Below are 72,089 nucleotides of genomic sequence, written 5' to 3' on the forward strand. Positions count from 1 at the left end.
GAAGCGCGAGCTGACACATAGGCATAATGACCCGAAAAGGGGACATTCTATAAAGACTGTGAATAGGAAACGTACCTCACTAATATTACGAGGGTGATGCGCGAGCTGAATCTCTTGATAAGAACTCCCGGAAAAAGAGGTCGCTCTCGGCACTCTTTGTTGTCATGAACAGGATGTGTAGGTCATATCTATTAATAGTCAAGTCCATCCCAGAAAAATGTTGATTCTAATAAATAAAGAAGATTAATCAAGCTAGCTTAACGCTGAAAATTTCATCAAAATTGGATGTGAAATAAGAAAGTTATGTCAATTCGAAGTTTCGCTTATTTTTCACATAACAGTTACATGCGCAACTCAGTGAGATGCAAATGAGAGAGTCGATGATGTCCTCACTCACTATTGATTTTGTTTTTCTTGTTTGAATTATACAACATTTCAATTTTTGCCGATTTGACGATAAGGACCAACTTGAGAGAACCCCCCCCCCCCCCCTCCCGGGGGCCACTTCCATTGACGAGTGGATACCATGCGCAACCATGGGGCCTCGAAAAGCACCCTAAACACGTATTTTCCATATTCTGAAAATGCACGCCTTATCAAGTATTGGCATGTGAACAGCGGCGTAACAGGGGTCGGTGGCCGGGGGGGGGGGGGGGGGGGGGGGAGGCAAGAGCCAAAAATTTCCCGGTCATATGGTATGAACAGAGTAATGGTGTAATGAGGCGACGATTTTGAGAGGGCCAGACATTGCGTATCAGGCAGAATTTATCTTTTTTTTTAAAGTTGCAAAAATGTTGACATTTTTAATACAAAAATCAAATTTTGTGATAGATTTTGACATGATATCCAGAGAATGATATATTTCACTTTTCTCTCTTTCCATTCCTTTTTTGTAGCCTGTATGCCACTGTGAACATGATTCTTTGCGGCAGTAGCGTGAAGATTAAAGAAAAACGAGAGGCGCAGTATGGCACATGTGCCAAAAAGCTGCTTAATATAAGTCCCGAGCGAGCGAAGCGAGCGAGAATAAAAAATCTTTTCATGAGAATTTAACTTTGAGATATTTTTTGACATTATATTCAGTAAATGAAATCATATCCTACACTTTTCCTTGTCTTTTATTTCCTCCTTTTTTTTTTCTTGGTTGTAGAACTTTTTGGGACCATGGCCCAACCCTTCCATACTATACGGCAGTGCTATGCGGTTGGGGTCCGTCTGGAGCCCCCGGAACTTCTTAAAATCAAAACCATTTAAACCTTGCAGATTGCCGCTATTTTTAATCAAATCGCGGGTATATACAGAATATAGCTTTTACACAACACATTCATTCAACCCAGTTGAACCAAATATTTTTAATGGGGCAAACATAGCAATATGGGAAAATTTGTAAAGAGTCGTCAGCGAGCAAAACGAGCTGGAAAAAAAAAGCCTATTGAAATTAAATTTTAATTATGTGATAGATATCCATTTTATTCAGCAAATAACACATTTTATTGTTTCCATTCATTTCATTATACGTTGTCTCCTATAATTTCTTTTATTTCCACTTGGGTGTGGAACCAAGACCCCCCCCCCCGCCGGTACGCCAGTGATTGAACGTAAAGCTTAATGTAGGAAGGGTTCCGAAGGGGGGGGGGGCGTTATAGAGCCATTTGAAGGTTATAGATGACGAGCCCCTACTGTGTGGGGTCTGTAGCTTATTTGCATAAAATTTAGCAAGCGTATAGCACAATGTTATATGCAGTCCATCTTTCTTCCCGCTCTGTATTTTCTATCCTCGGCAGCACGGTCATGTTAAGTTCTTTTTTCTTGTCCCTTTTCTTTGTTTTCCAATTTAACTTTTGACTAATTCAATTCTACCTTCATTTCCCGCTATTGTTTGACATTTTGTCACCTTTTGATTTATTTCCCATCATGCTATTGCATTACATAGGCCTATTTCGGAATGATTGGTTCTTTCTCAAATGTTCTTTCGTTCCTTTTCCCGCTTTCCTTCCTTTTCCATTTTTTTTTTCTTTTTACTTTTCCCTTTCCTTTTCCTCCTTTCCTTTTCCCCTTTCCTTCCCCTTTCCCTTTCTTTCTCCCTCCCTTTTCTTTTTCCCCCGTTTTTTATTTTCCCGGTGAAATCCGCCGGGGGGGGGGGGCAGCTTGCCCCCCTGCCCCCCGCCTGTTACGCCACTGCATGTGAAACCCTACCCTTCACAAGTATTGGAAACAAAACGATGCTCTTGGCAAATATCCCCTGCATTGACCCCCTAAACCAGTAGCGATATTATGTCACGGACGTCGGTCGTCGGTTTTACCTTTACTTACATCATTGGGTTCAGTACAGCCCCACCTCCCACATCTCGCGCAAATCGTACTCTAAACACGTAGTGTTGACTCTTGGAGCAAAAATACATCCATTATAAAAAATTTCAGTCTTAATTTTTTACACCATCGCAAATTTGACCCTAAACACGTAGCTTTCCTAGCGAAAATAGATACCCTTTTTTCATTATTTTAGTGTTTTTGACACCCTTATACGGTACGTACGTAACGTGCCCTATCTTGAAAAGACATCCTTTTTACGTGTTTTTTGGTCGCGCATGGTATCCACTCGCCCCCCCCCCCCGGGAGAGAACCATAAAGTGTTAAAACAATAAAATACCACATGTTCAGGGAGAAATAAAACTTCGTTTCACAGGACAACGGGGAGAAAATTGGAACATTTCTTTCATATAATTAAAGTACAAAAGAAAAAGTGAGTGAGTGATGTCATCAGCCCCTCATTTACATAACGACTAGGATGTGAATATAACTGTACTATGAAGCGAAAATTTAAAATGTAATAACTTTCTTATTTTACATCTGATTTTGATAAAAATTTTAGTTATGCTTGTTGGATTTTTCTCTTCTTATATCAACTTTTTATTGGGGTGGATTTGTATACAAAATGGCCTAAAAAATGACAGTTTATGAACAGTGAACAAAAGGCAGTTATGTCAAAATTGGCATTTTGGTGCAAACATATTTTCACAGTGAGGTTATCTGCGTGAATGTGTTTTGTACTAATTAAGTTGAGCAAATAATTTTTAAGTGATTTCCCTAAATACGCGTTTAAATGAGTGTTTTTCAGTTTTGGACGCGGGCCGTGCGTGCACTCGCGATCGTTATGGGTATGAAAAACACACTTTTTTTTTAAAGGAGTCAATGGTCAATCGCGTGGTCAAACGTATTTAGGGTATGTTTTTTTTTGTCCAAAGCTTTTTTTAAGACTAGCAAAACGTGTTTAGGGTACGCTTTTTTTTCTCAAGCTTTTTCCTCCTCGATCGTTTCTGAAAAGTGTTCGGGTTCTTCCCTCTTGTACAAACTTTTGGGGGTCATTAATATGGCGACAAGTTGTTTAGGGGCCAAAATGTGTAAATGAAGCCCGTGAAAAATTTTGTTAAGGGGGTTATAGGCACACGGAGAAAATCTCGTTGAGGGGGTGTTTGGAAATAATTTGGTCACGCATATGTACAGCAATTTATTTGACTGCCCCACCTCGGAGTGGTTTCTGACTGATAGAAAATGTATTTAGGCCTCATTATTTCCGCGCATTTTTTTTTTCATGAAAAAGATGTGTATCTAACAAAAGAATTTTGATATACAGACCATAAAAAGAACATGATAAGTACTGCATTTAGTGACTGATGAACAGGATAATATTCCCGACCAATCAAATAATGCCAGCGCGGAGCGCGAGTTGAAATTTGTGATATTCCAACCTGAATTCTGAACATTCTAAGCACTTTTTGTAACCGAGGAAAAAATAAGTACCTTACTAAACAATGATTGATGCGAGCGCAAAACGCGAGCCAATTTTTTTTGATATTCTAACCTGAAAACTGGACATTCTAAGCATTTTTGTAACAAGGACAAATGCATACACCTTACTAAACAATGATGCGAGCGCGAAGTGCGAGCCAAATTTTTTATTATTTTCAACCTTAAATGTTTCACATTTCATATTGGAAAAGGGCACGTCATTGAAAAAGGGCACTCTCCTTTTTTTTCTCCGACGGTGATTATTTGTTGGGGGGGGGGGGGGGGCAAGTGCCCCCTACCCCCGGTTCCGCCGCCCCTGTCGATAGGGACACTTGTCATTTCCCATAAGAAAAGAATGGTCTTTTCAAAATGAAATAATTATGCCTTTCGTCAGTGAGAAAATATATTTTTTTAATCAGTGCATTTTCGTTTCTGAAATTGATTCCTTTTTAAAATGAATAAAGAGAGAGAAAAAGGATATATATTGGGAAATGTCCTTTTCTTTTAATTTTTTTTTCTCTTGTTTTTTTTTCGCTCATGAAAGGGCACTTATATAGAGAAGACAATGAGGTAAATTCTATTCAACTAATGTGTGCCTGAAGAGGGCATTTGGTCTCTCAGTACCCTCGCGTAGGGGAAAAAAATGGCCGGCCCTCTTCATGTTTTCCCGTGATAACGAGGGTAAGAATTTCTAAAGGCCTACCCTTTTTTATGAAATACCCCCTCCCCACCCACTCCCCCCCCAAAACAAAAAAAAATCAAAGCCTCAATTATTTCAGAATGGGCCATGAAACAAGTTATATGACACACAAATTTTCAAAAGCATGATTGCTCGCTTCGCTCGCTTACATTATTTTATATTGAATAATCAGAAATTGCCTTCAAAAGGGTTTTTACGCAACTTACATTAATGTTAACACCGTAACACGGAACAGACATGCAGGCAGAAAACGTAATCTGGTGAATGTGTAATTTGCTCACAATTTAATATTTTCTTTTTGCTCCCGGCCCTCAACTAGAAAACACATTCGGCCGCCCTCAGCGGATAAGTTTAATGAAATGAACACCTAGATGAGCTGTCATGATTTAGAGAGGGGTAGATATGCTATTGTTGTTGTTTTTACAATTACTAGTAGTCAGTGTGTCCTTTTTCGCTGTGCCCTACTCCAATTAACTTCGCTCCGCCACCTCTGCCATAAATAGTTTAGTATAAACTATATAGTTTAGTAAACACTGGCGGATCCAGGGGGGGGGGGGGGCACAGCCGGCCCGCGCCCCCCCCCTTTGATAAGCAAAATTTAAATTTGTAATGTAAAAATGCAATTAAAGCAGAAGTGTGCCCCCCTTTGTTTGACTGAAAACCTCTTTTTATTTTTTTTTTTGCTTGTCATTTTTTTAGGCGACGAAATATTAATTTGTGGTTAATAAGAATTTTTTTTTTTACTTGTCAATTTTTTTATAGGAGACAAAATATCATTCATTTGTGGTTAAAACAAAACTTTATTTTTTTTTGCTTGTCAAATTTTTCCTCGGAAAAATGTGCCCCCCCCCCCTTTGGAAAATCCTGGATCCGCCCCTGTGTTTAAGACCTATTTTAGGCAAGAGTTCCCAGATGTCTTGTATAAGAAAGTTTTTTGGCTTGTCATGGCTCATGCCTTCTGCGTGAAATCTCATTTTGCCTTCCAATGCCACATCATATTCTGCGACATAACTTTAAGGTCAGAGTTCACTCCGACGGCTCCTATGTAAATGAGAATGATTACACATTGACAATTTATCGATTATTGGGTCAAAGGTCACCCGAGGGTTATTTGTGCGCGCTGAGGTTCATTGGATTTTACCATTAGCTAGACGGGTGTGTCTGGGATATAAGGTCAAGGTCAGGACCTTTATTCTAATTGTCTTGCAGTTTCCATCAATATTTTGGCGCTAAAGTGATCCGGACTATTTATAAATCAAATATCGTATATGGGATTGCCATTAAGCACTGTATGGTCGCGGGATATTATAATGAACAATCAACTACATCTCGCTGAGATAATAATTTACTACCTCTGGAGAATGCATTCGGCAAGAAGTCCGCAAGGAAACCCCACGAACTGACCGATTATCGATTATCAAGTCCATGATTTGTGTGACGTCATGATGAACTGTTTTCACCGAAAAAATTGCACGAAGGTAAGCACATTCAGCAACAAAATTCATCCTTTAGAAATGCGTATTTTGTGATGAAATTCAGTTCGTTGATAAATTGTATTTTGAATGTTCTAACTGCAACTGAATAGTGATTTTCTGTCTGATATTCGTTGTGAAATTGCGCTATGTTTACTCGCGATGTGAAAGAAATGACTCGCGATTTCACGCATGTATTGTGCGGTGCTGTCTGATGTTCAGCCAGGTATTTTGGCTTGTGATTGTGTAGGACTTGTGAATGTGACTGAGTGTGACTGTGTTGACTGTTGTGCGACTTGCTGCAACTAGAGTCGGACATGTCTGTGGCGTGGCACATCCTGGCCATGGCAAGGGGCCCGTTGCAGAAAGAGTTGTGTTTAAACGCAAGCCAAAAAATCAATGGGGCCCGTTGCAGAAAGAGTTGCGATTGATGGCAACTCTTTAACTCTCTAAAAATCATGCGCAACTTGATTTTCAACCAATCAAAAATTATCAACAGCGCGCATTTGCGACTTGCGATTGATTTTTTGGCTTGCGTTTAAAAATAAACGCAACTCTTTCTGCAACGGGCCCCTGGCCATGGCCATGTATGGTCTATTGCAAGACAATATAGGCTAAAAAATAGGTAGGACCACAAAATTTAGAAAGCTTAAAAACTTAATATTTGTCATAAAATTAAATAACACATAGGGGGCCTACAGTTGAGTTAAACTTCATGTCATTTATTTAACTAAAACAAAAATTACTTAAAGTTACAAAAATTCCCAAGCCTAACTTAGATCTATGACTTCTGAAAAAGTAGCAAAATAAATTGTGATTACACTGTATGTAATCCCCCAAAATACACAGAAGAAATGGTAGGCTCCACTACATTCACTACCTCTAGAAATACCCTCCGCTACACCTACCCAAACCCTTGGGCGACAAATACTCGCTCTCAAAAACCAGTGACAAACTGTGTCACTTTTTGATGAGAAAGGCAACACGTCATGTGAAAAAAATACATTAAGCGTAGGCTGCCTGCTTTGAAGCCGGTTCCCAGTTCCCCACACGTATTATTATTAATTCACTGCCAAATCAAAAATGGAAACACAAATTGCGTGTGACTCGCGCCAAGCTACGAGCTTGGCGAAGAACAAAGAGAACAAGATAGCGCGACTAGTCTCGTAGCTTGGCGAAGAACAAAGAGAGCAAAATAAGCATTTTCCCCATCTCAAAATATTTTTCTCTGTTTTTAATGAATTTTTGTTTAAAAATGAAATCAATATGTGAATATCGTATAAATGTCTGAAATGAAGTTGTATCCCATTTACATGATTTAGGGCTAGATCTAGATCTTTTAGAAGGAAAGAACTAAGTAGAAATCTCGGGGGCGAAAATATCATTTTTTCCCGCAGTACACACACTTGAATTGGAGGCAAATTCCTGGCTCTGTGGAGAGTAAGCACACGTTAAGGAATACATTGTAATTTTTATCATTTTTATTATGTTGTAATAAAAAAATTTGTGTAACAAAATTTTTGTCACAAAATATTAACCATTAATATATCCCTTGTTTACTTCCATAGTGACACAATCTGTTTCCTGAAACACTGCCAATCGTATCATCGTTGTGACAAGAGGACAACTGTCCCATCATGCAAGAGTTCAGGCATTTCGATCCACAGAAGCTGGAGCTGCTAGAAGCACGTATCAAAGGAAATCGCTCCTCTCAGCAACCCATCATGATAGCTGATGATTCCAATCATAGCACGAGCACATGCAGCAGGGGTTCACCTAGTGATGATATAGAGGTATGTGAAAGCACTAACGAACAGCCTTGCTTCACAAGAAGTTAAAGGACAAGTCTGCCCCAACAAAACGATGATTTGAAGAAAAAGAAAAATCCAACAAGCATAACTCCGAAAATTTCATCAAAATCGGATAAAAAAGAAGAAAGTTATGACTTTTTTAAAAGTTTAATTTAATTTCACAAAACAGTTATATGCACATCCTGGTCGGTATGCAAATGACGAGACAGATGACGTCATCCACTCACTATTTCTTTTGTATTTTGTTCTATGAAATGGGGATTTTTCTTATTTTCTCCCCATTGTCAAGTGAAACAAGATTAATTCCTCCCTGAAAATGTGGCATTTGAAATGTGTAATAATATGGTTCAGTCAAGTTTGTCCTTGTTGTCAAATCTGTAAAAATTGAAATATTGTATAATTCAAACAATAAAAACTTTTAGTGAGTGGGGGACATCATCGACTTTCTCATTTACATGTCACTGAGTTGTGTATATCACTGTTTTGTAAAAAAGTTATTTTACATCCAATTTTGATGAAATTTTCAGCGTTTTGCTAGTTTTATTTTTCTCTATTTATTCAAATCAACATTTTTCTGGGGTGAACTTGACCTTTAAGGGTGATTGAAATAAAGTCATACATGCAATTGATGCAAATGAGCATGTGTGCTCCTTTAGCACACTGGCCTGTGGAGCACTCGAGGTGTTACAGCATACACCATAAGAATAGAAGGAATTTAATTTACCTTAGGCTCTGTAATGTGTTACCAAATATTCTAACACTTGAGGAAAAATGATTTCATGGCTTTTCCCTTTTCACTGGTTTTACACAATCACACACTGAAATCTTCAATCATTGTTTATTCATGATGGTGTTTTTTTTAAATGCTATTTCATTTTACAGGTCATGCAGTCAGAAACCCCAGAAAAGGAGAGGAAGAAGAGGAAAAGAAAAGGGCAAGATAGTGATCTATCAGGTAATATTATGTAAATAGTGTACATTCTATTGTAAAATATATTGGATGATATGTACAACAAATATAAAATTATCCCGAGTGCAGGTTTATTTCACCAAGGCCGAGGTGAAATAGACCTGCACGAGGGATAATTTTATATAATTTGGAGTTCATATAGTCCAGTATTATTGTATGATAGAACGTTCACTATTCATTATAGTAAATTGTACAACGCCTGCTTAGCTTGTGGTACGCGTGCAAATGGGATAATGAATGTCAAACATTCGTACCGTTGCTCACGTTACATCCATAATTTAAAATGTTGCACAAGTCAGGATAAGGTAACGTCACTATAAAAACTAAGTTTCAACGCTTTGCGTGCGCTTAGTAAATGCAGACGCGCAGGACTGACTGGCTAAATGCGCATTGGCATTAATCGATATTCTCCCCATTCGTTTAACACGGGTTTTACCCTCCAAAAATCAAAAGTTGTATTGTACATATGTCCAATATAACTATTTGAAGGGAGGTCACGTACCAATCTAGCCAATCACAGCTCATTTTTTACTACCACTATTTACTATAAAGCATCAGCAACCAATCAGCTAGCAGCATAGATTACCTGGCATTCATCTTGATTTTTTTTGTCATCCCTACCATACATTTATATTGAGACCAGCCATTCCTAAACCAACAAAAGTCGTCCGGGACGGTTCTCTCTAAATAGCCCAAAGTAAAAATGATAGAATGAGCTTATCTGATTCTGAAACAGAACAGGTAGTTCTACTTTGTCCTGTCAAAATTTGATGTTGTGACGTTGAATATAAAAACGAGATACGTACATAATTTTGTTTGACACCAGTTTTCCCCGCACTGCTTGGAAGTTTCACCGGGATTGCACAGTGCACATCCCATTCTTGAGTGAACCCAAACCTTCAAACATTGTTTTATCCTTATTCTTTGAAGCTCTTACTGAATCTCTTGCGTGGATTATTGTTGAACACTATGACAAGTTTGATATGATGTTAAATATTAATTCCAGATGTGGTAACGATCTCAAAATTAGTTTGAACAGAATCCAATGAAATTATCACCAAAGTGTTTGGATGTGCCAACTGGCTGTGGAAGAAAATGAGTAATTGCTGATAATGAAATTAGCAAAATAAGCACGGAATTCCATCAAATGTCCGGTATTTTTTGAAGCAATATTAATACACTGTCCCACATATGCTCTTCTGTGTTAATGATCATCAGAATTACCGATTTTGAGCTGAGATTTCATGACTTTAAAAAGATAAGCTTACATTAATGTACGAGATCTAGATGTATGATAATATTTTGACAACCAACCTTGATTTAAATAATTGTTTGCTGCAACTACGGTCTTTTACCTTTAAAGCCGAGGTTGTGCTTTATCAAGCTCAATAAAAATCTCAAAACTCATGTCTCATTTTTGGCAACTTATTGATGGTTATGTGGTGTAAGGTCACATTTGATCGAAGCGTTAATCTGTATGAATGAGTACAGTTAAAGGGGAATGAAACCTTTGGAACAAGTTGGCTTTTGTGGAAACAGAAAAATCAAAGAATAAGATCAAAGAAAGTTTGAGAAGAATCTGACAAATAATGAAAAAGTTATGAGCATTTGAATATTGTGATCACTAATGCTTATGGAGATCCTCCCATTGGCAATGTGACAACTATTTGTGATGTCACATGTGAACAACTTTCCCTCTGATGGACTATAAAATACCACGAAAATGTCTATTTTTGCTCTTTCTTAGGGTGATAAAAACTCTTTTATTATCCATAATGCATTCGTTGAAAATCTGTATTACATGCCCTCCTATAGAAAGACTACATGATCTTCCGGTACTGATAGATGTGAGAAAAGAGGCAGTTTAAGTGAAATATATAGAAAAGTAATGGGGAAAGTTTTTCACATGTGACATCACACATCTTTGTCGAATTGCCAATTGGAGGATCTACATTGCAATAATGATCTAAACTTCAAATGCTCATAACTCTCTTATTTTTTATTCAATTTTTCTCAAACTTTTGTTCATAATAATATAGGGTATTTATATTGCGCACATATCCACCTTGTTAGGTGCTCAAGGTGCTCCTATATTACCCGGCTAAGCTAGGCGTTCATAGCGCACACAGCTTTTTAAGGAATTACTTCCTACCGGTACCCATTTACCTCACCTGGGTTGAGTGCAGCACATTGTGGATCAGTTTCTTGCCGAAGGAAATTACGCCATGGCTGGGATTCGAACTGTTTCTTTGATTTTTCTTTGATTCATCTGTTTCTTTGATTTTTCTGTTTTTTTGCACAAGCTATCTTGTTTCAGGGGTTTCATTTTCCTTTTAAAGATACATGAAAGTACATGTAGTTGCAGTAAACACTGATTTAATGAACAAGGCTATAAAACTAAGATTAATTGTCACTATATAATTGTACATGTAGGTCTAAATCTGTTACAGTAAACTGGACTTTGTGAAATCATGAAATCTAGGCTGAAAAATCTATCACACTGAAGATCACCAACACAGAAAAGCACATGTGGGACTGTCAGTGTATTATTATTGCTTGGAAAAAGACCAGGGCCCCGTTGTACGAAGAGTTACGATTGATCCGATCAATCGCAACTATGGAAGGCCAGCAAAGTCAACATTTGAAATGCATGTTTGTTCAAAAAAAATTCTAGATATGAATGCATATCCATAAATTCATTGATTTCTTGACAATTTGGGGTGTTCTCCTTTGATTACAAAGGACATTTTGCAAATTTCCTGTAGAAAAAATTATGACACTGATGGATTTCCATAGAGTTACGATTGATCGGATCAATCGTAACTCTTTGTACAACGGGGCCCAGATATCACAAGAATACAGGAAAGTCATGATGTATAAAACAGGATCTAGTGTAAATTATGGCAGCTTATACATTATCTTTTTTTTTTTACTTTTTCACTTTCGTTGCTCTAATTGTGTTTCAGTTTTGAATGTTCATTGTCAGTTGTAAAGGAGATGTCAGAGAAGGATGTTCATGGTAATTACCAAGACTCGATTAAGATTTCTTGTCAGTGTGTTGTTAGACTAGTACATGCCGTAATAGTGATTATTAACTTTGATTCTAAATTGGGATTTAAGGGGAAGTAAAGATATCTTGATTGATTCTCGTTTTGGAACTTAGTAAATGCACAGCTTGCAATGATTGGTGTAATGCTGTTGTTTTGCATATGTTGATTTGTACATGTTCATGCTTGCAACTTTAAACTATGTTTAACCTAACTTGTGTTTTATTTGTTGTACTTTCAGGTCCAAAGAAGATAAGTGAATATTTTAAGGTAAGTTGACAGGGACGGCAAGATCGTATGTGCCAAAGCAAGATACAAACGATTCATTGCCAACCAAAAATAAATCTTTACATTCTTAATACAATTTAGTAGAAGTACATTGTACATGTAGTAGTAGCAGAAGTTCTCTCCAGAGTAGAAGGTGTCGGGTGGACCACTTCATTAAATATTTCTTGATCTTCTCATAATATACATGTGGGCATTTAATGCAGGTGGCTGTAAACGTGCTAGATATGGAATTACTCTAGATATATTTGTTTTATTTTGAATCAGTTGGATGGATGGGGCTGGTATTTATCATGCATGCTTTAATTCAAAATATATTTTTCTCTCTTCCTCATTAGGCATAGGTATCCAACCATTCTCGTCATGTTATATTGCCCTCAAGAACTGATTTGTTATTTTGGACAGAGTTATAAAAACATTCATTTTCCACTTGCAGGCAGCAACATCATTAAGTCCAGGACGGACCAGTCTGGGCATAGGTATCCTACCCAAGTCACCACCATCTAGTTCATATCCTAGTGTAAGTTTCTTTTCCCCCTTCTCAAACACCATTCTGACAAGACCTTTGTTGTAAAAATAGCAGAAATAATGCATGAATTTCATTTTGTGATGGTCTGTGATGACTTATTTAATTTTTTTTCTTTAGGAGCGGGTGTGAAATCATTTGTGTATTGATATACTGAAGGTACAAAAAAAAAAAATTCAATTTTTTTAGAAAATGACATTTCATTGATTTTTTTTACCGCACGATTTGTAGGAAAGCTGCTTGCATATGACGTCACAAATCCCAATAAATTCTATTTCTAACTTTTTTATTCTTTGATGAGTTTTCCTCAAACTTTCCCGATGTATTTTATTGTTTTTTCTGCTATTTTCACTGGGTGAACTTCCCTTTTAGAACAAAAGCAACATTAAGAGCTTTAAACAATTCCAAGGCCACCAAACCCCATTGCTGTGGATGTCTGACACCCGACCTTAATGCCCCTCTAATTGGCCTTGGGAGATTTGTTGTGCCCTCATCTTTTTTTTTTCCCTATTTGTGCGAAATATAGAAATCGGCCCTCTGGAAAAGTGGCATCCCTCCCTAAATATTGAATTCAAGGCATGGGCAGTCCACTTGTACACACAAATGAAATGACCAACTTCAACCGTGGATTTTATTACTATACCTTATCCTAAACCTTTATCTTAGATGAAATAAAGCCCGAGCAATTGTCGCTGGAGAAAATGTTGTGTCACTAAATAAACACTTGTGTGCTTGTAACCCATGTTTAGTAACTTCAGCTTTTGGTCAATTGCGAGTTAATTTGCTGTTGCTATAAGATTGCATTTCATCCAACATAGCATATTTCAGGCATTTATTATGTAAATCTAGAAGCTTTCCTATTATCAGCTGTTGTGTTAAGAGTGATTGTAAAAAAGAATAAAAATGATAATGAGTTAAATGCTCTTGTGAGATTACTAAAGGGCAATTCCGTAAAAGAATCAACCTTTTTGTACATTTGACCCCCATTTTTCTCAAGTTTTACTTCACTTCATAAGCTGACCAAGTCATGGTCATTTGACAGCATTACAGACTGTCAAAAGAACCAGAAATCAGAGACAGAAAATTTCATGAACATCTGACATACATGGGGTCGGACGTAAATATTTTATGGAATTGCCCAAAGGTAAATGAAGATGTGCTCTTGTATAAATCAAACGAGTTGTAAGCTTGCGATAAATAAGTTTTTAAAATTGTTTATTTGTATTTATAGCAAATGATGTCATCACCATGTGGTAACAGCAACGACTACATCTCACATTCTTCCCAATCACCCAAACCAGCCAGGCCTAGGTTTTCAGAAAGCAGCTCAATATCAACTCAGGTAAACTTTGCAAGTCAAATATAAAGCTCATCAAAATGTTTTTTTTTTATATTCTTATTAAATGGAATATGTTTTTAGGAAAAAAAAAGAGTTTTTTATTCAATAGTATCGAGCATTTAAATGATATATAGGAGCTTATATGATGATTAATGAGCTCTTTTGAATCTTTTTCAATAACTTTTTTTGTATTCTTTCTTTGAATCGTTTTAACTCTCTCATGCATGAATAAGGAATCATCCGAGTTACACCAAGTTAAATGAAGAGATTATAAGCTGTACAATGATATGTACTTTATGTTTGTGATTAATTGATGATAAATCATTGATGATCCTTGGTTTGATTTTTTTTCTGTGACGCACTGTATGATAGGTGTATTTGTACAGTGCAGCTGTAAAGGTAAAAGAAATTAGCTGCAGCAAACAGTTATTTCATGAGAAAGTCTTTATAATCAAGGATTAATGCCACCATATTTTAATAGATCTAGTTCTGTTACATTGAAATAAGCTTACCTTTGTGAAATCATGAAATCTTAGCTGAAAACTGATAATTTTGATGATCACTTACACAAAAAGGCATATGTGGTACAGTTTATTAGTATTGTTTGGAAAAATACCCAACATTTTATGGAATTCTGTGCTTATTATGCTTATTCATCAGTAATTACACTTTTTTCCAGAGCCATTTGGCACATATTTTTATTGATACATACAAACACTTCGGTGGTCATTTTATTGGATTCTGTTCGAACTCATTTAAGATTGTTACCTTTACTGGTATTCATTTTCAATGCATGGCATTATTGATCCGCCTGCAGCTGGTATTCAAAGATAAATTCTAGCAGGTACCAATTCACCTCACCTGTGTTGATTGCAGCACAATATGGATAATTTCTTGTCAAAGGAATATTAAAGGTGTTGTGGCTCAATGGATAAGTCTTCGGACTTTGAGCCACAAAGTCCGGGGTTCAAATCCCATCGCAGCACTAGCATCCTTTGGCAAGGCGTTTATCTACATTTGTCACTCTCGACCCAGGTGTAGTAAATGGGTACCTGGTAGGAAGGAATTCCTTGAATGCTCGATACAACCGTTCAGGGTAGCCGTGCTAAAGCTGGGCTAATAGTGCACAGCGCTTAGAAACATTTGTATTAAGCGCTATATAAATGTTGCATATTATTATTATTATTATAATGCCAGGAGTAGGATTAGAACCTGCGATTCTCTGATTTAATGGCGCGAGTCAGGACCACGAACATGACACCTCCATATAAAGCAGAATATACTTTTCCATGCCTTGATGTCCATATTTTTTCTTTGTATCAGTTAACATGTTTGATGGTTTTATTTACCTGCAGACTGAAATGAGTTTACAAGATCTAGAACTAAAAGAAAGGCAACATCAATCTCACATGAGGGTGAAAGAAGAGACGATAGAAACGCTCAATAGTGTAAGTAAAAGTATCCGCATTATTGACATTTGATTGTTTATCTTGACGTTACCTGTGCTTGTGATCATGAACAAACCATTTTATTCTTGGGTCTGAAATGCTTTTGATTCTTCTATTTCTGCATTTGGGTCCCCTTGCTAATTTTCGGAAGGCACCGTGGGGGGGGGATGTTTCACAAAGATTTAAGTGTGACTAAAAGTTTCACTTAAATCCCCAGTTGCATGCAATATAAAATGCATCACCGCATTGGTCAAATCATGCTTAGAGGATGTGTGTTGCTTATTAATCAGTTAAATTGTGTGGTAAATATGTGCATGTCAGCATTTTGAGTCCAAGTCACATTTAACTCTTTTTGAAACACTCCCAGTGATATTAAATTTTTTTGTCTAAGTCTAACAAGACCATTCAACACATGAAAGTTGTGCAAGTCTTACTTGTACTGTAATAAGTAACAAATGCTCCATTCTGATTTATACTTGAAATTAAGTTGCGTTTTGTTATAGACTTGGTGTAAATTAAATTTCATGTGGTTTGATAACTCAATTTGATATAGAAAATATTCATAAATCAAAAGTTTATCACATTTTAGTGTGGTTTTGATATAATTGTTCTAACTCTTTGCCCTTCTTTTGTAATCTTGCATTTTACAGACAACTCAGGATTTACAACGGAGGTTAGATAGTGCTCAGAAACTTTTAGAAAAGGTTAAAGAACAGTCCAAGAAAAGTACAGAGAAGATTAAACAACTTCTTATTGAGAAGGTAAGATAATAATTATAATAATGATACAGGATATTTATATTGCACACAAGTTCTTCTTGTTTGGTGCTCACAGCTTTTTAAGGGAATACCTCCTGCCAGTACCCATTTACCTTATCTGGGTTGAGTGCAGCACATTTAGGGACAGTGATTTTCCGCGATCGCGGAAAATGGACGGAATTCACGGAAAGGGCCTTTTGAAACGGAAAGTGGCATTTCAAACGGAAAATCACGGAAAATGTATTTTCCCACAAAATACACAGAATAGCAACAGAAATTACTCCAAAATCACAACAGAATGAGAATATAAATGGCCACAAAACCCCAGAAAACACGATCTCACTTCGCTACTATCATGACAATTCACACATCGTGACTGCACTCGACATCAGCACACTCGATTGTACCCCGCACCCGTACCCGGCCGGCCGGGTTGTTGGGCTTCACATATATGCACACATATCGTTCAACTACACGGTCGTGTGTTGCTGCCCTCTACGTCTGAAGATGTAACAGCACGATATCGTGGTCTTAAAATCCAAGATGGCGGATTGGCAAAAGCCGTTGACTGATGATAACGATGTCCAAAAACCCCCATAATTATCGATGAAATATAATTTCACCGTGAAATAATGCTAATAATGTGAAAGGTGAGAATGTATGCATGCTAAATGGGTTTGTAAAAATATTTTATGCACCCGCATAGATCCGATTAGAACGGATTCTATTGTGTTGTTGGAACAGTAGCAGATACTAATTTTGACCAGTGCGAGTGTACGTGTTGTGATTTTGCTATTCAATGTGTAAACGGAATTGTCACTTTTCCGTGTGTACAAAGTCTATGGGGAAACGGAATTTCCGTTTTCTGACATGCTGAAACGGAATTTGAGATTTTCTGAAACGGAAAAGGCAATTTTTTGAAACGGAAAATCACTGTCCCTACACATTATGGATGAATTTTTGCTGAAGGAAACTATGCCATAGCTGGAATTCAACCCCATAATCCTCTGGTTTGAAAAATATTAGGAACATCACTCTAAAATATTTGATTCTGAGGAATACTAGAACAATATTTAAAAAAAAAATAGAAAGTTTGGATTGTTGTCACAGTGCTTAGAAATTTTATTATTCTAAAATACAAGAATTCAGTTGAAATTTTAAGATGTCTTACGCTGTTGAAATTTTCAAATTGAACGGTAAATTGTACCAAAAGGTTAATTGTTATTATTCTTAAGAGTGCATGGTCTAAATTCTTAATTTACCTAGATTAATACACTTTTTTTTCACTATGCGGCATTTTTTTTAAAATTCAAATCTTTTCTGTTGGTTGCTGAAATGTTTGAAAACTTGAATTTGAATACATGGCTCATGTATGTGTGGAGTAATAATCTAATAAGATTTGAGATCATGTGGGATAATATGCTATTATATCATAACCATTAAAGGGATTGAGTAACTTTGCAGAGATTTACTAAAGCCTGAGTTTTAGGGACCCTACATGCGGTCAGTGCATGCAATTATGTTTTAAGAGGAACCCTGAAAATGTTATTTCATATTATCATGACATGTTTTGCAGTGAGTGAAAAAGTTATTGTTTTCCTTCCATAGACTACAATATTAACCTACGCATACCTAGGAACAGCAATTAAGCAACCTATTAGCTTGAACATCCTTGGTGATTCCTTTTTGACCTAAAGGTTTGCATTTATGATTACAACATTAGCTGCAATAAAGAGAGAAAAAAGTATTTTACACCCTGAATGAAGTTAACAATCCCTTTAAATTTATCAAAAACGAACATGAAAAATATAAATCGTCTCCACTTACAGGCGCGAGCTGAAAACAAAGAAGCACGGACGAAGAGCATGGAGGATCGGCTAAGGCTAGGACAGTTCACCACCCAGAGGCAAGGGGCCAAATTTGTTGAAACCTGGAACGATGGCTATGCATTCACTGATCTTGTCAAGTAAGTGGCGTCAGGGACTTTTCAATCTCTTTTTTCTTTCGTGGAATCCTAAGGTTGTACGTCATAATAGTTGCTTCAAAGCATGCAAGGTCGGTGGAATGAAGCAATGCAAGACAATGCGTGCCCAAACTTGACTAATACCCTAATATGTGCCCTAGACTCAGACTGATGTTGTCAGTGGTGGGCATTTTGTTTGTATTTTATCTCCTGTGCTGACCAGGGATAGCATCTCAAACCTGTGACCCAATTTTTTACCCGAGGCTTTATTTAATCTAGGATGTTGTTCTGGGATTAGGGTTGCAATAAGGTTTTATGATGGGTTTAGTGTAGGGTATAGTGTTAAATCCTCTGTTTTAAGTTAGTTATTTAGATTACTGTGTTGAATTTATAGTGGAGCAATCGTCAACGAAAAAAATGTCTTGGAACCCTCAAACTGTTTTGTATCTTGTATAAAAGGCAGTAAGGCACTGTAGGAATATCAACTATTATTAGTAGTTAAATATATATACTGAAGTTACACAATTACAGTTTTTCTTGTAAGAAATGAAATAAGTACCTGATTAACTCGTATTCTCATCCATCTCTAATTCCATACTAGGCGCCAGGAGAAAATTGCCAAAGAAAGGGAGGAGCTGGACCAGCAAAGGAAATCCTTAATGAAGAGGAAACCTCCAAATAGTCCCCATCCCAGTTCCAAGTCCAGGCCCAAACAGAACGGACCCAACGATGAAGGATTCGCCAAACCTTTCCCAGAGTTTATGAACCATGCCGAGTTTTATGAGCGAGACGAGATCTTGAAATTAAGACAAGCTGCATTTAAAAAGGTACTTCTTGCGGTCATACTTTATCAGTCTCTTCCCTGGCTTCTTTTGCACAGCCACAGGGACACAGCCCGTTCAATCGACATCAAATTAGATACATCAAAGAAATATGTGATTGTGGTTGGTTTGTAATTACCTTGCATTAACCCTAAATAGACTGGGCTATTTCGATGCCTAAGAAGACGAGGGGGGGGGGGGGCTGATTCAGCCCCCCTTATGATCTCGGCCGTCGATCGCGCGATCGCGACGAAAATTGGCACGCGCGTTACCCATGGCATTATCTACAAAACTATAATATCAAATTCTGCGAAAAATCTCATTGCTCATTAATTATGCTAATTTATGCGGAAAATCATAAGTTCGCTCTAATTAATAAAATAATGCCCCTTGGATGCTAATTTTTGTTTCACATACTCTAGATAGGCATCTGATCAAATTTATTTTTCAAAAATTTCAACATCACATTTATATTCTTATGTATTCTATTGTTTTCTAAATTTCTTATGTATTTCCTTGTTTTTCGACTTTTTGTTTTTTATTGTTTTTTCAATGGAAATTGTCGGGGACTTTATTTTGACCATAAACAAGATAAAATTAATTGATTTTAAGCAGTAAAAGAAAAAATAATGATACATTTTATGAATTTCGGCTAATTTACTATTTGCATTGGATTTGTACACAAATTCATGTTTTTGAGTAATTTTGGGTCTGCATGCACTTACGAAATGTTGCGTAATTTTGGAACCGCGTACCCGGGGGTCACAATTTTGGTCTCAAAGTTGCACGAGACTTGAAAGTAAAAAGTCAGCGAGCGACGCGGTCAAAAAATTTTGAGTGGCGGATTTATCGCGAAAAATGTCGAGGGGGGGGCTGAATTAGCCCCCCCCCCCCAGTCTTCTTAGGGTTAAGCGTTTGAAGTAAAGTTTGATGGCAATTTTAACATATGACGCCCATGGAAAGATTTGTAAGGAGTTTGTCCAGGTAGGGGTGATTTCGGGAGAGCATTTGTTTGCATTTTGTCATCTCACGAGTCGTCAGATTGGGCAAATTCCTTAGGTTTGATTCGCCGAGTCGACAAGATGTGGTAACTGTAAGATCAAACGCTCCTGAATTTTCGAAAGAGTTTTCACTGATCACAAAATAATAAGTTTGCCGATAAAAGAGTCATTAGTGTATTGACGATTAGTGTCATTAATAGCGGGTTTTCGCAGTTGCAACTGGGACGGATTCTAGAACATAGTAAATCTATTGAAAATGCTTGTTAAATCACAATGAACAGCTGAGGGGTCTTTGGAGAAAATTGGTGAACCTTGACAGCTGATTGTAGTAAGTTTCGTAGCCGATGAAAAATGGCAAATATGTCGTATGTTGAAGAGTCACGAATGACACTGCTGTATTGATTCACAAATAATCGACAGACTGCTTTGTCATAAAGCGCTTTTGACAATAGATTCTCTACATTCCGGAAAGCGTCTGCGTAGTGTTGCGAAAACTTCTTATTGATATCAAGAGGGATATCGCTGCTAAGCTGATAAAACCTCATATTTAAAAATTTAAATATTTTGATGATGGCTCAGAATAAGCTTGATGTTAGAGTTGTGACATGGGAAGCAACCTTCTTTTGCCTCGAAAGAGTTCTTCACAGGTATCAGGAGACTGTTTTCAGGCAAAATGAGACTGCCACCATTGCTATATTTCTGAAGTACAGCCTTTTCTAAGCTGTCCTCAAAATTGTTAAATTTTCTGATACGTGGTCTTGTCAGCCCAGCCATGATACAGCCCTGACTTCAATTCCAGTCTGTTCAAGGGACAGGCCATAGGTTTGGATTCCCATTGATTGGGTGTTTTCAAGTTTGGTGTTGGTGTTAGGTCAATTTTAACATTATTATAACACCAAACGTAACATGAAGATGGTCCCGAAAAGTCACTCACTAGTTGTTGAGAAGTCAATAATGTGATCTGGATCAGTTTTACAAAATCTGAATAAGTTTTAGAGCTAGGGGAAGAAATCCAAATTTCAACACCAACACCAAGGCCAACACCGGACATGAAATCACCCATTGGATCAATGACCCTCAAATTAGCCTTAAGATACTTATTGTACCTTTTTGAATTTTCCCATTTGTTCTGTGGCATATGCTACAGAAAAGTGGCCTTGCCCGATAAATATGGAAACTTAAGGCCTGATAAACCACCGTTTGCAAATCCACTTTCACAAGCTCAAACCCTGCTGACAATACACTCTTTAAAACTCATTTTGGAATTTTTTATTTATTTGTTTAGGAGGAAGCTGATTTACAGGGAGAACTAGAAAAGCTAGAAAGGGAGCGGAATCTTCACATACGAGAGCTGAAACGTATTCATAACGAGGACCAGTCCACATTCAGAGACCACAAGGTTCTTAATGATCGCTATCTTCTACTAAGACTCCTCGGCAAGGGAGGATTCAGTGAAGTGTACAAGGTGGGTGCTAAGAACTTAACAGTACAATGTAGACAGCTGGTAGCCGTCTGTTTCGAGGAGTTTTTAAACATTTTTTTATTTCTCCTCGTATGCAGACGGCTCGATATCGTGCAGCCGCCATTAGGGGGTAAAAAATGCAAAATCCCCCCGACGGGGCTCATCAATATTTGTCTATATTTCATAATTATATATCAAAAGAACTGGACCAAAATAAAGATTATTCCGTTTTGGCCTGAAATGCACCAAAATGGGAAAACGTATACTTAAAAGGAAAAAAACAGTGACTTACTTCGGCTGTCGAACAACTCCCACTTCCCTGGTTTACCCGAACTTAATACATAAACATATGGCCATTGAGTCCCTGTACAGATCGAGTTAGAACTTTGGTCTCTGTAATTGGTGAGTGGAGCCAACAGAGTTCAGCGGAACAACCAAGAAAACAGAGACCGAAGGTTTTGGTCTGAGTACAATGTGTTTTTATCAAGGCTTTTTCCTGTACATGTATATATTTTTATTATATGTAATTGTAAATGTTATTGTTAGTAAATTCTAGTAATTACCGTGTTTGAGGGAGGGGGGGGGGTGGTTGAGGGAGTATCATAAATTTAGCTTTTTGAACAAATCTATGTTCAAGTGGATTACGGGAAACTGGGAAACCACTATATGTGAATCAGTTCTTTTTTACTCGCATTAGCTGAAGTATAAATATAAATACACAGAATTTGATCAATATTCATACAGTTAAATGTATGTTTTTGCCACAAATGGATGTAATGAATGAGACCTAAATCAAACTATGTTTGAAAAATCAGGAAAACTTTTTTTTGCCCTTCGTATTCAAGTCATTCATAAAGTTAATGGTACCCGTACAGTTGTTTGCAACGTTACAATTATCCTTATGAACCTGGCCCCCCTGCTCAGAAATACATATTCAAGCAAATCTGTTAGTTACGGAGCATAGACTGAATTCACTGTTTTTTATTTATTTCATGTAGTTGATTAATGTGTATTTTAAAGGGGGAGTGAACTGTGTGTAGTCTCTCATTGACTGCGTGTTATAAATACATAGTCTTGAAATATACTTTTTCAGACATCTACTAATACTACAGACAATAAATTGACATATCATTGAATTTGTATCGAGAAACTAAAATGTTTTGAAGGGAAAAAATAATTGTTTTGCTACTTGGTAACATAATTATTGAGGTATAAATGTATTGAGTAGTTAATTAGCATGTTATCATTCAAGTGGGTCTATATTACTAGACTACACTAGCATTGTGGGTCAGGAAACTGGCCAGGTATGAGTAGTTGAGGACTCAAGATGGTGCTATTGGTTCGTATCTGCTTTAATTTGTACAGGGGTATGACCTGAAGGAACACAGAGATGTGGCATGTAAGATTCATCAACTAAGTAAAGAATGGAAGGAGGATAAGAAGGCCAATTACATCAAGTGAGTATGACTGTTAACTCTTCAAGCGTTATGTTTTCATTTTTGCACAACCACACATTTCCCTATTGACCATCCTTTGTCCATTGATTTGTAGTTTTGTTTTGTTTTGGATATATCACTTTCAAAACCACTTAGTGGGAGATTTTCCACATTCTTTTCATGTAATAAAGATCAATGCATCCTCCAGCAGACCGAGGAAATTCATTGAAAAAAGGAGAGAAAAGAATTGAAATCCTCCTCATAAATAATACCACGGTCAGGTTTATTGTCAGCAGTTAGCCCTCATGACACCTATGAAAGAGGAGCTTTTTTCTTTAACTAGTCGAAGATTTACTCCCTTTTCTTTACTCACTGAAATGTGGTCTATGTTTGTCAGATTACCAATGATGTTATAATCATTTGTGTGATGAACTGCCCAGGTGAATACAAAAAAGAATCCTGCCACTGACCCAAGAAGCGAAATAAAGGGCTACAGTTTTTGGGAAAGGGTTAGAAAAAGAAGAAGAAAAGGTAAAAAAACCACCAAGATTTGCAATGCTTTATTACATTAGTAATGCAATAAATTTATACATGACAAAAAAGCCTATCAGACACTTCAAGTTTACTTCATAACATTTCCTTTCTAAATGTTCAGATAAAAGTTATAGCTGTCTAAATAACAGAGTATTATACCACGTAGAAGGGTTCACTTCTAGCATGATGGTTTGCAGACGGTTTGCAGGTCAATGCACAAAGAGATAATAGATTATGTGAATATGACCTGTGATGCATTGTGTGACGAACACAAGTCAAGGTTGGACGTTGATGGAAGGAAATTCTAATTTCCAAAGCTAGAAATGGCCTGGCCCACTGCCAATCCCCTCATCTCTTCCCCCCACCTCAGGGATCTTTGCAGTGGGTTAGAGATTGGGAGTGATATGCACTCTGGAAGCCTTGGGAAAGAGCTTCCATACACCAAGGTCTAATCCCTTCGATACAAACACAGGCATTTGTTTCAAGAACGTTCTTTGCTGTTCTGTTGTAAAGCTTTTTCCTCTTTTTTTTTGTAGAACTTGAATCTAAGAACAGTTCAACTTATGTAAATACCTACACAAATTGTTTGATGAATTTTAGCTTAACCGTTGGTGATGATATTGTCAATCACATAATGTTATTTGTTTTTATATTTCTGCCCATATGTGGTTGTTGGAGGCTTTTTGCTTTTGGGTTGTTCATTCATCCTTGTTTTCGTTCCTGCAATAACTAAAGAACAGTTAGATAAATCAACTTCAAACTCGGTTCATGTATTTATAGCAGAAATGATGATGATGATCAGATTTGATTGGGGGTCATGTCAAAGGTCACAGAGGTCATTAATTGGAAATTCCAAATATTAGGTCATATTTTTTAGGTGCGTTATATAGGAGTGCTCTGAGTGATAATGGATAAAGATGCATTGTAGACGTATCTTGTAACTGCATTCAAATACTTTGTTTTAATAATATCATTACTTGTATGATGGGGGGACCTAAATCTACGCACTTTGTTTACAAATGATAAAAACTATGCCAAATTTTAATTTTTGAACAAATTATCTTTCACTAATTTGTGGCAAACATTCTAAAGAGCATTTACCAAGAAGAAATATCACAAAACTCACTTATACCAAAATCCCGCCGTGTTATCCGAACACCTTGATTCCGCCGCCCGATGTAGAAGGGGTCCTAAAGCTACGCACTCGATTTATCATACAAAAAATAGTATTTCCCATGCCTCAATTTCTAAAATATGTTCATAATATTATAGGATAATATGAAATTAAAGCAAATATAACTCCATGATTCCAAACAGGTGTGGGTTTTATCTGCATGTAGAGATTTACTACAGCCTCTGTAGAAAAAAATTGAATTGGAATCGTTCGTCACACTGCAGTCACAGTTCCACACACAGAGTGCGCATTTGCCATGAAAATCTGCACGCACGATGAGTGGTGCATAGCTTTAGGGCCCCTTATATTATTCATTGCCATTTTCCTTTTTTTTTTGCAGACATGCTTTGAGGGAGTATGAGATCCATAAGAGTTTAGATCATGCGAGAGTTGTCAAGCTCTACGATGTCTTTGAGATCGATGCTAACTCGTAAGTATCTGTACCAGGGCCCCATAATACAAAGGTTTTAGCCATTAATCACTAACTTGAAAGATCAATTATGGTTGGTTCCTGATCCGTCTACTGAGCAGAATGAGCATGCAACGATGATCTTGATCGACCATTTCATTTAGTGATTAATCGCTAACCTTAGTGATATGGGGCCCCTGATCTTACATGTACACAGGAATGTCACTTCTGTTTATTGGAAGGAATTCTTCCTTTCAAATCCTCTTCCATTTCTTCCACAGAAAACACTTGTGTACAAAATGACCCACTGTAGGTGATTTCTCTTTTTTTTTAATTTAAATTGAAATCCCTGTTACAAGTTTTGGTAAATCCTCCATTCATTACTTGACTATATAAATGTATTTGTTTGTAATCACAATGTGGATGATATGAATTATAAAAGTGAGATTTATTGGATAAAAATTTGCAATTTCGAATGATTAAAAAAAAAAATCTGCATAATTATGTTTCTTTTTATATATATTTTTAAGAAAAATAAAAACAGTTCTCAAGCGTGGAATGGGCTGAAGATTTTGGGATATTATTTTTTTTTTTTGCTTCCTAATATACCATTTCTAGATTTGCTATTACTAAGAGAGGATGCAGGATACAATAAAATTGAAATTTGAATTCCACAATTCTGATGGTTGAGGAAAAGATTCAATTACTAGACACTAAGGAATAGATAGGAATGTGAGATCAACGTCGCTCTGGTGCTGCTTGGCCCGCTGTCAATTGTTGAATTTTCTGAGCTTTACTATTTCAGATTTCTATTTTAAACAACTAAATATTGATTTCGTTTTCAATATACCTTATTGTGTTGTAGATTCTGCACTGTTCTAGAATTCTGTCCTGGGAATGACCTTGACTTCCATCTGAAGCAACACAAGCTGATGGTTGAGAGAGAAGCACGTTGTATTATTATGCAGGTGGTGAGCGCCCTCAAGTATCTCAACGAGAGGAAGCCGCCCATCATTCACTACGATCTCAAGCCAGGTAATAGTCATTATTAACAGGCAATAAATATCTTTTATTTATTTATTTTTTTAATGTACTTTTTATTTATTCATTTATTCATTCATTCATTCATTCATTAGTTATTTATTTATTTATTTGTTTATTTATTTATTTATTCATTCATTATTTATTTATTTATTTATTCATTCATTCATTTTTATTTTTTATTTATTTATTTATTTATTCATTCATTCATGTTTTATTTATTTATTTATTCATTCATTCATTTTTATTATTATTATTTTTTTTTTGGGGGGGCTACTTTTCACAACTTACTGCCTCGATCTTTAACATTGGATAAGCTTTGACATTGCAATGAATGGGTATTTCCAGAGCTCCTGTTTTTTAGAGTCCAGGGCTCTCTTGAGCATTTCGGGGGCTAAAGCCCCTGTTTATTATTTGTTTTCCTTTGTTATTAAAGATAAATTAAAGTTGTTGCAGTAAAATGTTATTTGATTAGAAAGTCTGTAAAACCAAGGTTAATTGTCATTACATCATCCTAGATCTAGATCTGGTACAGTTACATTAACTTAACTTTGTGAAATCTTGAAATTTAAGCTGAAAAACAATCACGCTGAAGATCATCGACACAGATAGCACATGTGGGACAGTGTATTATTAGTATTGCTTGGAAAAAGACCTAACATCTTTCTCAAATTTCATGCTTGTTTTGCAAATTTTATCAGCAATTGCTAAATTTCTGTCAGAATCCATTGGCAAATACAGTTGGACACTTTGGTGGTAATTTTGTTGGATGCTGTAGGAACTCACTTTGGAATGCTAACCACAACTGGCATTTATCTTTAAGTTTGTTGCCAAGAGTAATCTGCAGTGAATGTGGTGTTCTTTCCAATTTACAATAATGATGATAATCGTACCATAAACAATAACTGCATAATTATTATAAAATAAGAAGCAACCCTTATTAATATTGACTGAAAAATATCACGTTGGATTCGTACATGAAATCATGTTTTGCGAGGTTATTTTTTTTGTCTGACAAGCAAGTGCTAAACTTACTGTATCTTCGGACCTGCTTGTCTGGTCTAATTCAGTCTCAAAAGAGGCGCAAGACTTGAGAAAGAAAATGTTGAAAAACGTGGCGGATTCCTTGCAGATTGTAAAAATATAGTGTGGAGAATTGAAGGGGTGGATTCCTGCTTTCATCCTCAAGGTTTTCTTGTAGTGACTAGAAATATTTGACTCTATGGAGTCCTTGTGCTGCCTCTATTGTGATGATTGTTCTTGGAATCCTGTACTTCTTGTGACTGTCACTCGGGTAATATTTTACTGTCATAGATAAACATGTGGTGCCAACAAGCAAAACAGTTGATTGATGATAAGTATGTTGTTTTAACATCATAGTTTGGCATCCAGTCTTCAATCTATCCCCATTTGATCAATCCAGAGTGTTGACTCATAATGGTTTTTGTACTTGACTATCTCTAGGTAATATTCTACTGTGCCATGGATCGACGTGTGGTGCCATCAAGCTGACCGACTTTGGTCTGTCTAAGGTGATGGATGATGAGCATTTTAATTCCCAGGAAGGGGGTATGGACCTCACTTCACAGGGTGCTGGGACATACTGGTAAGTAAATAACTTCTTCCCAAATTTCTGATCCATCATTGTTTAATTGTAGAGCTGACAATTCGGATTTTATTGTATTTAGTAGGATTACGAAGGGGAAAGTGGTGCTAATACCTCGGTCACATTTACTCTTCGGTGGCCATACGGCGAATCGAAAACAGCCGTTATAACATTTCTTCTACCAGCTATACATAGGTGGTTGAATAAAAATGAATAAAACGGCTGTACGGCCGCCGTAGAGCAAACGTGACCGAGGTATAAATAAGATTTTTCCCCTAGAGTTAGAATTTATGAAACTTTTGAGAATGATGATTTTTGGTATATTTTACAAAATTTTAAAGGAAAATAGCAATTGAAGCTTAAATAATAAGGATAAAATGAAATAGAGAATATCTGTGTCACAATTAAGGTTGGCAGCTCTGTAATTGTTTAAAAAGTGTTCATTTGGTATATACAAATATCTGTGGGCTTTGAGTGGTATAATATGGAAACAGAAGTGGCATGGATGTCAAATAACACTTCCTTGCTTTTGTTGTGACCCAGCTGTGTATGAATGACAATATATAAGTTAGAGAATGCTGGTAGACTACAACATGGATAAGTGGTGTTTGGTTTTGTTTGAATGGTGTTTTTTTTACTCAAACACAATACTTGCATCCTGTTCATTAATTGATCCACCAGAATCTTGTCCAGAAGAGGGTCTATTTTTATACAGTGTCCGCTACTGTCTGTCAGTTGTTCCTGACTGCAGCTCATCATTATCTCTTTATCCAAACATCCCCCAAACCTCTACTTTTTCCTTATTGCATACCAAATTAACACCTTTTAAACAGTCAAACCACTATGAATAAGTTTTCGTGATTAGGTAACTTGTCGAAACTCTATGTCGCATCCTTTATCAGAAATTCCGCTATAAGGATGATTTGTGTCTTTGCGGTTTATTTGTAGTCCCCATTGTTTTTGTCTATGATGAATGCGATGGTTTGTATTGAAAACCTGCTTTTAGGATTCCTATGGCAAAAATGTGGCTTCGACTTTCGGCAAGGTACCGATACAAACTGTTACGCCGATTGATGAATGTCAAGAATTTTTACACAATTAGAAAAAAAAAAAAAATAACAATTTATAGCTTTTCATGTTCCCAATAATTGAATGTTTTTTATGTATGTAATAAAATTTATGTCTGCACCATTATGAAAAAAAATGATTAAAAATAAAATGATTAAAGAAGAAGGATAATCATGTCACAACTCCTTTACTCTTTCCAAAATCGCTGATATCTCTCACCTCACATAGGAGGTTGACATAATATGCATTATTGTTACGCAGGGTGCACTTTGACATCTCAAAGTTGCATTATGATCAACTTCCTGGTCTGTACTGAAGGAGAGAATTCTCACTGTATAGAGTAGTGGATCGATTGCATGATTCTGAACCCTAAACATAAAATCCTGTTAGATTAAGATCAAATTCGAACTGGGATTTATCAAAATTTGTGCCATTGCCGAAATAGGAGTTTCAGATTGATTGCAACGTTAGATTTGAAATGACTACAATTTTTTTGTAAAACCTGGTTCATCTGTACATGTATGTCTCTTCATGTTATTATTGCAGGTATCTCCCACCTGAGTGCTTTGTAGTTGGCAAAGAACCTCCAAAGATCTCCTCTAAGGTGGATGTCTGGTCCACTGGTATTATATTCTACCAGTGTCTCTATGGTAAAAAGGTAGGTAGTTGGAGCCAAATAGTGAACCAGTGAAAACATGCAGAGCTGCCAAGTAGTACTGATCTTCTGTATTTAGTTCTTGAAAATGAAAAGAATACTGTAGTTTCATGCAAAATACTGATTTCCTCACCAAAACTTTGGAGATTTTGAGCTTTTAAAACATTGAAATGTTTTTGTTCCGGTTGGCAGCTCTGAACATGGTAGCAGAAGTTTGTCCTAAATGTTAAAGCTTTTGATACTCATATGTATAAGTAATTGAATAGAATACATTAATTGAAAAGAATTCTATAAAACAGTCGTATCTTTTGTGTTTCTGTATTTGTCCATTCATTTCTTATATTGAAATAGGTTACCTCTGAACATTCTGGCAAATATCTGCCTCTCCATTCTAAAAAAGGCACTTAACATTTCCTTTGTTTCATATCCAGAGTTTTAGGATTGGAAGTTTTGATCTTAAATTTCGGGTTAAGTTTTCCTTGTCATAAATTCCCTGGGCCAATTTGGGAAAAGCACAGTATATAAATGTTATGGCCCTGTCCAATTTTTCTGTGAAAGCTTTGCGTGTGACATGCGGGATGAGTTTGATTTGCACGCAGAACATTTTTTAACCTGCTCAAAACTTTGTTGCGGATGAGTCGCGGCAGATTGCCCGCAAGGCTAACACGGAACAATGTGACAGCTTGGGCATGAATAGTATGTGCTTTGCACTACCAATTTGCGAAAACCAATTTTATGTACTTTTATATGACAATAGATCATCATGAATATGGAATCATGACACGTCGTGTCAAGTAATTACTTATGTCTAGGAATGTAAGTTTCCACACCAAACATGCTGTTGGTTCTATCACAAAATCAAAGGAATGAATTAGAATAATGAAAATGAATTTACCAAGGTAACTTCATGGCCATTTGTAATTCACAAACGTAGACTTAATCCTCAAAATTGTATTCTTGTTTTCCTTTCCCAGCCATTTGGTCACAACCTATCTCAAGCATCTATCTTGGAGCAGAATACCATCCTAAGAGCCACTCAAGTCCAGTTTAGTCCAAAGCCAACGGTCAGCCAGGAAGCAAAGGTCAGTCGAATTGCCCCTCTTTCACCCAGAGATGCCAGTCTTCAGGCTTTTTCAAGTTTTCTATTGTGCAGCACAAAAGGGTCTTGAGTTTATACCCAAATTAGCATAAGCTAGTTATGAGAATTTCTGGAGGATTTTATTACGTAACAATCAGTTCCCCCTCCTCTCTTATGAGGCGTCAAATTAGCCCAGTCTTTTCATGACGAAAGAGCTCCGTTTGATAACACTATACCCCTCTTCTCCAAGTACGAAAACCCTACTGCCCCAGGCATGCAATGTAAGTATCAAAACACCTGTTTCTTGACCTCGGTCCGAAGATAACACAACAGCCCGAGTGCGGTCCGGGAAAACATGTCGCCATTTTTTATTCACTTACTTTCCTTATTTCGAGGTTGATTTTCTTTGTTCGAAATTGAAAATGGGCTAGCATTGAATTTCTGAATACAATATGCCTTTGAAAACGTGATTAAATATCGAATACAATAATTTAATTCCGAAGGTCCTTCTACAGGCAGAGAAGACTTACGTAATAGCACAGCTGTTGTTATCATTTCGTCCTTGGCTCAACGCTCATAATCTGGCCTGTGGGGATTACCTGGCCAAGCGGGGTTGATCAGGCGGGTGTTTCATAAAGCTGTTCGTAAGTTAAGAGCGACTGGTGATCATGTCTTGCGGTAAATGGTACAATTGGCGATGATCACCAGTCGTTGTTAAAGTCGCTCTTAACTTACGAACAGCTTTATGAAACGACCCCCAGGGCTTGGAAATGATGTTTTAGATTTTCAAACGCAAAATGGGGTGAAATACCGCAGTTTGCAATCCGAACTGCGGTCCGTTCCCAAACGGGGGTAAGACGTAATGTTAGGGTAAAATGTGTTCTTCTGTACATGCCCAGTCAACAGAATTCACTAGTATATCTGTTGAACCCAATTCAATTGCAAAATGAGGGTTAAATAGCAACAAAATAATATGCCATCCCCTCCCCCCCCAAAAAAAAAACAAAAAAAAAAACTGAAATGCAGGAGGAATTCCTTAACTTTTAGTAAAGCATCAAAAACATGATGAAATATTTTTAAAAGTTGCTGGACACCAAGAGTATTGTCCTTGTATATTGTTAGTGGAATTGAGCAATATGTTGCGATATTGATAATTTTCCTCTTGTCGATGATCTTTCAGGACTTCATCCGTCGTTGCCTGATGTACCGCAAAGAGGATCGCGCAGACGTCCTAGCCCTGGCCAAGGATCCCTACCTAATGCCTTCCAACAAGAAGAGTTCTGCAGCGGCTGCAGCTCACGCCTCGGCTGCAGCGGTCAGTAGCCCCCATAATCAACTAAGCAATTCAGAGAACTCCACTTAATCCTACCCTACCAAGGTTCTGCCATGCCAAGGTTCCATCATGCCAAGGTTCTGCCCAACCAAGGTTTCGCCATGCAAAGGTTCTGCCCAATCAAGGTTCTGACCAATGAAGGTTCTGACCGTGCAAGGTTCTGGCCAACCAAGGTTCTGCCATGTGTGTAATCGGGGGCAGATCTAGTTGGATTAGACGTAATACTTCGGATGGCAGGGATGTAGTCCAAGCCGGCCCTGAGTCCGCATTTTGCTGCCTTGACCTTGGTCTGAGTCGCGTGTACGAAGTCTATGGGAGAATGTTTTCTCAAGTGGCCTTGACTACATCCCTGTTGGATGGGCCCACCATTGTGTTCAAACTGTATTGCAATTTAAATGTTGTTTTATCTGATCCTGCTGGATCTGCCTCTGGGTGTATTCCCACTGCATGCTATGGTCCGTCTGTGATCGATATGCAGAGTCATCGGAAGCCCATTAGTAGGAGAGGGTACAAGCAAACAATTCTAGGCAAAATACTTTGTGAGCCAGGAATCATGAGCAATAAGTGAAAAAAATATCTGACAGTCATCATTGTTCTTTGAGCCTCATAATGGTTTGCTTGATTTACATTATTCTTCTTTCAGTAATCCATGTTTTGGGGCAAAATTGTTTAATTGGCTGCACTAAAAACAATCAGTCTTTGGTCAAGTCTTACCCAAATCCGTGCATAAAAGAAACACAAATTTGCACAAGGTCCAATCGATTTCTTTGCCATTTCAGGGGCAAGAGGTGCTCTATCTCTTTAAAAGAGTCCTGTATGTCCTGAAGTTGACTTCACGGTTCACTCGACCACTTGAGGCTTTTCTTTTGCAAAATTGTAGGCCTTTTCAGGCTTTATATTGTATAGTACATGTAGGGACTTGCCATGCTCTGTTGGGTGTGCCACAAAGGCTTTACCTACTGGAACTTGTTCGTAGTGCTCAGCCAGCTACACAAGGAAATATCACTTAGCACAAGAAGGGGTCACCAGTCGTGCTTAAAGTTATTTGTGACTTACGAACAGCTTTAGGAAAGGACCACCAGGCTTCTTTTCATGCCATTCACTACTCGGTCTTGTAATACAAACGTTAGCGATTGATCGTAGTTTTGATTTTTTACGATGGATTGTACATTGTGGTCATTGCAATCAATCATTATAAACTGTTCTACAATGATTGCTAAGCTTCGTGTTACAGGCCCCTAGACATCATTTCTTATTGACTGTCTAGACCTCTGTTCAAATTTGCCTACATTTCAATATTTGATATCTGATCTTTAGATTCTTCCAAAAGCATATCGCAGTTGGACCACGAGAGTATGCAGCATGCCTTTTCTAACACGCAATATTCAGACGCAGATTTGGTGCGGTCCTTTAAAAAGACTAAAGTCTATTAATGACGGCATACTGTGGCATTGAAATCATGATATTTTATCATGCCAGAGTGTTTGATAGTGGTATAAATAGTAACATTATGTAAGCATTAAGAGAAACCCTTCATGTTCCCCCTAGCTTTTTACCTAGTGGAAGGACATTGTCAGTATTTGGAAATGTTGATGATTATGGTTATGATATGATATTAATGATAACTTCATAATGTAAAATTACAAGTCATGTAGTTTTGTGGATATCAGGATTAAATCAAGCCTTGCTATGGCCGATCAAGTCCTAGTGTTCCTATTTAAAGTTTATTTTTCTTTGCAATAAACACATACTTGGAGATGCTTTCTGTACCATTCTGCGCCATTTTGAATGTCAAAGATCACCTATTTTTTCTCCTAACCGCTATTCTTATCTGTCCAGAATACCATTCTTAAAATATTATGTTCTGTTGTGTACAGCACAGGGAAAAAAAGATGCTCTGGGGTTCAGGCGACTTCCCCCCAAATTGCTCAAAAGAGCCATGGAAAATAATAAAAGAAAAAGATTCCAAGAAAATTCTCATTCACTGCAATGTTAAAGCTTCTTGGAGCTTGGCTGCCATCATTTCATTTAAGAAATTTGTAGGATCTTTTCCTCGTATTCAAAATAATGTGATCATTGTTGTGTGGAAACTGTTAAATTTGTCTGTGAATTTTTCAATGATGGCAATAACAGATTGCATTTTTGTTACTAAAATTACTGATTTGATGTGAACCAAGGAACTTGGGTAAATCTGTGTGAATCTTGTGTGACCATAGAAATAATTTTGACATCTCAGATGAAATTCTACCGGAAACTGTGGAAGAAGCCCATCACACATGCTTTGAGTAATGTGGGCTCTCTAACATATAGTTTTGCAATCAATCGCCAAGTACTGGTACCAATCATGGCCATACGCAGCAGGGGAAGGGGGGGGGGGCAGATACAGAATATGAGAAACCTCCATTTTTTTTTACTGAAAATTCTTACAAACTTCACCAAATCTGACAGAAATCCTCAATTAAGTGAAATGCAAAAACGCCGCAGCTCGTTTGCTTCAGTCTCTCACGTTCAAACTTATAAAGAAAAATATGGTAATATGTCTGCCCCCCCCCCCCTTCTGGGAAAATGACTGATTTTGGCCATAATGCAAATGTCCAATCAAGACCACTGTTGCGTGCACTCTTTGTTCAAAACACTGACCAGGAACCAATCAGAATGGTTCTTTCATATTTGCAAGTCATCGTAAATCTTTGTTACAGGACCTTTGGCATGAACAAAATGCTTGTGGAAAGTCTGTTTATGCAGACTCCACTGTATTCAAATCCTAGCTAGCAGTTGAACAGAGAAAACAGTTGAAGGAGCCACAGTGACAAAATAATGTAATGTCCAAAGGATGCGTAAATCATGACAGCGGGCGAATTAGTCTTTCACGTTTGTGTTTCAGTTACATCATTGCATAGATCAGGGGTTTGAGAGTTCAGATTTTTATCTGATTTCAGATTTTTTTCCTTTTTTTCAGCTTAATTTCAGCTTATTTTTGGCCTTCCTCTGTACAAAAAGTATGGGAGCTCTTTCTATTTCAGACTTTTTCAACACTCTTCAGCTTTTTTCAGATCTTTTTATTTGTGACCACTCACACCCCTGCATGATATTAATACACCTCGTGTAGCTATGGGCCACACAAAGTACATGTAGTTCACTGGTTTGGAAAGATATATGGCAAGACTATGCAAGTAAAAAGAAGGCAATAGAAAGTGATCAGTCACAGACGTGAACTTACTCTGCTGCAAGTTTTATATTGGCTGAAGTAAATGGAGAGACGAGTCCATATATGAGTTCAGTTGTGTAGAAAGTTTATGAAATGATTTATTTTTTCTTCAAAAATAGCTCGCATAATAGAGTAGGTCATGCTTATGTAGTTAGTACATGTACGATGATTTATTTCACAGTATGTGAACTTCAGCCATATGTATGAAGGTTCATTGTTCCAGTCATGGCCTTTGGATATTTGATTGAATAACGTTAGATGTGCTTTTATTCTAGAATTTTCTTTTATTGTATTATCAAAATACGAAGCCCCGATGATTTAAGTCCTTATGTCATGCAAATGGAGTGATTTGTAGAGAAGTAGATAGTAGTCTTCCTTCTTTCTTTCTTTTTTTATGTTAGCACTTGAATATTTAGGGGAAAAATACTTTGATAATATTTTTATGTTCATTCATGATCCAACTTTTTAGGTGTGTATCTTGTTTCGATTTTCCAATTCTCTTGCCAAGTTTAAATCAGTTCCATCAGGGTTCTACCTACTTATATGTGAGAAGCATAATCAGTTAAATGTTAATAAGTTGAAGGCTTTGTGTAAATCTTCCTTGTATGTAAGAATCATGTAGGAAACGGGAATATTGATATATTTGATGTTGCATTCATGCTGAGAAAACGAGACTCCAAACTGATTGATGGTACTTGTACGTCGTCAAACATATGCATAAAAAGTATAGGTTATGTTGCCCTCGAACAGGGTCGCTATATTTTTCCCCTAAAATTACAAATAAAGTTATTGTGCGAAAATATCAGATTTGAGCAAAGAATTGGCTTAAATTTTTGAATTTGTATTCAATGTCTGAAAAAGCACTTTTGCATTTTGACCGCATGAAGATATTATCCCATACATTATTTTCTATGTACAGTGCAGCAGTGAAGGTATTAAAAAATCCATGGCCAGGCCCAACTTTATGATTTTGGGCTTACGAGGGCAGCACAACAAGTTTTGTATTTTGGCCTAATTTAACATCTGTGGTTGGGCTGGAGCATGTTTTTGTTGTGACTGTATCACAAGTTTGTAAGATAAGCAAGTTTGCTTTAACCAAAGTCGGGCCATGTAAATAAGATATTTTAAACATTCACCTTTGGTCCTGTAATACTAATGATATATCCTATATTTGAAAATGGCTTTATGTCATAGCCACAAGGTGAAGTCTTGAACGTTGTAACAAAATTTTAAGCTACATGGTAGCTTTCTATGTGTGTGTTAGTATAAGTGGTGTGATCAGAAAAGCCCAGATGTTTTGACTCAACTTACCATAAGTCTGGATTGTGAAGATAAGCTCCCTGCTGAAAAAAATAGTTTTGCTCTATTCCCCCTTTTTATGTTTATAGCTTTATCGTTATGTTGTCATAGTTTAGTTTATGTGTACTCCTGTAAGGCATCAAAGTGTGATATGAAATGAGCATTTTGAATGTGAAGTGGTTTTTCTCTGTTGCTTTATGTCGCCAAATCTTTAGAGCTTAAATCTACAATGAACAACACAGAAATTATATTCAAATCATGACATAGCAGTGGTCATGTGAAAAGGTATTTTACCTAGTCAATAGATCTGTTCATATGTTTCACTATTATTGACTTGGTTTCTGATGAGAAGGGTGGGGGGCACTTAATCCTGCTTGTGTTTTACAGACTTTGTACTGCACTTTGAAGCATTATTTATCAACTCTATCATGAATCACAGATTGAAAGTAAACGGCTTTTGTTTCGTTCAAAGGCGCAGATCCAGCTGGCTTGGACACTACCATTTCTGGGCCATATTGCTTTTGCACAATAATCAGGCTCTCAAAATTATTGCTTCTGATCTGGCTCGATCTGCGCCTTCTCCCTTGACCTTATTTCATGAATAATGTATTTGGATAGGAACTGTCTCTGACAAACTGCTATCAGATAAAAAAAATTACCAAATTTCAATCATGTTACTAGTTTTTTTACACAAGACCTTGGTTGTGTTGCTTTGTAGTATTATAGGTTTTTTTTAAAGAGTATTCATAGTAGATAGTGTAAATATTCTGTTTACAGGGAATTGAGCAGTAGCTAGATGTAGATGAAATGCACAATACATAAAACAAATAATGCACATGCACTATTAAACAAAAATGGCTTCCAAGTTGTAGGTACAATGAACAATTCATAAGATTTTTATTTTTTAGAAAATGATTTAATTCATATATATCATATATATACATGTAGAAGCAGTAGGATTGGATTCATCTTTCCTTGTTCCATGCATAATTGGTATGATTTGCGAATGTTACCCGAAAATGTAACATGTGCTTACAGAGAAAATATTTGATGTATTCAAGTTATCCAACTCTTATAGGAATGGATTAGTAAAATGTATAAATAAATGTTAACCATTTAATTTGCTCATTGAATGGTATTATGAAAATATTAAATGAAAAAAATGTACCTTGGATTCGATTGGCATATGAGAACTATGTAATTATTTTCATAATCATTGTTAAGAAAAAAATATCTCAATTTAAATATATTATAAGTTTGCACTCCTGTTTGTGTGCACAAATCGAAGCCAGTTTCATAAACCAATGCATAGTACAAATTAAGTACTTTATCATTATCTGCATCAAATTGAACTGAAGGTCACTTATGTTCTTTTTTTTTTCAATTTTTGTTCAATCGATTGAATATTTAAATGGTGAAATTTAGAAAGGAAGTTCGTAATTTTCTTTTCATCATGGTATGAATTCTATTTGTCAAACTCGTATCAGTATTTTGTCCTGCTAGTTTACTTCAGATCCTTTGTGATTTGTATGAATTTTCCTATATGTAATTTTCTTAATTTCAGAAAATGGATTCAGGAAATAATAAGTGGAATTCACATATTTCATGAATTTGTATTTGTAATACAATTTGGTATACCCATCTGCTATTATTGTGCTATGAACATTTTTTCCCTTTCTTCCTTTCTTATATACACATGATAGAGCTCATAAATACAGGGAATTTATACATATAGTTGTAAACTAAACTATACACCCCAAAACTGTCATGAATTTATATTATTGCAATTTGCTATATCAGTCTTCTATTTTTGTGCTATGAACATTCTTTGCCCACCCCGCTTTAATATTTGCAAAAAGACTGTTTGGATAACAGTTTATGGGGATGTAATCATCTAGTTGCAAAGTAAGCATACAATTGTGATACTCATCTTGAATTCTCCTTTAAAACGATTAAGAGTAGTTTTTAATGTTTATTTTTTAATAGATTTAAGGATGTATGGATCTTTGTCAATATAGTGTGCTTTCATTCCACGTAGGAAAACGGTACACCCATGTCTGTTTACATTAACATGAATTTGTTAGGTTATTGGACATGAAAGACATGTCACGAGTATCGTTTGGTATTCGTATCAGAACACAGCGTTCTAGATTATTAATATGTGGTTATGAAGAGGATCAAGTGTTAGTGATCTTTCTTTATGCTGGATGTTACCCATTATGGACTTTTGTATCATAGCTTATTAGATAAACAATGTGTGGAGAATTCTGCAAGTACATAATGTGATGATATCCAATATGTATGTGAAACCTTTTTTTGTTGTAACATATGTAATAAAGAAAGAAATGTATGCATGGTATGCGGAGTGTGTCGTCTCATATTTACTGTCTGTCATTAATGTGTATTATCGTTAAAGCTAAATGATAGTAGTTGCAGTAAACACTGATATCATCGTGGATCTACTGTAGATCTGGTAGTTACATAAACTGAACTCTGTGAAATCATAAAATCTAAGCTGAAAAACGATCACACTGAAGATCGCCAACACAGATAGGCACACATGGGACAGTACATTATAATTGCTGGAATAAAGACCAGACGGAAGTGCCTGAATCCGCGCTTATTTTGCTTATTTCTCAGCAATTACACAATTTCTTTCAGAATCCTTTGGCACATATTTCTTATTCATACAAACAGACACTTGGGTGGTCATTATATTGGATTCTGTAAAAAGTCATTTTGAGATCGTTACCACAACTGGCATTTACCTTTAACAAAATGAAATTTGGGTTAAAAAGATGAAATTTTGAAATAATTACAAAAAGTTACTATAACGAAGAAATGTCCATGATGAATTGAGTTATATGTTAGTGATCAAGGTGATTGGTAAACCAAAAGGCCCAAATGTTAAATATCGGTCAAAATTGGTTAAAAAATAAAGTAGCTATGACATTTTAAAATGAGAGAGCTGATGATGCCACCTACACTATTTCTTTTGCAAAAGGGGTTGGATCCATTTTTCATCAAATTTGATTTTATTGTCTCAATGTACAGTCTTTTAGTAGCTCTATAAGATGATACCAAGGAAAAATTGAATTTCCCATTAAAAAGTGAACAAAAATTGTAAAGAAAAATCACTTTTTTTTTTCAAAAGGTGTTCGATACATTTCAGTTTGGTTGCAAAAGGTGTTAGATCCACAAAGACATTTTTTCGAAATGAATATTTAAAAGAATATGAAGACGGGTAGATTTTTTTATACCCAATTTTATGTTCACATGGTAGGGTATCATGAGAACTTAGTGTCTCATAAGAATATTGCATTATGGGAGAATAAAATACATGATTTTTCTCAGAATGGTCCAAAGTGGATCTAACCTCTTTTGCATCCAAATCTTATTTTATGATATGAATTGTAGAATCGACCATATTTTTGCAGATTTCTCAATTAGCTAAAAGAACGTCAATATTATAGCTATTGAATTATAGATATTCAGGGAGGAATTAAAACCTTTTCACTTTATAATGAGGAGAAAAAATAATACTTAAATATAGAAATATTGAGTGGGCGACATCAGTTTGCTCATTTGAGTATTGAACAAAATTTGCATCCAAGTATTACGTGAAATTTAGCAAAACTTTAAATTGCATAATCATCTGGTTTGGATGGAATTTTCACCATTATGCTTGTTTGACTTTTTCCTTATTCATTTGATTCAACTTTTCATTCAATTGGACTTTGCCTTTAAATATATAAGAATTGGGCTTTTCAAAATGATTTATTTCATGACATTATTTGCAACCTTTTCTTCTTGGTCATGTACTGTACAGTTCGTCCCAGAAAAAACAAAACCGAGATTAAGAGATGATTTATCATAAGTTAATCACAAATACAATAGACAAATGACCTACATGTACCAATGTAAAGCTTAGAATCTCCTCTTTTATCTGATATTGGATAATTCCTCATTCACGCATGAGTGAGCAAAAACAATTTGAAGAAAGGATACCAAAAACTCATTTGGCGAGGGTATCTGAATTTCAAAAAGAAAATCACATGCCTAAAAAGTTCAATATCTGCTCTTTTATTTGATACCTTAATCACAAAAAATGGTCAAGAAGTAAAAAAGTTATGTTCCCTCAAAACAATGCTTGTATTTCCATAATTTCATTAAGTAAACGTGTTTTCACCGGTTTCCCACAGAAGCTATCGCATGGTTAACTAAAGACTTAATGCATGGCTGATCGTCAACAAAACGGAGTGTCAAGTGAGTGTGAATGCTAGCCTGTCATGCCTGTAGAACCTCTTCATTTTATGAAATTATTGAAATTCAAGCCTTATCTAAAATAACCAGAACTTTGTTATTTCTTGACCATTTTCTGTGATTAAGGTATCAAATTAAAGAGCAGATATTGAACTTTTTCAAAATATGGTTTTCTTTTAGAAACCCAGATACAGCCCGCCAAATAATTTTTTGGTATCCCCTCTTCAAATTGTTTTTGCTCACTCATGCGTGAATGAGAAATATTTTAAGTAATTTCAGATGAAAGAGAAGATTCTAAGCTTTACAATGGTAGGTCATTTGTCTATTGTATTTGTGATTAAGTTATGATAAATCATCGATAAATCTCGGTTTCTTTTTTTATGGGACGCACTGTATTATTTCTTGACAAATCCAAACTGCCCGGTGTCCAACCATCAAGTACAAGTGCCTAAGTTGAATCTCTCTAGGGGTCTCAGAATCTGTTTGACTTGGGCATATCTGACTTAGATGTAAACAGAGGACATGTTTTGCATATTCTGGTCACAAATGATCATTAGAGTTAGGTGACCATTTATGGAAGGTTAACTCGTGAAGTATCTATTGTAAGCATGTACATGTACCATCCTCAGTAATAAAGAAATGGTGTCATGGTTTTCTGTATTTGCACTGGATCCAAACACGATACATTGTTAATTGTCTTCCCCTATTCACTTGCAATCTTCTATCAATTATATTCTGCTCTTCTATCAGGCCAGCCGATGAGAACAATTCCTGCAGTTCATCTTGTGTGAAGAAGTAGACCCGTGTCCCGTCCCCACGCACATAAAAGTTGTCGGACAGGCACCTGCCTTTCTTGAAACGTAGCTGAGCCATGTCGTAGCGACCATAGTCTCTGAAGAGAATCCGACCACCAGGCTTGAGGAGTCTAGTGAGGGTTTGGATCGTTGATAGGAATCTCTCAGGGTTGATAGCAGACATCACAAAGATCAAGACGATGAGGTCTAGGCTATTATCAGGGAATGGAAACTTGGATGCAGGATCACTGATGTCGCAAACGAAGGCATGGCACCGGGATGAGTTGTACTCTGCGTGCTGGCGGACAATATCAACAGCCACGGAAGAGAAGTCGCAACCATAGACAAATAAACTGGGGTCCGCGTTTGTCTGCAGGATTGGGAAGATGGTGTTACCAACTCCACAGCCGACTTCGAGAATCCTTTTAGAGGCAGACTTTCCTGGGAAGTCAACATTATCATCGAGAGATTCATCAGCCTTTGCTTCACCAGAACAAGTTCTTGTTGATGCCGAACTTTGTCCACAATCCTCATTTCCTTCTCCTTCTGAGGCAATCAAGGGGAGGGTGTTCTGCGGATCTGACTCCAACGTTCTCTGAGCCTTTCTAACTTGAGGAACAGCCTCAGCCTCCGTAGTTCCTTGTGATATACCACTTTCAGAACCGGTCTCTTTCCCAGATACTTGGACACAGTCTGAAGATAGTTCTGGGAACTCTGTGAAGAGCCAGTGCCTGTCTTTGAAGAACTTGTTTTGATGTTGAGAGTAGAACTCATTCCAGTACCTGTCTGCTTCAGCTTCATACAATTCTAAATCATGTGGACAAAACACAAGAGAAAGGAAATTAGAGTTCAAATGAAGGTGAAGCAAGGACATCATTCCAGGAAAAAAAAATACACTCCCATGTGCATGCATAACTCAAGTTTTAACTTGATTTGTCAAATGGTTCTTCATTTATCACAATTATAGTTAAATTTATTAGAATAAACCATTAAAGGTAAGACTTTTTATTCATTCTAATTTGGTGCCCCTGGTTCTGACAAAATTGACAAAGACAATAAAGTTTGATGACTGGAAGACTCAACTTAGCATTTCGTTTATAGTGAATGCCTTTACGAGTTCAATGCTGTTAGGTGAAATGTCAGCAATACGTTGCGGAAGACTATGCACACCGCTAAAACACTCCTGTCTTGCGTTAGCTCTTGCTAATTTTTTTTCTCATAGAATAGAATTTGCTGTGGGTAAAATGAAAAATGCCACTGGCCAGACAAACATAACAAAAAATAACAAAAAACAAAACAAAACAAGAACTAGTGCACAACCAGAGTGTTAAGGTAGTGGGTGCCAATGTGCATAGTCTTCTGCATCAGACAGATTGCCAGCGTTTCGCCTAACAGCATCAGACACGTAAAGGCAAAGATGAAAACCGTAGCCTCCGCCTGGATTACAGGCTATCACTATTAAAGGTGTTACAGTGGTAAAGAATTCTAATTAACAAATATTACCAACACTACCAATAATGATACGGTCACTTGTATTGCACTTTTATCAACCATGCTGCGACACAGTCACTTTATCTACCCTGCTGCGGCACTCAAGGTGTGCTATTCCTAGCCCAATAACAGAAAAGCCCCAAAGTGACTGGTGCTCAAGTCTAGCAGCTATCCATGTACACTTGGGACCCCTTTCTAATAATTGTACCTCTTTTCTCTTGGTTAACCGGCTGACTAGAGTTCTCATCCACTTTCTTCTTGGCTGCTTCAAGCTGCTCTGGATCCCAAGCCACATTGTCCCTGCCATAACAGAGATGGAGGAAAGATATTGGTGAGAGAGGAATCAAAAGCAAATTAGTGTGGTCTGTGGGGGGGGGGGAGGGGGTCAACCGGCATAGATTTAGGGGAGACAAGTGGGCCTAGCCGCCACCCTGACCCGTAATTAGGTGGTCTGTCTATGACAGATCACCTCTTAATTTCGTCAGAATTTTCTTTATTATTTATTATTTTATTTATTTATTTTTCGCACCTATGTTTGTCGCCAAGTTTTCTCCGAATCGGCTGGATTAATTTTGCTGAATCTTTCGTCATGTATAGAATCTATCAAAGAGACTGCATACGTAGCTTTTCAAGGTCACCTAGTCATGATGACGTCATCTACGCGCCATTTTGTAAAATTCTTAATTTGATCATATCTACATAACGGATGATCAATAGTCAATCATATTCACATCAAATAAACTTTAGGTCAAAGGTCGTTTGTCAATGTCATCAAAGGTCATGTAAAGGTCATGACGCGCGCGTACACGCGCATCAATGTTAAAAAAAATCTCCAAATGGTCTATAAATTTTTTGGGTACGTTTCAGGTCATTTTAAGCATTTCAAGATTTTGCGTTTTCGTTCGTAACGGCGTTACGCAGCATAAATTCGCTGTTTTTTCTATGCGTATCTATTATTGATATAATTCTGATCAAATTGATACCTCGATCAGCTCTCTACGATTATTGATGAGGGAATGAGCACCCATTAAAGTTTGCAGCACGCGTGCGCGCGAGCTCTTTCCATAGGCTCTATATGGGCAAAAACATGCCTATTAAAAATTCACTGTAGCTCTTCAGAACGAACGGGGACCCAATTATTTTTTCATATTTCGATAGAGTATGAATCATACATGTGATTTCGATAGAGTATGAATCATACATATGATTTCATGTCTCATTGGACCCTAACGTATATTATGACCTCATCAAAATGGCGTCAGAACTCAAAATATCAGTTTTGGGTGCTATGACGTCATCATAATTATGCTAATTTGACTCTAACTCCGTAAATGTTATTCGATTTTCGCCCAATTTTGAATATAAATTTGCTGAAACTATACTCTTTCTAAATTATTCCTTTGTTTTTGGTTTTAATAAACGGATCATCCTAAAAAATTGTAATTTATAGTAGCATGTCTTTTTTGCTCATTTTACGTGTAATCTCTATGGGAGATGACTTTTTCTCAAAACTGGATTCTACATTCATCTACTTCGTGAGAAATATCTCCACAATTTATTGTCGGTTTTGGATGAGCTTTGAGTATGATGTAGCTGAGCTCCTGGGCTATCACTACTGCTCCCTCCATTTTTTGATCAGATGCCGGGATCATGCCCGTTTTTCGCTTGAAAAATTTGATTTGTAATTCTCAAACGTGTAATCTCTATGGGGAATATCATGGCTGAATGGATAACGCACTTAACTAGCGTCTTTGGGGTCCCAGGTTCGAGTCCTGGGGTGAACAAGATGATTTTTTTTCATTTTACCACCTCGTACACGATCCTTTATGACAATTAAAATGTATAAAAGTTAAAATTTAGCAAGATAAAACAGATTATTATTACTTTGTTTCATATCATTTTTTTCATATCATATCCCGTATTGTCATAGATTAAAGAGACCTTTTTCACAGTGCTTTATCATATCCCGTCTTTCACAAGTATTCTATCCATAATTAATATTCAGTTGTCATCATGATGATCATATTGATCTGCATGAACATGGTGATACTGATCATGATGGCGAGAATATAGACAGACCACCTAATTCGTCCGCATGACGAATTAAAATCTAGTTATTATTATTATTCTTTTGCTTGTCAACAATTTTCAAAAGAACAGATATCTCCCTTGAGGGGTGATAATCTGACACCCCCGTCCTTCCAGGTAAATCCTGGTTCTGCCCCTATGGCTCAATAATAATGTACCTATCTCAGATCATGTGAACAGGTACATGCACCAAACAAACAAACAAACACATGGAGGGGAGGATTTTCAAACGGTTGACAAGCTGAGGAAAACCCCTTCCTCAAGTTCAACCTCTTGCACGTAAAGTAATGTCAGTTCCTTTACCATAGGCTATTTTATTGGTCATTTGTCTATTATTGGCAGAAAGGGGTGGGGTAAAGTTTGTATCTGAGAGGTTTGACTTTAAAGGGGAATGAAAACTTTGGAACAAGTGGGCTTGTGTGGAAAGTGAAAAATCAAAGAATAAGATCAAAGAAAGTTTGAGAAAAATCAGACAAATAAGGAGAAAGTTATGAGCATTTGAATATTGCGATCACTCATGCTATGGAGAAACTCCAATTGGCAATGCGACAAAGATGTGTGATGTCACATATGAACAACTTTTTCCTGTAAGTAGGAGTGGGCTATAAATGGGTGATTTTAGGTTTTAATGTGGCAATAGTTTTTTGTATTCCTTTTACCTTATCTCAACATGAAATGACAATATTCTTTGTTTTGGGTCCGAGAAAAAAGTGAGCCGGGCCAAAATCCAAAATGGCCGCCAAAACCCCCCAAAATCACAGTTTTGGCCACAACTTCTTTATTTGGTGGTCTTTTTCTCTGGTTTTGGTGTTTATTCATGTTTTTTGGGGCAGGCAATTTGTTTTTCCTAAAATTAAACCATTATTTGTAGAGTTAAGAGGTGATTTGACTTCAATTTTCAAATTTTTAGACCCTTTTTCCAGCCAAAATTTAGGTTCCATCGTCACGTGGTTCTTGGATATTAGACGATACCAGTTGACCAGTAGTAAGCAGCTTCATATAGCTATATTGCTTTTATTCCTCTAAATTGAGGTTGACGGATATTTGTGAAATACATCTTATCAAATAAAATAAAGACATTTATTCATAGGGGCTGTACGGTATACAATGTACTGTACATACTACTGCATATGTATCCATGCATTGACCACCATGACATAACAAGTCCTGTATATAAACTATAGTGTCATAGTTCAAGTGAGCTCCTGACGTTTAGAATTAGATTGTGACTTGTGAATTTGATCGCTTGTTAGCTGATGCACATGATGTAACCGGATGATTAAACATTAATTGCACATAAGCATCATGTACGTGTACATGTACGTACATCACATTTTTAGCCATATCTTCTTCATTTGGAGGCTTGTTTTTACCTGGTGGTCTAACCCTATGTTAGTGGGGCCGGGTAACTACCATGGTAACACTGATCAACGGCCAATCAGAATCAAGGATTCCATGCAAGTTACCATTGGATTGCAAAGTTACCATAATCAGAATAGCCACAGTGCAATCCATTATAATCCATTGTTAATATTTTCCTCTCTCCACCCCCTGAATGAGCATAATTGACAAAACATGTCTTCAATTTCTGAGACAAAACATACAGTATCTTCAATTTCTCAATAGCTCATTTCTATGACACTATAGTTTGTATACAGACCTTGTCATCGTGGTTAATGCATGGACATAATGTATGCAGTGCAGTATATAGCCCCTACGGATAAATAACATTTTTAATTTAATATTATATATTATTTCGCAAATATCCGTAAAACCCAAAGTAGAGGAATAAGAGCAATATAGCTATATGAAACTACTTGCTACTTGATATCGTCCAATATCCAAGAACCGCAAGACGATGAAACCTAATTATTGGCTAAAAAAAGGGTTTTAAAATTTGTAAATTTAGGGAAAATCACCTTTTAACTCTACAAATAATGGTTGGTAAGTACTAATTTTAGTTAAAACAAATTGCCTGCCCCCCAAAACATAGGAATAGACACCAAAACCAGAGAAAAAGACCACTAATTAAAGAAGTTGTGGCCAAAACTGTGATTTTGGGGGGTTTTGGCGGCCATTTTGGATTTTGGCCCGGCACATTTTTTTCTCAGACCCGAGAAAAAAAATATTGTAATTTCATGTTGAGATACATTACAAGGAATTAATAAAAACTGTTGCCATATTAAAATGACAAAAAAAGTATATTTTTTTTATGTATAGCCCACTCCTACTGTAAGGAACTATAAAATACCCCTAAAATGTCTTTTTTGCTCTTTCTTAAGTTGATACAAACTCTTCATCTACAGTGTATCTGTATTACATGCCCTCTTAAAGAAATAATACATGATCTACTGATAGATGTGATAAAACAGGCAGTTTAAGTGAAATATATAGAAAAGTAATGGGAAAGTTGTTCCCAAGTGACATCACACATCTTTGTCGCATTGCCAACAGGAGGATCTACATTATGATGATCTAAACTTCAAATGCTCATAACTTTCTTATTATTTATTCAATTTTTCTCAAAATTTTGTTGATCTGTTTCTTTGATTTTTCTGTTTTAACACAGGCTATCCTGTTTTAAAGGTTTCATTTTCCTTTAAATTGATACATTCTGGAACTTCTGAATGAAAACAGCTTACCATGCATTATGTTGAAAAACATTATCAGGATTTTCGAGATATCTGTTCCCAAATTGTGGTCGCTTGTCAGCTTTTCCTTCACCTTGTGCCACCGACATCTCCTCGGCAGCTGACATTTTCTTTCCTAAAATAAAAAAAAATGTATCACATAATTAATTAGGGGTGAATGAATGAGAAGAAACGTCTATAATACACAGTACGAGTTGGGAATAATTTTCCTGGTAATGCATCATAATTTGCTCCACATGTTTTAAAGACTGCCTCATGTATGCAAAGTCATTTAGTGTAGCAGATACTATATAGGGGAAGACGGGGTAAGTTGTGACACTTTTTGCATGTTAGAATTGATATGACTAATAATATTGTAGAAATCAGTACCTAGCCTTTAGATTTTATTCTTGGGAAATATTTTTCACCTATATATAACTTTCTACCCCCACACTAAAAGTTATTGTGACCTTTGAAAAACAAAAACTATGTACAAAATGTATGCGGGAAGAACCAGCATGTAAATTTTTTATTCAAAGTCTTTTCACTTGCTAATTCTCTATGAATACTAACATCCTCTAAGTAAAAGAACTGTCATGTGAATTTGCTCATTTCTGCCTGCATATCAATGGCTTTTTAAGGTTTTTTTTATTTTTTTATTATACATTACCATAAGAATTACTATGGCTTAACTTGCCCCATGTTGGCTGGCTCAAATCACCCCAGTCCGAACTTAATGCGATATTTTCACATCCACACATTTCTTATGCATCCCTCATGTAAAAGACTATGACAAGAATGAGAATCCATACCTGGACTAACTATATTGTTCTTATTTCTTAATTATATTTAAAGACGTGTGCGGGTAAAAAGCACTTATCTATTTCACACCCTTTTTTACTTTTTGGCAGAAATATGTATTTTTCCCTCTAAAAAATCACTTTTTGTTTCAAAGTTGAAAACAATGCAATGGGTCATCAATACATGACACCACCACAATGTCTGACTCATTCATTATTGGCCTGGGGGTGGTGGCTCAACTTGCCCCTATGCTCAACTTATCCCGCCTTCCCCTACATGTATGCAGGACTGTACAGGACTTAGTTGAGAGCTTTTTTCCTCATGACAAAAAATACTAATCAAATGTAAACAAAAAGAAGCAAAATCATTCTCTGTACCTCTGAAAGGCATGCCACTGCTTGAGTTTTTATTACAGAAACGGTCTATTGAGCATGCCTTTTCTATTAAGCCTTCAGATCTATACAGATAAGAATTCAAGAAAGTTCAGTGTAAAAAGTTTTATTGGTAATGTCTTTATGCAATTCCGGTGATGATGGTTCATACGGTCCAGCATCTACCTGAATCAATTTATTCTTTCCTGTTCATTAATCTGAATCAGATATCATTATGCACAATTGTACAGTGCAACCTAGTTAGCTGGTTTGTTTACATACATGGTTTTTAATAATTCTTAACCCTATCTAGGCCGGGGTATTTTGGGAGGTCATATGGCCGGGGAAAGGGGGGGTGGGGATGTGCTGAAAATTGGCTGTCACGTTGCCTATTACATTGCCTTCAAAATTATACAGCTTTATCATTCAATGAAAATTGCTATTAATCAATAGTAAAGTGCAATTAAACGAAAAAAAGACAAAGGTAATGTGCATTACATGCGCTAGGCATCCCTGTATTCCCACGTATACCCTTAACGATACTATAATCGAACCAGTGTCTGAATTCAAATATCTAGGTGTCGTATTGAATAAGCTGACGTGGCATAACTACGTCGAATACATCGTAAAGCAAATCATGTGCTAGCTAGGCTTTGTTTTTTCAGTTACCAAATCACTAGCACCCCACACAATATTTTCTATTTATAAATCCCTAGTAGTCCCGATACTAGAATACGGTAAGCCAGTCTGGCATCTGCACAGACAACTTCTGATAAATAAAGTTTAATCAATAGTGTCGAGTTTACAGAATTGCACTCAAGCAAAGGAGCCAACAAATGTGTTATGATGACCGACTGCAGCTCTTAAATTGGCAATGTCTACACTCTCGCCGTAAATATTGCCTTATCTATTATGTTGTGAAGTCATTGTTCCGTGTAATTGAATGTACTACTGTTGGGCGTGCCATTTCGGTAAATACTCGCCGAACTCAAGACGAGTTTCGTCCACCCCCGTGCGCCGACTCAGCAGTTGCATGGTTCGGCAATCAATGCATTTTCCCATTATTGGGATGAGCTCCCGGAGTCCTTGCGCACGGGGGTGGTCGAGACTTCCTTATTGAGATGGCTTGTAGCACTTGGGCGTTACCTCCGCCAGCGCCCGATTTAAATGAGTTGTTAAGTGTTTAAGCCCTTAGAAGTATTATTATACCATTTTGGGTGTGTTTACAATTCCTTTGCCTGTGTCACTTCTTTTTTGTGCCCACCCCTCTCTCTCCTTTTCTCTCTCTTTGTCACCTTCAGTTTTCTTCTCCCCACCTCATTTCCACGCCATTTCATTACTTTTGATGAATACGCATTGTTTATATTGTTTTGGGCTTTTAGGATTTTTTAAAAACTCAATTTATAATTGCAGAATGTTTCAAATTTTGGGTTTCTATATCCCTCTTAAATTTAAATTTATGTTCTTAACTGTAGAAGGGTACGGTTATCACTTATCTTTACCCATAATTCGTCCATATAGTTTTATATTATCTATATGACATATTGTTTTCGATCACTCCTGTCGCATGCGACACACCTTTATATTATGAGTACTTTATTATTGTTTAGTTATCAATATATATTGTAAATCAACCATTGGAATCGGGACAGGAGGCTTCATGCCACAGTAATTCAGTTAACTTTTTCTGTCCCTGGCGTTCCAATGGTTGATATTTCTTATTTTGTATTTTTTATACTGAAATGTATTTTTGTATTATTTGCCAAATAAATAATAATAATACTACTAATAATAATAAAGCTAATTCATGCATAACTAGCATGCAAAATCATACTTTTTGCTCTTATATTTTTATACTCCATAAATATGGATTCAAATGCCCTATTTTTTGGAATTTAAACTCTTTGTCATGTTCTTAGCTAGCTCTTAGCAAATGTACATGAAAAAATGCAATATCAGATCAATTTCTTATGTATTATACTATTTTTTTGCAATTTCTTATGTATTTTTTTGTTTTTTGATGACCTTTGTTGGGAATATATTCTCAAAGATGCTGATGCCTTTATCTAGACTTCTGACAATTACTCACCTGTATTTGACTCTTGATACTTGGAACTTCTTTTGAGCAATTCCGTTGAATGCAGCTTTTTAATTCGCCTACACATAAAAAAAAAAGAATATTTGAAATTTAAATTAAGTTAAAGACTACAGTTGTATCTAAATTGCAATAAAAGTAATACAGGACCTGCTTACACAAAATTCCCATTACCAAAATAAATAATAACCATTACACATATACATGTACTAGTAAAAGTGTAAGGCATGTCACAATTAAAGAACTATTTGACCAAGCGCATTCCACATGGGGCCCCGTCTTACAAAAAGTTACGATTGATCCAATCAATTGAAACTCTATGGAAATCCATCAGTGTCATAATTTTTTCTACAGAAAATTTGCACAATGTCCTTTGTAAACATAGAGAAGCACACTGAATTTTCAAGAAAACAATGAATGCATGAATAGTATCATAATTAGAAAATATTTAGAACAAACATGCATAATAGATGTTGACATTGCTGGCCGTCCATAGTTGTGATTGATCGGATCAATCTCAACTCTTTGTAAGACAGGGCCCTGAAGTAAGCTCCTGTGATCAGGGTTGGGCTCAATTACTTTCTTCTATCATTTTTTCCATTACCATGATTCATTTAAAAACGGGAATTCATGCAATGTATATCACATGACTTATGAGGCTGCTACTCTCGTCTACACTGTAACATCATACAAAAATCAAAAGAATAAAAATCGTACCTCAGTTTATTCTTTCATTTTTTGTGTCAAACTGTAACATCTCTTAAATTTGTCAGCTTTTATTAAAACCAACTTGTTGCCAGACTTCCCCGTGTTTAAAATTGTGTAAAATTTATATAGGTACAGTATTAATTGGTACATTCGTCTACATCCAGTTAGTCTGCTGTGTGTTTGATCTCATCCCTCATGGTCTAATCCTAGTTTGTTTACGAATAAGTATTCTACATACATTTACCATTTAGTCTAATTGCCTTTTTTGCCAAATTTACTTTAATAAGGTTTCAGCTATACCCATTATATATCACTTGGTCGAACACCACTTAACCCATATGATTAAATTAACTATTTATGGAACAAAGTTTTGATTTGGAGGAGTGCAACATATTATAGTCGTCATAGAGGAAAGTAGACCATCTGCCCATCGGAATTTGACTGAAATGGTAATTAACCCAAATTTATAATAGACCCAGTTGGATTAGCCATGATGGTGTCAGACAATCTGACAATAATATCATCTCTTAGCAGACTAAATGAACAGTTGTCCATACACTGTTAAAAAACCCTGATTTTACAGGGAAAAAAAGAGGATTTTGCAGAAAGCAATAACAGAATCATTCTGTAAAGTCATAAAACAGGAATTTTTCTGCAATTTAACAGAACGGGTCTCTTTAAAAAGGGGAAAAGGGTGTTTTATTTTAATACGGAAATTTGTAAGATTCCATACACCAAATACCAATTTCCTGTAAGATTACGAAATCTGGTAAAATTACAGGTGTTCTGGAGACTCTGCTGCAGGAACTTCTTCTATTTTAAGGATAAATTTTCTAACAGTGTACCTTATCTTTTATCTTTCTTTTATTCAATTCAATTCTTTATTCATTCAAATTCAAATAGGTTAAAAAAACATATGTACAATGCAAACAAATTAGAAATGCATACAATAATACATAGTAAATCATTTCATAAATAAACAAAATATTGCCTTGATTAAATATCATAATTGAATGAAAGAGAACTTGAGAAGAAAAGCACAGAGGCCTTGTGAGAATAAGTTCTCAAAATAAATTATAATATATTACACAGGCATATCTAGATCATTATAATAATGTAGGATGACATCAAAAATATGTAAAATAGGGAGAGCAAAATAATCAATACTTGGACAAGAAAGATTTTTTAAGACATCTTTTAAATAAATTTAGATTTGTGTATGATCGTATGTTACGAGGAATGGAATTCCAAACAGTGGGAAAACAAAAGCAGAATGATTTTTTTGTGAAGGTTGAGGAAACTTTAAATAAATGAAAATCATTGTTTGTTCGAGTGTTATAATTGTGAACATTGCTATTCATCTGAAACATCTGTAAAACATTCGATGGTAAAACATTTTGAAAATAAAAGAATCCAAGAACGGCAGTATAATAAATGTATAAGTCATAAACATTCAATATGTTTAATTTTTTGAATAATGAAAGGAATGCAAAAATACCTGATTTGATACAGGGGGACAGATGACAATTCCTTCAGATGATACTTGATCAACCTTGGACCTAGGGCGAATCTTTGCCTCAAGAAATTACAGACAAGCATGAGTGCAAACCAACACTTGCTCGTTCTATGCAGATTGGATGAGATTGTGTTCTGGTGAGGCCACTTCACATTATTTCAACTCTCTCCTGTAGAGCAAAGAAAGCAAAATGAGAAAAGGGGGATGAAAAAGGTCATGGGGATACACAGACTGCAAAGAACATAAAAGAAGATAAGACTAACAGAATGAGTGGTAAGTAAACAAAGAAGAAAATGAGAGATTTCAACTGCATGCATATAGCCATAGTGCAGTCGAGTTCATTTAGGAACAGCTGGTAGTGTTTCAACTCTTTACTCTAGTCTAATTCATCATTTTTTATTTATTTATTTATAGATCTAAGTCTTTTATTAGTAGGATGGATCAATCAGTATATTGGTATACTGTTGTCCTTGGAGGCCCTACACTACAGTACAACTAACCCAGGGAGCTCCGGCCCGCTTTGCTGGCTGGAGCCCAGGAGTCGGCCGTGCAAAACGAGGGAGACACGGGACTGGGGTAGATTGCGGTCTCAATAGTAATCTTAATAAAATGTGGAAACAGAAATTATGCACTTACCACGATTATATGGTTGAAGGTCTATCGTGACACACAAATCCTGACATCAAGGCACAGACTGGGGAACCTCAAAAAAACAAAATATAGCCTCGGTTTCGATCAGCCATTTTGTTTTGAATTTTGAAAGGAGAGGTATCGTGACAGAACTTTTCGTTTTTTGAGGTTCCAGTCTGTGCCTTGATGTCAGGATTTGTGTGTCATGATAAACCTTCATCCATATAATCGTGGTAAGTGCATAATTTCTGTTTCCACATTTTATTAAGATTACTATTGAGACCCCAATCTACCCCAGTGTCTCCCTCGTTTTGAACGGTCGACTCCTGGGCTCCGGCCAGCAAAGTGTACAATCAGTAGAGGCGCTGGTCAGAAAATTGGGATCGTCCCACTTTACAGGGACTGTCTCAGTTTATAAGGATTTCTTCACACAAGAAATCTAGGAAAGTTCATTCACCTGTCAAGTGCCGACACCAATCAAGTGTGCTAGTCAATGTAAACATATTAGGTTTCATAACAAGATTATTGGAAGACGGTCAGGCCTCTACAAATTTTTTTTTCGTCACTTGCCGTCGGGCAAGTGATGAAAAATTTTGCTTGCCCGATAGAAAAAAACTGCTTGCCCTAATCGTTTTATAATTTTTTTTATTATGACGGCACTACTCTTATTTTTAAAGGTCATACAAAATAACAACAATTGAGAATCACGTACAGTACAAAAGAACACACATTTGAAAGTATATTTTCAGCAACGTAGGCCTGAGTCATTACGTTTATTTTGAATGTTTTTCGCTACTTATAAATGGGGCTTAATTTAAGGTTTAAAAAAAACCTTCACCAAAAGTTGCTAAAATTTCATATTTTGCATAAATCCACGAAATGGTTATCTGTTTGCCATATTTCCTTAGAATTGTTTTGATTTAGTTGGAAACTATAAATAAAGCTAGTGAAAAATTTTCAGCTCTTTATCGACTCTGAAAAAGATCGTTTTATGTTTTAAAAAAAAAATCATAAGTGGAGTGGCTAAAATTTCACATTTTGCATCATGAAATGGTCATTTATTTTCCATATTTCCATGATTTAAAAAAAAAATTAGAAACAATCAAGAAAATTAAGAATATTCACCTCTCTCTTGTCTTTTCTTCATCATTTTATGATGTTACACTCGGTCAATATTTTTTTTATTGTAGTCCCGCATGTAGACTTTCATGGGGTTTTTTTTCATGGTGTTACAGCATTGATCATTGATCTTATCGTTTAATCGTTTTACACTTGGTCAACATGAAAGTCTACGATGTGGGACCACAATAATAAAAAACATTTACCGAGTGTAACATCATCAGAAATCAGAGTAAAGAAAGAGAGTCAAGAAAGAGCTGAATATTCTTCATTTTTCAGTAGTTTCCAACTAAATCAAAACAATTTCAAGGTAATATGGAAAATAGATGGCCATTTCATGGATTTTTGCAAAATGTAAAATTTTAGCCTTTTTTGGTAGTTTTTGTATCGGCAAATCGCTCAACTTCAAGTTGCGCATGCGCAGTCATTGCACACATAGAACGTAAGATGCGATGGCACGGTTTCTTGAACGAGGTACCTGGCAATAAGTTATTGGTAATTGGCGCTGATTTTACATCAGTTTCCACTGTTTTTTTTACTAGTTTGACATAATCTGAGAGATAGCTGTGATTATCCAAAAGATATTGAAATTTAGAGGGTCTACTGATATTTTATTTCCAAAACAACCACTTGCCCGATCGGGCAATTGACTTTGAGAAATGCTTGCCCGCACGTCACTTTCACTTGCCCCGGGCAAGCGGGTTTGTAGCGCCCTGACGGTAAGTCATGAAAAATAGACAGTGAACTGGGGGAATTGAGGTCACTGAATCTATTTTTAGCACTCTCAATTCCCGTAATTGCTGTCTTTGTCCCGTAGGGGGAAGTGAAAAAAAAAACGTCCCCATATTCAAGGACAGTCTCAATTTTTTATCAAGACATGATTTGTCTTGGTTTATGAGGATATCCTTGTTTTCTGGGACAATCCCAATTTTTGGACCAGCGCCTCTACTGACAATGGGAATGTAATAAGCTTGTAACCGATTCCATTCGATTTCACCCCACAATCGGCGATCACTTGCCGATCTTCGATCATGCCCCTTGAAGGAAAAAAATCGGATATAAAAAATCGGCGTAGATCTACGGTAGTTGAAGTGCGTGATCGTTCAGAACATATTTCAAGATTGTTTTTGAGGTGCTAGCTATTAGAGGTCGCGTTATTCAGGGAGAAAGACGCGGTATTATCTCTGACGATGTTTACGAGGACAGATATCTTCTCTTCCACCTCATGGTGATAGCGGATGCCGCCGTGAAATTTTTAAAGGTCGCATTAATGACGGAGATCACTGCGCTACTCTCTTACATCGTTTATGATGATAGACATCTTCTCTTCAATCGATTGGTGATAGCGGACGCCGCCGTGAACTTAATAAAGTCGTATTATCGACGGACATCTCTGCACTACTCTCTTCCATCGTTTATGATGATAGACATCTTCTCTTCAACCTCGTGGTGATAACGGACGCCGCCGTGAACTTTTAAAGAACGTATTATGGACGGACATCTCTGCGCTACTCTCTTACATCGTTTATGATGATAGACATCTTCTCTTCAACCTCGTGGTGATAGCAGACGCCGCTGTGAACTTTTAAAGATCGTACTAATGACGGAGCTCGTTGCGCTACTCTCCTACATCGTTTATGATGATATACATCCTCTCTTCAACCTCGTGGTGATAGTGGACGCCGCCGTGAACTTTTAAAGGTCGTATTATTGACAGACATCCCTGCGCTACTCTCTTACATCGTTTATGATGATAGACATCTTCTCTTCAACCTCGTGGTGATAGCGGACGCCGCCGTGAACTTTTAAAGATCGTACTACTGACGGAGCTTGTTGCGCTATTCTCCTACATCGTTTATGACGATATACATCCTCTCTTCAACTTCCCGGTGATAGCGGACGCCGCCGTGAACTTTTAAAGGTCGTATTATTGACAGACATCCCTGCGCTACTCTCTTACATCGTTTATGATGATAGACATCTTCTCTTCAACCTCGTGGTGATAGCGGACGCCGCCGTGAACTTAATAAAGTCGTATTATCGACGGACATCTCTGCGCTACTCTCTTACATCGTTTATGATGATAGACATCTTCTCTTCAACCTCGTGGTGATAGCGGACGCCGCCGTGAACTTAAGAAAGTCGTATTATCAACGGACATCTCTGCGCTACTCTCTTACATCGTACGAGATCAAGAGATCATTCCAATAATTTTAAATCGCTAGCACCTAACATAAAAATACTTAAAGGAGAATGAAACCCTTGAAACCAGCTGAATCCATATCAAAGAGAAAAATCAAAGAAACATAATGTTGAAAGTTTGAGGAAGATTGAATGAATAATAAGAAGTTATGAGCATTTGAATATTGAGATCACTAATGCCATGTAGATCCTCCCATTGGCAATGCGACTAAGATCTGTGATGTCACACACGTACAACTCCCTCATTACTTTAGTACTTATTTCACTTATATTCTCACTTTTATAAAGTCTATCACAAGGTGAGGTGTTCTCTTTATGAGAGGACAAGTACAGAGGTTTCACAACATTATATCATTGATGAAACGTTTGTCATATGATTAGAATGAGCAAAAAGAGATGTTTTGGGGTTTATTTTCAGTGTCCAAAAGGAGAGAGTTGTTCATCTGTGACATCATAGATCTAGGTCGCATTGCGAATGGGAGGATCTCCATAGCATTAGTGATCTCGACATTCAAATGCTGATAACTCTTCTATTGCTAGTCCTATTTTACTCAAACTTTTGTTGATCTTATTCTTTGATTTTTCTGCTTTCACAAAAGCTAACTTGCTCTAAGAGTTTCATTCTCCTTTAAAAAAGATGTCACGCCGATCGTTCACTGAACTGTGATCTATGAGAATTATTTTCATTTTATTTTCCTTTGCGACTTTGCTCGGAAGATGCGTCATTCATTTATCTTTCTAATAAAAATCACTCATTTTATTGTAAAGCAGTAACATCTCAAAACCCTTCTAAAACATGTTCCAAAGGATCGCGCATGTTGCCGACTTCCATTCCAATGCATTTGTATTTGTGACTTTCCCAGGAAGATGCGCGCGACCGCGAACAAAATTTTGATGTATTCCTTTGTTTTTAAACATCGCCGATTCGATTTTCTATTCGATTTTAGAAGCTTAACTGCCGATCCGATTTTCGATCTGATTTGTGATCCGATTTACAACATTAGAATATAACTAAGTAGAGACAAACAAACTGTATTGTAAAGAATATAAGAAATTATAACACAAAGGGCCAGTTTATAAATTAAGACTATTATAATGCTAAAATAAAAGACTAAATGAGGATTCGGATTGGGCATTTCTTAAAAAATTAAGTACCGTAGTTCTACCTTAGTTAGAATGCTAGATTATTCCAAAAGAATGCTCCAGCAAACGAAAAACTTTGTTTGCCCATCATTTATTGTCATTCATTCATTGATCATGTTCATGTTGATCATTATTAATTAATTTTTTGCTTCATAAATAGTTCAAAATGTTATAATAACCTGTCAGGAAATGAGTGGACAAGAAGGCTCGCTCATTATCTCCGATTTAGGGGCCAAGAAAATAACCTTTACGCCTGCCGGTGACCCTGCTGAGTGCTGCCTGCTGCCTGCTGGCCCTGAAGTGAACACTACTTTCGGTCCACCACGATAGGAGCTGGAGTGCCTACGCCAGAGCGACGGTGGGGACGAGGCCCAGAAAAAGCGAACATGGGCGCCCCGGGTCAGGAACTATTCCCGAGTATAGAACAGAATGAGGGTGATTAGATTTAGATCCATAAATGTTCATACAGTTAGACTAGGCATCACCGACCTCGAATAAAAGAAGGTCGACTTGAATCTAGTAAATTTCAATGTCATGATTTGACTTACAATTTATCCATTTCGTGAAGCACAGCCAAAGCCAAGCAGCAGAAACACGTACACGAGCCGAGAAATATACAACCTCGCCACCGGGCGCGCGCAAACCTGGCTAGCACTGTGTCTTTACCAACCTCGCCACCACGGTTCGTTTTCATGAATGATAATCGGTGGAGTACAATAAAGCTTTTCACCTTCAATGATTAATTGCTGAGCACTGTTTTCCCCCTTGCTTATTCTTCCTTATTTTCATTACTTGAAAAAAAAAATACAAGGGGGGGGGGGGGCATGCGGCTGTACCCCTTCCTGTAGCACCGCCTCTGAGAGATCGGGGGGGGGGGGGCAGTCAAATGTATTGCTGTACACACGCGTGGCCAAATTATTTCCAAACACCCCCTAAACGAGTTTTTCTCTGTGTGCAAAATAACCCCCTGAGCAAATTTTTCGCGGGCTTTAATTATTTACACATTTTTTGGCCCCAAAACAAGTTGTCGCCAGAATATGACCCCGGGGAAAAAAGCTTGGGGGGAAATACATACCCTAATAAACACATTTGGCTAGTCTTAATTAAAGGAAGAAAAAAATACCCTAAATACGTTTGACCCTGCGATTGACCGTTGACCAGTCTTTCAAAACTATACGTACCCTTTACCCCCCAAAAATCGGTGTTTTTGATACCCTTAATGAGTGCAAGCGCGGCCCGCGTCAAAAACTGAAGAAAAAAACCACCCTTTAAACCCTGCCTTTAAACGCGTTTTTTGGTCACGCGCGCCTGTGTACAGCAATATATAGTGACTATATAAGACATTGAAAAAAGGAGGGGATAAACAGAAGACCGAATGAAGTAGAACGAATGTATTATGGACTTATGGTAGAGATTAATTAAGGTACGTCGATCGGGTCGTATTACATTGATGGGGCCTCAATTAGTACATGCCTGTATGGAGGGGGGGGGGGGGGGGGTGCGGATCGATGCACCCCGAACAAAACCCCGACGACGATTTGTATTACCAAACAAAGAATATGAATGCAAAGAGCTATCTAGCTGTTAAATGATTATATAGGCCTATTATCTATTTGATTTTAAAAGCACATCTTTTAAAATCATGAATACGAGACAAATAAATTTCACAATAAACAAAATAATATGAGCGAGATCTGATAGGCCTACTTTTTAGTATGAAATGTCTTTTTCATATTTATTTATCTATTTATTATTGAAATATATTTAAACAGGATAAAAACAATCACATAGGCTGTTTTACATTGCAATCCTGTGACATAGGACATTGAATAAATATCACAATTAAAACATTGTGCAGAAATATTGTACGATTAACAATAATAAAGACAAAGAATACAAATATCAGATCAAGAATGTAAAACAGTAAAATGAAATGAATGCTCTATCGAGTTGACCACTATTAGCTTCTTATTTGCGAGCATGAATTTAACAAGCACAATCACTGGATGTAATGCAAGCGCGAAGCGCGAATTGAAATTTAAGTTGATATAGGCTGGTAGAAAGGGATATTTTAAGAACTACTCGTGAATGGTATAGGCCGACTTAATAGGCCGACTTAAAAAATGGCATCCCTAGCCTTTTTGTAGAAATTTCGTGAACAGGATATGCCTACGTATCTCACTAAGCATGAGAACGAGAAGCTACAGCTGAAAATTTGATAGGCCTATTTTGGATCTCGAATGGGATATTTATTGGACACATGTGTATCTTACAATGAAAGTGCGAAGCTCAAGGTAGGGCTCTTTTTGTATATTGACTTGAAAACGAGACATTTTGAACATTCTATAATCCTCATTAAGCAGGCATTTCGGGCGCGAAGCGCGAGATGAATTTTTAATTTTGATATATCAACCTGAAAATTGAGCATTTAGGCCGACTATATTTTCTTTCTCTCCTAATTTATTTTCCTTACTTTCCTTCTTCTTCTTCGTCTCTTTCTCCTTCTCTCTGCCTTTTAATTTCTTTTTGCACTACCAATGGAGGGGGGGGGGGCGGCAGGGTGACTGCTTCAGCCTCCTGGGTAGCGTTTCATCTACATTTTTGTCCGACAAGTTGTCAGATCTGAAAACTTTCCCTGATTCTGATTGGCTGAGAGGTGCTGTTGCTATGGTAATTATCGGATAAAACATGACTTTTCAGATAGATCCTTTCATGAAACGCTCCCTGAAGTCCCCTGTTCGGCTGATATCCTCTTTTTTGGCACACATTGTTCCTCATAATTATCATCATGGTGTTGTTATCTCAACTGGAAAACTATAATGTACATCTGCGGTCATCACGTTTGTTATGGCAATTATAAACGAGCAATAACAACCGCCCTGATTTTTCACCGATGTTTTCGTCTTCCAGTTCGCAATTTTAATAGGTCAATATTTTATATTTGGATGATTGCATGATAATTATTGGAAAACGACCTATTCACCCTCTCTTCATGCAAATAGGCCTAAAGGTCGGTACCTAAAATAAATGAATGGACCTATTGTTTCGGGATAAAACTTTAGATATATTTATAGATGTAGGCTACATAATATATTTTCATCGACGATTATAGCCCTATGCTATTTTTGGCCTAAACGGCATCGATTTGAAAAAAAAAAAATTATACCAGTATTTTTTTTAATCCGAGATGTCTTGAGCAGTATAAAGCACCTTTCTTAAAATTCAATAAAAGAGTAAACATGTTATCAATCAGGGGCGGATCCAGAATTTTCCAAAAGTGGGGCACATTTTCCCGGAGGAAAAATTTGACAAGCCCCCCCCCCAAAAAAAAAAGGTTTTTAACAAAAAAATAAGGGTATTCCGTCCACAGAAAATTTTGAAAGCAAAACAGGTTTTTAACCAAAAAGTGTTTCGTCCCCCCCCCAAAAAAAAAGCAAAAAAAAAAGGTTCTTCAATTTCAAAAGGGGGATACATTTCTGTTTTAATGGGATTTTTACATTGAAATTTTTTATGGTGCCTCTCAAGTGGGGCCTGGGCCGGCTTTGCCCCCCCCCCCTGGATCCGCCAGTGTTATCAATGAACAAGACAGTGAGAGAGTGGGAGAGAGCAAATGAGAGAGGGAGAAGAGGGGGGGGGGGGCAAAGGGCAAAACAATCGATCATTGATTATTCAAAGACCAATTTCGCGCAATAATGCAATGACCTACAATGTGTGTATGTGGGCGCGTGGGTGAGGGGGCTCATAATAAATGCAAACATGGAAATAAAAAAGAAGCATTATGAATAATTGTTGTGAAATTGAATAAAGTTGGCCAGCAATAAGAGGCAATTCCTCATTTCTTCACGGCTATATCTATCAATTTTCCCCTTTTTATCTCCTCTTCAGTTCATTTTATTATAATGATTTTTTTAAATAGGATTACAGTATTACTTGTAAAGCTTGCCCCTGCATTGAAAACATCGTACGTGATAACTGGAGTCAGTACAATATAAATCAAAGAGATGTATTTTACACCTCTCTGGTATATATAATATATAATACATTATAAACATAGGTACGGAAAAAATCACCTAGTATACAGTCATGACTGTAGTACAGTGGAATATAGATGTAATGCAAAACAAAATAAAAATTAAAATAGTCTACAATTATATGCGGTGATGGAAATCTTTACTATTACTTGAAAAAGAAACGAACGAGGTGCAATTTTAGTGCATGACTGAACGATCTTTGCATTTTTTGAGACACATTGTACCTAAATCATACCGTGTGTATTGTGTTGTTTTCCAAAATGCTCGCTCACATCTGTGGTTGTTTTGGGGAGGATAATGACTGGCATATTTATGGAAAAATTGTCCTCATTATTGCGGAGTGAATATAATAAGCCTTAAATTGACTCGACTCTGAATAAGTTCGAGAATAGTAGCTGAATTCAAAACTTGTTTGACGACCTATATAACGTTCACCTCATGTGTAATTATTGATAAACACCACAGTCACATTTGCTCTATACGACGGCCGTACGGCGAGTCGAAAGCAACCGTTTTAACATTTTTGTACTAGATACATAGAGGCGGTTTGAATAAAAATGAATAAAGCGGATGTTTTCAACTCGTCTTATGGCCGCCGTATTAGCAAATGTGACTGAGGTATTATATAGTTACCGCATGTAGATCTATTGTGTTGATTGTTTTTACTAACATTGTTTTGTTCGTGTGTCTGGTGGTGATACCTATATGAAATCTTTTGAACATGCATCACCAAGGACAAGACAGTGTGCAGATTAAGCCTGCTTACATAACGATGACCGATGATAATCAATAGGCCTGATATAATTATTTATAATGATATTAGTTCAGATGATAATGATGATGCTGTTATTGATGATAATAATGGTATAATGATGATGATGATGACGACGATGATGATGATGATGATGATGACGACGACGATGATGATGATGGTAATATAATGACAGCAATAGTAATAATAATAATAAAAATAATGATAATATTGATGATGATGATGATAATAGTAATAATAATCATAACAATAATAATTATTGAAATGATAATAATAATAGATATTATATCCTACATAGATTGAATCCTGTCCCTGATAGCAGAATCTGGTAAAAATGACGTTTTATTTACGTCATTTTTACGACGAGTCTCACGTCATATTGACGTCGTAACATGACGTCTTAATCACGGGATCTTGCACCCGCGAATAACGTCATTATGACGTCGTATATTGACGTCATTATGACGTCTCCAAGAGTGACTACGACGTCTTAATGACGTCTTTGCAACGTTTTTCTGACCAGTATCAAGGGTCAGATTGACGTCGTGTATTGACGTGATTATGACGTCTTCGAGAGTCAACCACGACGTCTTAATGACATCCGTGCAACGTGTTCCTGACCGGTTTTAGACGTCATATTGATGTAATTATGACGTCTTTAAAAGTCATCTACGACGTCTTAATGACAACTTTGTAACATATTCCTGACCAGTTTCAGACGTCATATTGATGTAATTATGACGTCTTTATAAGTCATCTACGACGTCTGAATGACGACTTTGCAACATATTGCTGACTAGTAATAGACGTCATATTGACGTCGCATATTGAAATGAATATGACGTCTTTTGGAGTCAACTATGATATCTTAACGTATTCTGACGTGATAATGACCTTAACATTAAATTCTACATGCAATGTACATACACACATCACTTCAAAGACCTTGTCATTGAGGATTATCTATATTTGGTGACTACTGAGGTGGTCTGACAATGTCTAGCATTCCCAGTAACAATATAATGATCCTCCATGCCAGGGCCTTGCATAACTTGTCTCAGTCTCAAGAACATGACCCCCCCCCCAAAAAAAAAAAAAAAAAAAGAATATATACAAAAATGGAAAACGAAATCAAATACATGTACGCATTTCAATTACGAAATCGTGGCAAATATTCTATTAATAAATAAAAGTTGCACAACATGATATTACCAGCAAAAAAAAGGAAAACAAAAAGTTGAAAACTCTAAATAGATTGAAAAAAAAAACACTTTTCTATCATTCTATGAAAATGCAGTATTAGGGTCAAAGGAATGAAATTACAATGTTTGTTATACCAATACATACAATTGTACATGTATAAATACACATTAATACATAACAGAGGCATAATGATTTCCAAGAATAAAGCTTTTTCGTTGAAATTGTAATTAAATATACCTTCAACTTTAGACAACTATGTAATGTATGTAAAAAAAAATACCTGAGTTGGAATAATTTCAGGATTTATGGAAGCTCGCATTTGGGTGAAAGAATCATACATGTACATTACTTCTTATGAAAAGTTTGGGTTGTATTACACTATCACTTAGGGGTAAAAGAGAGTAGTTGCAGCAAACAATTAATTCTTCGGAAAGTCTTTTAATTAAGGTTAATTGTCAAAATATTGTACATAATCTAGATCTGGGCCCCGTCTTACAAAGAGTTACCATTGATCCGATCAATCATAACTCTAAGGAAACCCATCAGTGTCATAATTTTTTTCTACGAAAAATTTGCACAATGTCCTATGTATGCAAAGAGAAGCGCAGCAAATTTTTGAGAAAACAATGAATGCATGAACACACATCATAGCTAGAAAATATTTTGAACAAACATGCTTGATAGATGTTAACGTTGCTGGCCGTCCATAGTTGCGATTGATCGGATCAATCATAACTCTTTGTTAGACGGGGCCCTGGTAAATTAATGTAAACTTGTATCTTTGTAAAATCATGAATTTTGAACTTAAAATAAATAATTCTGATGATCACTAACACAGAAAAGCATATGTGGGACAGGACAGTGTATTATGATTGATTCGAAAAATACTTGACATTTGATAGAATTACATGCTTATTTTGCTCATTTCTCAGCAATTACACATTTTCTTCCCGAGCTATTTGGCACACATCTTTTATATATACATACACTTTGCTGGTAATTCTGTTGGATTCTGTTCGAACTCTTTTAAGATAGTTACTACTAGAGGTGGGCTATTAACTTAAGGCAACTATGTAATGTAGGAAAAAATATACTGTATGTAAAAAAAAATGCCTGAGTTGCAAAGTTTTCAGGATTTATGGAAGCTGGCATTTGGGTGAAAGAATCATACATAAATAAGTCTGATGAAAATAGTTTGTGGAACTGTTGTATTACACTATCACTTAGAAGGAAAAGACAGTAGTTGCAGCAAACAATTATTTCTTGAGAAAATCTATAAAATCAAAGTTAATGGTCAATATATTGTACATAATCTACATCTGGTACATTAATGTAAACTTGTATCTTTGTAAAATCATGAATTTTTTAAACTTAAAATCGATAATTCTGATGATCGCTATGAACACAGAAAAGCATATGTGGGACAGTGTATTATAATCGATTCGAAAAAAAACTGACATTTGATAGAATTACATGCTTATTTTGCTCATTTCTCAGCAATTACGCATTTTCATTTTCTTCCCTACATGTTGCTACGTTGGCTTTTTATGTGAGCTGAGAGATTTCATACCAGATTTCCTATGCTTGATAAAGTTCTTATGATAGTCTGTGTATCTGCATAGCATGTGTTCAGTTTTTTTAACCCACTGGAAATTGTGCATCATATCTTTATGTATGGAAGTCATTTTGCGTCTGCGGTCTCCATGGTTTTTTCAGGATCTATGTGTTGACTAGACCAGTCCCATATTGATATTTTCGTGCTGTGTCACTTTGGAAGGCCGTCTCTAATTGGTTGACTGGTGAGTTGGCAGATGCACAGCCCATCCCATTTTTCAATTATATCATTACGTAATCTCTAACAACATGTCTAAGATATCCACCAGATCAAGAGGCCGCTTGCACTCGGCTAACGCATGTACACTATCCTCTGCTTCATCATTAACTGGATCTAAACAAAGCCCAGCATACCTAGATCATATTGATACAGTCGTTCAAAGAGCGGTGGCCGTGGCAATGGAACGCGAGAGACAAAAACTCAATGATGACATAGATAAGCGCGAAAATAAATTGCGTGAAATTCTTGATGAAAAGCTCACTATTCCATACGTTCTTGAAATATCTATCGATACTAAATTGAAGCAACTCCGTGATTTTAAAAAATCTGTTTCTGATAACATGACTAACACCATAATGCTTTGTCAAATAGGCTTGACCACATCGAGCAGTACTCCTGTCGCAATAATATCCGTATCCGTATGAGATTGTTCGAAATGAAGCAAAGCAGATTGGTATCGATCTTACTCCATGCGACATTGATCGATCCCATCCCCTTCGCCGACCAGCAGTCATGATGTTCAACTCCAAGGATCATACCCCGGTGTGGCCCTGTAATGCCAACTTAGCAGCTCCACCAATCAATGTGAAATTCACTTCATACAGGCCGAAACGAACGATGATGAAAAATAGAGCAGGCAGGCAAGGCAGTTCAGGTGGGATGAAAATTTATTGGTAGGACACCTTCCATTTCAAATTACAGCATCTGCATAAATAACAGAAGAAGAGAAACATAAAAACCTTTTCTACATAAACTATTTATTAATCTTCATTAAAAACTAGATGGTTTCAATATTAATTTCCAATTTATTTTAAATGATTAAAAAACGATGTGGGGTTTGTTACATATTTTATACTTCAAATATTAACATGTAAAGTCAAGTCGGGGGGGGGGGGCATGATGCCCTCAAGACCTTTGACCATCTCTGTATAAGGAAGGGAATTTTAGAATCAATTTATTTAACACATAAAACATTATTTTTTTATAATTACGATTTTAATTCAAGCCTTTTTATGTGTTTTAAATGGTTATGGGGTAACCAGGACTGTCAGGACTGAGAATTCGAACTTCGAGGCTGAAATACAGCCATTCCCTATGCCTGATTTGGCTTAAATTCAGGTCAAGGATCAATTAAATATATATTTTGCAAAAAAATCAGACAAATTTTGAGGTGGGATTAGTTTTCTGGCATCGCGAGATCGACCAATGCAAAATTTTATTAGCGCCAATTTACCATCTAAACTTTTCATTGAAATTAGAACGTCCAAACCGATCCACTATGTCAGCCTGGAATCTAGTACCAGTACTAGCACAATCAATCAGCTATGCATGTGCACCAATTCTGTATTTCTTGCATACGTATGTCACTCGAGTTAAAGTTCATGTCATTGCGTTATATAGCGTGGGAATTGGAAGAAAGTGATCCTTCAAAATTTTTACCTTCCTATGATTAACATTCTTTAAGCCTTTGTATGCATTTAGAGTACAAAAGCTTACAAATTGGACAAATTAAATGTTTGCCCCAAAATTGTGGGAAAGGTGGATTTTCTAGGGAAATCCATCTTAGTGTACAAAGTTCTACAGGCAACAGAGACTTGTCTAGGCTCCGTGAATGAAAATACAATGAAAAAATGATAAAAATATCAGAGTCCTCGAAGTACAGTCAGGACCATTGACAGATTATAAGGTGCCCCAAGTTTGCGCGTGATTCTGATAATAGAGATTCCCAATGATCCCAAACAGAAAAAATAAGCTTTACATCTGAAATAGCCTTCTTACTTACCTACTGCCCGATGCCTCCTAGCATGTAGGGCAGCAACGAAGGATCTCCACTCCTGGCATCTGGCGATTCTGGGCCTTCTTCTGGAAAACTCCCCCAGGCCAGGTCATATTCACCGACTTCCATCTCCTCCTCAACTCCTCATGTGTGACACCGAGACAGGTGGTTTTGTGTCTCCCTCTCTTTCTCCTGAAATGTCAAACAGATCTATTAATTAAAAATCTTACTCAAAATGGTGCTTTTGGTAGAAAAATAATGAATATAGGGCATTTCATGTGACGGCCTTAACCCTTATTAAACTGGGTGGGGGTCAATTTGACCGCCCCCCCTCAACAAATTTTATCACTACGCTGTCGCGCAAAAATTTTTGATCGCGCCGCTCACTGACTTTTTACTTTCAAGTCTCGCGCAAATTTTGAGACCAAATTTGTGATGCCCGGGTACACGGTTACGACATTATGTAAGTGCATGTCAGACCCAAAATTGCTCATAAACATGATTTCATGTACAAATCCAATGCAAATTGTGTATTTAGCCAAAATTCATAAATTTATCATTATTTCTACTTTTACTGATTAAACTTAATTAATTTTGCCTTGTTTATTAGAATTAAGTCTGGAACGATTTCCATCGAAAATACAATAAAAAACAAAAAGTAAAAAAACATAGAAATACATAAGAAATAAAAAAAACAATAAAATACATAAGAAATCGGTCTTGGTACCAGAACTTTTTTTCATTCACAATTGTTAGGAATGCTATAAAGAATATTTTCACCCAAAAAATAGCATTCTAGGAGCTTTATTTAGTGAATCAGGGCAAAAAGTATCAGGGACTCAGTTTTAAGGGGAGTGAGAGTGATCACTCGCTACCGCTCTCCCTAATCCATTTTTGGTAGAGCAATTTATCACTCGCCTCAGCAATTGCTTAACAAGAGTGTCAGTCAATGATCAAACTGTTCCAGTCGTCTTTGAAAACTTCATTCGCTGTCAAGGTTTCGTAAATAACGCACAATTATATTGTAAGCAATTAAACACACTTGCCAGAATGACATTAACAAGTTCAATAAGATAAATATCGCATAGATCAGATCTACATGTATATCTGATTGTTTGTCTCGTTTGGTTGTGGGTTGTAACTTTATTTAGTGTACGTTCCTCTATCCATTTTTAAATCGGACAAGAGAGCTCCCCTTGTATGTCAAAGAAGAACGTTGTAGTGCTCCCCTAATGCTCCCTTTAAAAGTTTTAGGAGAGCTTTTTATTGCTCCCCTCATAATGATAAAACTGAGTCCCTGAAGTATGATTTCATGAATTAGCATAATTCATATAAAATAAAAATATATGAATTCAGTGAAATTTACCAATGCAACTACGTAGATTACGTCATTCTCTACCATCATGCAAATTTACGTTGTGATCGCGCAATCCGCGGCTAAAATCTTATAAGGGGGAGGCAATAATGCCCCCCCCCCCCCGGAATGACAAGAATCAAAATACCCCGGGAGATTTAGGGTTATCGAGGATCTGAACTTTGTGAAATCTTGAAATCTAAGCTGAAAAATGTTCACACTGAAGATCACCAACACATTAAAAGCACGTGGGACAGTGTATTATTATTATTGCTCTGATTCTGAATGTCGGCCCGACGCTTGAACCCGAATCCTGTGCTTTTTTTGCTGTCATTGATTTCTCAGCAATTACACAATTTCTTCCAGAATCCTTTGGCACATATATCATTTATATAGGGCCTAGTCTTTATAGACAGATACTTTGGTGGTAATTTCATTGGATTCTGTACGAACTCATTTTGATATCGTTACAACTGGCATTTAGTGTTTACCTAGACAGGAATAACCGTCGTTTCTGGGGATTTATTCAACAATTTCTGACATTTTACTGTAATCCCCATTTGTGAGTGGAGCCAACGTAGTTCAGCGGAACAACCAAAATACAGAGACTGAAGCTTTTGGTCTAGCATTTACCTTAAAGTGTGCAGACTTGGGCCCTGAGCCCACCAGCGCAGCCTGTCCTATACAGTATGCCGGCGCTCGGAGCAGCCACCCCGGCCGGCCGGCGAGTGTCAGTGCACGAAATCTAATTCTAAAGCCAAAGGCAAGCTAGCTACGCCTACGGTACGTAGCTGCAAGCCGCGCTCCGAAAAGAAAATCTTAGCAAATGGTTATCTAACTTACTGTTTGGTCTACTGCGAATATGCCTTCGAAGTCATTGTCCAAATCTGACCCGTGTTCTTAAAGTAGTAGAACTATTATTAACGGCCATCTTCGTCGCACTTAATTCTCGATCCAAAATTAGGCTGCAACATTTAACGGCGAAAAACAGGCGCATACCGTACGTTTTTCAAATGATTGCGACTTGCCAGTTGCATGCAGTGTAGCGCGCATGCGCAGGCCCGACGACCGGCCGGCGGATCATGAATTTTTTATAGGGGCCGAGCCCGGGGGTGGGGGGGGGGGGGGTGAGCTAACTAGTTAGGGGGTTTGCATGACTCCGGGGCATGACACCAATTACGAAAAAAAGTTTTAAAATAGATATAAACTTCTTTGATATTTAAGCTTCCTCTTGTTTGGTTTGGTTGGCAACCAGTTTATTTTTGCCACTGCTTTTGAAGCTTTTTTTCTTTGAAGAATGATATACTTTATTAAAAAAAAAAATTCTGTACTATTTTTTTTAGTTTTACTTTTTCTTTTCTAAGTATAAATAGCCTTGCTAACATGGCAAGGTTGAAAAAATGGCAAAATAGTATGTGGCTTTGAAATTAAACTTGTAAATTTCCTCGTTGTTGATTGGTAAATAAATGATGTCATAATCACGTCATAATGTGGTCATATGAAAACGCTAATTTCTTTGTCGTTGTTTGGTAAATAAATGATGTCATAATCACGTCATAATGTGGTCATATAAAAATGCTAATTTATTTGTCGCAGATTGGTCAATAAATGACGTCGTAATCACGTCAAAATCTGGTCATATAAGAAAGCAAATTTACTTGTCGTAAATTGGTCAGTAAATGACGTCGTAATCACGTCATAATTTGGTCATATAAGAAAGCAAATTTACTTGTCGTAAATTGGTCAGTAAATGACGTCGTAATCACGTCATAATTTGGTCATATAAGAAAGAAAATTTACTTGTCGTAAATTGGTCAGTAAATGACGTCGTAATCACGTCATAGTCTGGTCAAATAAAAATGCAAAAGAAAGTTGCCATTCTAAGTCGTCAAAATGACGTCGTAAGAACGTCATAAATACGACGACATGACGAGTATTACCACTTTACGATCAGTTAATGACGTCATTACGACCGTGTCTGCTATCAGGGGTATAGTGATTGGTTCAAGTAGCATCATATGACCGAATATATTTCAACTATGATGTTGCGTGACGTCAGACCTCGATATATTTTTGGCTATACCAATATTCTGACGTCATTTTTTCAGAAAACTTCAGCGAGCTCTCTGTCCCGCGATGTGTCGGCGCAGGCACTAATCTGCGTTCCGCTGCAGCGCGGTGGCTCGGAGAAAAGTATAGGTAATTCAGCGCAAGTACCGGACTTAAGCAAGCTCAGCGCATAGATTTTGGTTATAAATTATTAAAAGTAGGATATAAAACAAATATATCAGGCGTTTCATTCGAAAGCATAGTGGGAATTATTAATCCTCGGTTGGACTGGCAAAACTACTATATTTCTCTCGGGGCTTCGCCCCTCGGGAAAAATAGTAATTGCCAGACCAACCTCGGATAAATAATTCCACTTTACTTTCTTAAAGCCTGATATATTTGTTTATTATGATAGCAATGATAATAATTAAAAAAAAATTGTAAAATAAAATAAAGTCCATAGTCTTAATGTTCACTTTTATCTCTTCATATAAATAAAAACATCAGATCTTGAAGAAGAAAAACAAGTGAACGATGGAACTGGATTTATTAGATAATAAGAGAACAGATAACCTTATGGAATTATGGTAGAAATACCCAGGGGCGTAACAGGGGTCGGTTGCCGGGGGGGGGGGGCACTGAGCCAAAAAATTCCCGGTCATATCATGGTATGAATAGGCAGTGGCGTAATGATGCAACAATTTTGAGTGGGCTAAATATGGCGTATTGGGCAAAAAATAAAAAATTGCGAGCAAGCAAAAATTCAACTTTTTTTATTACAAAATCAAATTAGATATTGACATAATATTCAGAAAAAAATATTATATTTAATCCTTTTCTCTTTCCTTTTCCTTTCTTTCCCTTTTATCTTTGTTTTTCCTGCATGTGGTCTGTATACGCCACTGTGAACAGGATTTTTCATTGTTCGCGAGTATTTGGGCGAATCCACATGCGGCAGTAGCGTGATGAGTAAAAAAAAAAAGGG

General features: G+C 36.6%; 2 protein-coding genes and 1 long non-coding RNA gene across 5 annotated transcripts; 1 reads left to right on the forward strand and 2 right to left on the reverse strand.

The window, feature by feature from the left end:
- Positions 1 to 5,884: 5,884 nt before the first annotated feature.
- LOC129274995 (serine/threonine-protein kinase tousled-like 2) lies at positions 5,885 to 37,077 on the forward strand. Of its 2 annotated transcripts, none has more exons than XM_064108893.1 (18): positions 5,885 to 5,967; positions 7,530 to 7,754; positions 8,655 to 8,727; positions 12,031 to 12,059; positions 12,511 to 12,594; positions 13,832 to 13,942; positions 15,295 to 15,387; positions 16,038 to 16,148; positions 17,975 to 18,111; positions 18,710 to 18,935; positions 21,216 to 21,395; positions 22,758 to 22,849; positions 24,877 to 24,966; positions 25,811 to 25,980; positions 27,451 to 27,592; positions 29,207 to 29,318; positions 30,290 to 30,397; positions 31,574 to 37,077. In XM_064108893.1, exons 2-18 carry the CDS (start codon positions 7,599 to 7,601, stop codon positions 31,754 to 31,756), a joined length of 2,097 nt encoding a protein of 698 aa, XP_063964963.1. In that variant the 5' UTR covers positions 5,885 to 5,967; positions 7,530 to 7,598; the 3' UTR covers positions 31,757 to 37,077. The 2 variants fall into 2 exon arrangements, with proteins under 2 accessions (XP_063964963.1, XP_063964964.1); XM_064108894.1 differs by lacking the exon at positions 5,885 to 5,967 and adding an exon at positions 6,000 to 6,187 and having other exon boundaries at positions 31,574 to 34,244.
- Positions 37,078 to 37,614: 537 nt separating this feature from the next.
- LOC129274999 (tRNA N(3)-methylcytidine methyltransferase METTL2-like) lies at positions 37,615 to 58,748 on the reverse strand. Of its 2 annotated transcripts, none has more exons than XM_064108895.1 (6): positions 58,633 to 58,748; positions 52,973 to 53,159; positions 50,761 to 50,828; positions 47,512 to 47,635; positions 42,990 to 43,081; positions 37,615 to 42,097 (listed from the first exon to the last, which is right to left on the reverse strand). In XM_064108895.1, exons 2-6 carry the CDS (start codon positions 53,071 to 53,073, stop codon positions 41,142 to 41,144), a joined length of 1,341 nt encoding a protein of 446 aa, XP_063964965.1. In that variant the 5' UTR covers positions 53,074 to 53,159; positions 58,633 to 58,748; the 3' UTR covers positions 37,615 to 41,141. The 2 variants fall into 2 exon arrangements, with proteins under 2 accessions (XP_063964965.1, XP_063964966.1); XM_064108896.1 differs by having other exon boundaries at positions 37,641 to 42,097; positions 58,264 to 58,691.
- A 5,300-nt stretch (positions 58,749 to 64,048) lies between these two features.
- On the reverse strand, positions 64,049 to 70,080 carry LOC135156404 (uncharacterized). Its single transcript, XR_010295531.1, has 3 exons — positions 69,899 to 70,080; positions 67,708 to 67,893; positions 64,049 to 66,629 (listed from the first exon to the last, which is right to left on the reverse strand). It is a non-coding gene; the product is annotated as an uncharacterized LOC135156404 (long non-coding RNA).
- Positions 70,081 to 72,089: the final 2,009 nt, after the last annotated feature.

The sequence above is a fragment of the Lytechinus pictus genome, chromosome 13, assembly GCF_037042905.1.
Source record: "Lytechinus pictus isolate F3 Inbred chromosome 13, Lp3.0, whole genome shotgun sequence".
NCBI lineage: Eukaryota > Metazoa > Echinodermata > Echinoidea > Temnopleuroida > Toxopneustidae > Lytechinus > Lytechinus pictus.

Excerpts from the sequence above, each read along its gene's own strand:
- LOC129274995 (XM_064108893.1), top strand. The coding sequence starts at position 7,599 with ATGCAAGAGTTCAGGCATTTCGATCCACAGAAGCTGGAGCTGCTAGAA. Across the intron at positions 13,943-15,294 it reads GCAGCTCAATATCAACTCAG|ACTGAAATGAGTTTACAAGA; the intron begins GTAAACTTTGCA and ends ATTTACCTGCAG. Across the intron at positions 30,398-31,573 it reads CGGTCAGCCAGGAAGCAAAG|GACTTCATCCGTCGTTGCCT; the intron begins GTCAGTCGAATT and ends ATGATCTTTCAG.
- LOC129274999 (XM_064108895.1), bottom strand. The coding sequence starts at position 53,073 with ATGCTTGTCTGTAATTTCTTGAGGCAAAGATTCGCCCTAGGTCCAAGG. Across the intron at positions 47,636-50,760 it reads GTATCAAGAGTCAAATACAG|GAAAGAAAATGTCAGCTGCC; the intron begins GTGAGTAATTGT and ends TTTTTATTTTAG. Across the intron at positions 43,082-47,511 it reads GTTTTTCAACATAATGCATG|GGACAATGTGGCTTGGGATC; the intron begins GTAAGCTGTTTT and ends CTGTTATGGCAG.